The following is a 57,285-nucleotide window of genomic DNA, read 5'->3' as shown; positions in this document are numbered from 1 at the left end:
TGATATAGTTGCGCTTTTGTGATAAGACTGTCCTCGTGATTTTGGATGAAAAGGCTTCGCACTGAAATGCTAGTTTTGTGTGAGAATGTCGGTGATAAATGATCATGTTGAATTATATATAATCGTAGAACATTATTTTGAGCAATTTTTTATATATTTTTTTATTTTAACGTACAAATCTACTTTTTTTTTAATAATTATTTTTTAAAATACATCACATCAAATTATTTTTAAAATGTCAAATTTTCTTAATTTTTTCATATTGTTTTTCTTTCTTTACACACAATAACCACATTCTACTCTTTCTTTCATCATTTATAAGGAAATAATAAACAACTAAATGCAAAATTAATTGTATTACTGTAAATTTACCTGATACTGTCGCAAATTTGTAAATTTATAAAATTATATATAAATTGATGTAGATCATTTTTAGACAAACTTGTTTAAATTCTACACGTTTTTTTATTATACACAAACTTATATAAATACTCTTAGGGACACAATCATTTCCACAACCATCTTATTGTATTTCAGTACTTTTACATAGATCCACCACATGTACTTAAATACACTCAAATCCAATTAGTAACTAGTATTTTTTAATAATTTTTCAATTTTTCATAAATTTTTTTTTCTAAAATAGATGATTAATATATGTTTAAAGACATAGATTACGGGGATGCATATAAAATAGTGGGCAATAAAAACACAAATTCACATTACATATGTATTTTGAAATTACAAGAATTCAAATCTCATTGTTAAAAAACAATGTTACAAGCTAATTATCAACATAATTACAATGACAAAAATAAAATAAAATAAAATAACTGGACATATAATTATCTTAATAACTTAATCTGGTAACTCTTCCTGAAAACTAGGAATTTATTGGCTGAACTCTTATATTAATCCAACACCTCCCTTGGATAAAGGAACCACTCCAACAATAACTTTTATGCTTATCCACGTTGCTAGTCACCTACATCTTTTGCTGCAAGCGCCATCCACAAAATTGATGTTATTTATCCTCATCATCATTCTTAGCTAGAATGGAGTACCCCTGTTGCTGCATACAACCACTTGTTTGAATCATAAATCATAATAGAAGCCAACCACTTAGTGCACATAATTGGTCAGGTATGAATCATCCATAGAGTGCTGTCAAAATCTCAAAACAAAGATAAGCTGCACTTCACAAAATTATATAACCAAAGAGGCCTTATGACATCAAATGGGTTGCAATAGCAATTATCAAAAAAAAAAAAAGGGGGGGGGGGGTTTGTAATAGCATTAGAGAGTATAGACTAGTCTCTAGGAAGATTGATAGCATAAAACACAATCCAAACAGAAATGACGAAAAGAAAAGTGAAAAATAATGTTTAATTGACATAATATAGAATAATACATTCCATCAACTTATGTCAGCATCACATTAACATGAATACAAAAGCCACAAGAAGTTTAGACTAAATTACAGCTTGTATACCTGCCTGCTGGGCTCTTCAAGAATTACTGCATTTTTTATTCGGCCAAAAATAAAATAAGGATTCCTGAAATTTTTTTTGATTAAGATCATCCTAACATGACAACTCCTTTTGATATTTTACATGTGTGGAATATCAACTTGCTAATTCTAGTAATAATCTCACAAGTACAAAAATGCTTTAAATAAAAAGAAGCTACTAAAGCAATAATAGATTCACTGAAAACCAGCAAATACTGTTGGCGTGAGCTGTCTAATAAGATAAGTATAGAAATATGTTTATGTAAATCTCATACTTCAAGGGATGCCCTTATTTTTTGCCGCAAGATATGTATAGGCTAGAATAGGTTCCTTTGCTCGTATCTATATACAACTAGTAAGTTGCCCGTGCGATGCACGGATAATATTATAATGTTTTATGTAAGATAAGTTTGAAGAATGTTGTACATATATTATATCATAATTGTCATAGAACTTTGTTAGTAATGAATTCATTATAAAAAGTAACAAAAGCTAAACAAAATAATGAAATAGAGATGAAATTTAGAATTTTTTTAAATAAAAAAAACCTTAATGAACCAAATGCTAAAATCCTCAATTCATACATTATTGAAATTCATAGAAAAGAAAGCACACACAGCATATAGAATTATACAATCATCATTAAACCAAACCTCAAAAAAAAAAAAAAAACCATTAACCCAAAACTCAATTCGTTGTAGGAAAAAAGTCAATTTGTATTTCTTTATTGAAATATCAAGAAACTTACTCGAGAAAGAAGCTTTGGAGTCTAATGCAGATTGAATAGTCGTGTTGTTTTTCCTCTGCAAATTCAATTGCCATTGACTAAATTCCCTCCATCGTACCACCGTACACCCTTGGTATGATGGTCACTCCACAAGTATTAGTACTTGTGGGGTGGGATATGATGTATGGGGGCAAGGGCCGGGGTCAAAGTCTCCAAGAGAGAACTTCACACACATATACACTTAGATTTGGCTAGAGTAGAATTTTTATTTTGTATAAAAAAAATAAAAAATAAAAAAAAACCTAGATGATAACTGCTTGATCTCTATAATCCAATTTATGATTTACAACATGTTTAGCTTTTGTTTATTTTGAAAAGACCAGCCTACTCAAGTCATATGTTAAGATTAAACAATCTTGAAAGGACAATGACAATGACAATGACAATGAGACTTTTACACTAAATAAACAATTATCAACTTCTCAGTTCTAGACTTCAAGCATCTTTTGGAAATCGATATACACAATAACACAACCTACAAAAGAAATAGCAAAACACAGAATTTCACGAGCTTAACCCTACCGATTGCAAGTGAAGAAATGAATTTTTGAAAGTAACAAAAGATAACTTGAACTCATACATGTCAAGGCCACTTAATGTGCGATGGATAGCCACTGGCTACAACAAAAGATCACAAGAGCAATAGGTTTCTTCCATTGACCTGGTGTTTTAAAAAATTATAAGTATGGAAACAAAATTTGAGAGTAGCAGTAGTTTAGGAAATTTAACTATTAAACGTTTTTTTTTTTAAGAGAAAGAAAATTTTTTTTTAAGAGAGAAAGAGAATGGAAGCATATGGTCAAAGTTAAGAGGGAGAGGCAAAGCATGAGAGAGGTTGGGGAGTCAAAAGTTTAGAAAATCCTACATTAATCATTATAGTAGAGTTTTGATAATATGCAAAATCTGAAAACAAAAAGGCAAAAACCAAACCTTCATTTTGGAGGCAAGTTGTGATTAATGCATCTACACAATCATACAATCATAAAGGCAAAAACTTTTTATATAACTAACGTAAAAACTTGTCATACTAAAAAATAAAAAATAAAAAAAAAAGACTAACAGAGGAGGGAAACTTTGTTTATGAGATGTTTGTATGTAAATTCATCACCATAAAATAATAAGGATTCCCATAGAATCAAATAAATAATAATGATTATTGTAAATAAAAGATATGGATTAGTGTAATTTAGGCAACAGAAATGCTAGAAGATTATCTATCTTGATCTCATTAGTTATTAGTATCCTTTTTTATTATTATAAAAATTTTTTTTTAAAAAAAACTACAACATTTGGTATACTAAAAGACATGAAGAAGAGAGTGAGTTGTGGTGTAAACTCAATTAATTAATGGGAGAGTTGGATGATTTTAGAGAAACTTCATAGGAGGTGCCACTTGGCAAAAGCTTAGACCCTCACAAAATGAGGTCTCTGCTTTTATATATATATTGATTGTATTCAACACACAATAAAAATATACAGAAAAATACTACCTTTTGACATGGTATCAGAGCACATCCCTAGGACCTCTGCTCAAACCACTGTGTGACCAGAAAAAACCAGACCCGATAGACTCCATGGCAGAATCTAGAGACATAACACAACCTCTCATTCCCCAAACCAATTCCCAGACCGATTCCATCCTTAATGATCTAACTACAAGAATGACAGAGGTTTTGACTAGAGCCCAGACCTCTCAACCTTTGCTTTCCGATTCTTCAACTACTCCGATCGGTATCAAGTTGGAAGGATCCAACTATGCCGTATGGTCCCAGGTTGTCGAGATGTATATCTCTGGCAAGGACAAGCTGGGATATATCAATGGAGATTCTCCTCAGCCTCCAGAAACCGATCCTTCATTTAGGAGATGGCGCACCGAAAACGCCATTGTCAAGGGATGGTTGATCAATTCGATGGACCCTTCCTTGATTGTCAATTTTATCTGATTCCCAACTGCAAAACAGGTTTGGGATTCTGCTGCTACAACCTATTTTGATGGGACAGACACGTCACAAGTCTATGATCTCTGATGTCGTGTTACTCGTATGAAGCAGGCGGGTGAATCCATTGAAAAATACTACAACGACCTTCAAGGGTTGTGGCGAGAAATCGATTTCCGTCGTCCTAACCCGATGGTGTGTGCTATTGACATACAGAAATACAACTCCATTCTACAGGAAGATCGAGTTTACACTTTCCTTGATGGACTAGATGACAGGTTGGATAAAACTCGGAGTGATGTGCTCCAAATTAAACCATTCCCTACAGTGGAACAAGCTTATGCATTTGTCCGTAGGGAAGAGGTCAAGCAGACCGTGATGATCTCGGGTGCAGATACTACTCCAGGAGCATTTATGGCTTCCAAAGGGATCAAGGGAAGCCATCACCAGATGCCACCAAAACCAGGAGCTCCTTCCCTGAGCAGCGGGAAATCCAACTCCTCATCCAAAACAAAACTGCCATCTGACGGCATGAAGTGTACCCATTGCAGCAACTCCAAACACACCCGTGACACCTGCTTCAAACTACATGGATATCCAGATTGGTGGAATGACCTTCAAGCACGGAAAAAACGGGAAACCATTGCTAATGATGACCACATTGGGAGAGCTACTGTGGTTACCTGTGATGCTTCGGTATCCCTCATCCCTCAGGCCGAATCTTCACATGATCTAGGTACTTCGAGTAAGGCATTTCATATCTTTACTCACAATGATGATGAGGACTGGATTCTCGACTTTGGGGCTACAGACCATATGACATTTGATTCAAAGGATTTCTCTAATACAACTCAGCTGAGACGGAGCTGTGTTGCAAATGCCAATGGGGTCACTTATCCAGTTACAGGGGCTGGAACAGTGACTTTATCTCCTTCCCTTTCATTATCTAATACATTACTTGTACCCTCTCTTTCAAATAGACTGATGTCTGTAAGTCAAGTTACTTCAGATCTTAATTGTGTGGTATTGATGTATTCTGCTTTTTGCCTTCTTCAGGATATTCTTACCAAGGAGATAATTGGGCGTGGTACTAAGAGGGGGGGGGGGGGTTATACTACGTGGATGACTTCAATTCGGGAAGAGCAAGTCACATGCACCACATGGTTGGTAACAAGGAGAGACAGATTTGGTTATGGCATCATCGACTTGGGCATCCATCATTTGGGTATTTGAAGCACTTACTACCTGGGTTATTTTCCAATGTAACACGCTTAGATTTTAAATGTGATACTTGTATCTTAGCCAAAAGGCATAGGGCTTCTTATCCCATGAGCATGAATAAAAGTATGATTCCTTTTGATTTAATACATTTCGATGTTTGGGGACCTTCCCCAGTAACTACGTCTTCTGGTCATCGTTGGTTTGTAATTTTTGTTGATGATTGCACACGAATGACATGGCTTTACCTCCTCAAACACAAAGATGAAGTATTTGCTATTTTTCAATCATTTCATACCATGGTTCAGACACAATTCTCTGCAAAAATTAAGATCCTTCGTTCTGACAATGGAGGGGAATATGCTAATCAACAATTCCAGACATACTTCAACAGCCATGGTATTCTCCATGAAACCTCATGTTCACAAACCCCACAACAAAATGGTACTGCTGAAAGGAAGAATAGGCATATCTTAGAAACTGCCCGTGCTTTATTGATCAATGCACATGTGCCGAATAGATACTGGAGTGATGCTGTTGCCACAGCCGTGTATCTACTGAACCGTATGCCCACCAAAGTCTTACAATTTCAGACTCCATTAAAGGTGCTTTCTGATCATGTCTCCTTAGCTACTATTTTGAGGATTCCTCCCTGAATTTTTGGTTGTGTTGCTTTTGTTCACCTCCATAAAAATCAACGAACTAAGTTGGACCCATGTGCTGTCCAGTGTTTATTCTTGGGGTATGGAGTACACAAAAAGGGATATAGATGCTACGATCCCATTGCTAAAAGAATCTACATTACCATGGATGTCACCTTCCTAGAATCTGAAAAAATTTTCTCGTCACCGGTATCCAATTCCCCTCTTCAGGGGGAGATCTATGGTGAAGAACGGAATTGGTCTGATATTGAAGTGTTAGACATTGGTGACAATCCAACACATCCGAATGATGACAACGACATGGTTGAACATGTACCTAGATCTGAACCTGAACCTGTACCTAAACCTTTAAGAACTGAAGCTGAACCAGTGCCTGAATCATCGGAAGATGCAGAATCTGATGAATTCCCTCACTCCTTAGTACCCGACGACCCTCCTGCTAAGAATATTCCTGAGGTAAGCTCTCCTACCACACCTTTACAAACTAATGCTATAAATACATCTGCGGGTTATGTTCTACCTTTCAGACACAATCGAGGCAAGCCTCCAAATCGATACTCCCCAAACATAGAAGAACGACGATCCAAGTATCCAATAGCCAACTATGTGTCTACTCAAAGATTATCGGAACCTCTCAGGGCTTTTGCACATACACTATCCTCATGTCAGATTCCGAGTAGTGTTGAAGAAGCTTTAATGGATCCGAAATGGGCTCAAGCTATAAAAGAGGAATTAGAGTTTTGAGTGTGTTGCCTGAAGGGAGGAAGACAATGGGGTGCAAGTGGATTTTCTCCATTAAATATAAAGCAAATGGGTCGATTGATCGATACAAGGCGAGGTTGGTAGCAAAGGGTTATACACAGAAACATGGTATAGATTATTAGGAAACTCTCTCACCTGTAGCCAAACTAAAAACTGTTAGAGTTCTGTTATCTCTTGCAGCAAACTTAGATTGGCCATTGCACCAACTTGACGTAAAAAACGCCTTTCTCCATGGTGATCTTGAAGAGGAGATTTACATGGACATTCCACCAGGATATACTGCTACATCAGAGGCAAAGATCGCTTGTAGGTTACAACGAGCATTGTATGGACTAAAGCAATCACCTCGAGCATGGTTCGGCAGGTTGAGTTTGGCAATGAGGAAATATGGATTTCAACAAAGCAATTCTGACCACACTCTCTTCCTAAAACATCGATTGGGAAAAATAACAGCCCTCATAGTCTATGTAGACGACATGATAATTACAGGAGATGATGTAAAAGAAATATCCAGGCTTCAAGAGCAATGGTCAACTGAGTTTGAGATGAAGAACTTAGGAGGGCTTAAATATTTTTTGGGCATTGAAGTGGCAAGGTCAAGACAAGGCATATTTCTTTCCCAAAGGAAATATATACTAGACTTGCTGGCAGAGGTGGGATTACTAGAGTGTAAGCCTGCTGATATTCCAATTGTCCAAAATCATAAACTTGGAGAATATGTAGACCAGACACCAGCGGACAAACAGAGGTATCAATGGTTAGTGGGTAAACTCATCTATTTATCTCATACTCGGCCAGATATTGCTTATGCTGTGAGTGTAGTGAGTCAGTTCATGCACTGCCTGAGTGAAGACCATATGGATGCCGTAATGTGAATCCTTCGCTATTTGAAGTCCTCTCCTGGGAAAGGGCTTATGTTCTCAAAGAATGGTCATTTGAAGGTTGTTGGCTACACAGATGCGGACTGGGCAGGGAACATCACGGACAGGAAATCTACTGCTGGGTACTTTACTTTTGTGGGAGGCAACCTGGTTACATGGAGGAGCAAGAAACAGAAGGTAGTTGCCTTGTCTAGTGCTAAAGCTGAATTTCGGGGAATGGTCAAGGGAATATGTGAGCTCCTTTGGCTGAAAAAGCTGCTAGCTAAGATCGGTGTTGCTCCTAGTTCCGAAATGAACTTGTTCTGTGATAACAAGGCGGCCATTGCTATCTCCCACAATCCGGTTCAACATGATCGCACTAAGCACGTTGAGGTAGATCGGAACTTCATCAAACAGAACCTTGAAGAAAAGATTATTCAGCTTCCATTTGCTAAATCAGAAGACCAGTTGGCTGATGTACTCACAAAAGCAGTGTCTGCAAGGAACTTCTACAACTCACTTGACAAGTTGGGCATAAAAGATATCTATGCACCACCTTGAGGGGGAGTGTTGGCGTGAGCTGTCTAATAAGATAAGTATAGAAATATGTTTATGTAAATCCCATACTTCAAGGGATGCCCTTATTTTTTGCTGCAAGATATGTATAGGCTAGAATAGGTTCCTTTGCTCTGTATCTATATACGATTGTATTCAACACACAATAAAAATATACAGAAAAATACTACCTTTTGACAAATACTTCACTAGTTCACTCAAAGAAACAAAAAAAATTTACAATCCAACCAATGTATGTGTTTATTGGTCTGTCTCAGAAAGTTGGACAAGGTCTGTAAGACAAGGGTGCGGGTAATGAGATCTATCTAAATTGTGGTATCAAAACAAAACAGTAACCGTAAGACCCAATAAGGAAAAAAATTGCAAATCGAAATCATATTGCAACCTAAACCCCAAATAGTATAATCAAACACAAAAATATGCAATTCAAATCATTAATAATGATTTTCTTGTAATGTATATATGAAATTTCTACAAATCATTAATCTCAATTTCCTAAAACTAAACCCACGATCCCAGCCCTTAGCTCCCTAACCCACGAACCCAACCCTTGCCTTCCTAACCCTTATGAACCCAGACCACCACATCGGGTCTGCAACCAGCTCTTGCATTGTGAACCCAGACATGAGTAAGTTCATTGAAGGCTCCAGGTCAGCTCCAAGGCGGCAATAGTGGCGGCGACGGGTATGGACAAGCCAACAGTTAGGGTATTTCTCTTCTCTATGGCTCTCTTTCTCTCTCTCTTTTTGGATTTTTCTTGCCATTGCTGGATTGGAATTTTGGGTCTTTTATTGGGTTTGCTGGGGCTTTTGTTGTTTGGGTTTGTTGAGGTTTTTGTTCAATTTCTTTTTTGTTTGGGATTTTGTTGCTGGATGCACAGAATGTTTGGGGGTTTTTGTTAAATTTTTTGGGTGATGGATTTGTTGCTAGAACTCTCTATGTGTGTGGGTTTTGTAGCACTTTGATACTGTTTTTTCTATGTATTGATTTGGGATCCCATTATGTTTGATGGATCACTGAGAGAATAGGGGCTGAATTATACTATCTTATATATCTGTATTTGCAGTCAACTTTGAAGTCTATTTTTATTACATACGTAGGTGCATGACATCATTTGTTAAGGGTAGAGATTATGATCCAGATCGAGAACGGGCTGTGAAGAGAAAGTTGCAGAAACAAGTAAGACATGAAGCTGAGGGGGCAGCTCGTGAGTTGCGGAAAGACGCATTTTTCTTACTTGAGGTTAAGGAAAAAGAAAGAGCACTATGGGAAAAAGAAAGAGCAGAGAAGTATGAGAAGGCATTAGCTTTCCTTCAAGAACAAGAACATGGTATAAAATTTGGACAATTGGGAAAAGGCAGGAAGAGGGGAAGATGAAGCTGACTTCTGAATCTTGTATTACATGCTATCATTATTTAGGTGGTGTTTAGGCATACATAATATTCTTGGAATTGAAGTGAATTGAAGCCTTGGAATTGGAATCAAAGGCGCAATTTTGATTTTGTTGTATAATTATTGTTAACTTAAGAAATTATAAGCAAGTTTTTCCCTTCTCATATTGATTTCATTGTATTATAAGCAACGTAAGTGTTGGCTGCTGTCCCTCACACTCATTGCATATTTTCTAAGTGTACAAATTAGAGCCTTCAAGTGCAGCACCTAAAGCAACGCATCCAGTGATTGCTTTCAAACATCTACTCAGATTATCGAGAAACCCCTCCAATTCCCTATCATTGTCTTGCATCTAAATCAAAATTGAAGAATTATTAGAGGAATCAATGGAAGAGGGATCTTATCCCAAACAAAACGTCACACCAAGCTCAATATTTTGTTCCAGCTAGATTGATTTATGTTTTAAACAGGCTGAAGCTAGTTGTAAAGCTTTCTTGGTTGATTTTTTCCCTTGACACATGATTAATCATCATGGAACATTCGTCCAAACTCTTCTTCACCCTTTTCAGCTTAATCCTAACTAGTTCAGCATTATAAGCATCCCTTTTCCTCACTGTTTTGATACACCTCTCACGTTAAGGTTCAAAAGGAGCATACAGTTAACTGCTCCAAGTCTTTTTCAGCAACACAAGCATTAGTCTCCTGGTATTCTCCTCACAGGCAGCATTTTACACAAACAACTGAATCTTCCAAGCCCGTGAGCCTTAACGTAACACTGATGCTAGTGAATCTTCCAACTTCATATCAAAACTCTTAACAGTATCCCTATGCTCACCCAATGAGAAAAATTCTAACAACGGAACTAAGACCCTAATTTGAATTCTATCCAAAAAATTAAAAAGCAACTTATAAATCATGACTGATCAATAATAACATGTTACCCAGTAATTGTGCAAATTGCAAACACAAGAGCCCAATAACTTTTCTTACAATAGAGGCATTTTCCTGAGGTAACAGACAGACAACTAACCATTAATACTACCTGAGGTAAAAGAAAGAACAGTATGATCAAACCACTGTACATAAGATTTTCCGGTATTCAAAGGTTTGAGCATTAAAAAAAACTAGGATCTGAATCCAAACTAATTATGGATCTAAGCAACTATTATTGAACTAAGATCCATATCATCGCCAAAAAAAGACCTCAAGAAAAAATAATTATATATGTAACCAAACCAGAAAGGAAGGCAAACTAACTTCATATCCATATTATGAAAAGCCAATATAAAATCTAATATAAAAACTAGAAACAATACATCATTGGCCTAAAAGCCAAGTCCAATATAAAAATAATCAAAAGATTCATTCGTAATACCAAATATTCAAAAGATGTATGGAAATCTTAAAAATCATGATAAGTTCATTAACTTCATGAAGCTATAAATATTATACCTTTATTTCTATAGTACAGACTTGTGTAGCAGGAATATGAACAATTTTCTCTGCTTCCTTGTCAAATACCACAAATATTGTGCTGTCACTTTCATCCTTGACATGTAATTCTAGTCTGTACCTGAAGTTTTTGGCAAACGTGTAAGTTTCTACAATATATATTTTATATGTAATATATTTTAATCTTTTTCATAAACTAGAATTAACCTTATTGTTGGAAAAGAAAATTCTTTCTTGCAACTTTCACACCAAAATGTAGATCCAATTGTTTTAGCCTTTTTATGACAATCAGTGTATGAAATATAATGTCATCCATTTTTAGCATTTACCTTTTTCACGATAGCCATACAATAGAAAATCGCTTCCTAAGTAATTTTTTTATTAGTATATTACATGAAACTTTGTCATTAATCAAATACTTATTTAGATTTTTAACTTACCTGGGATTTTGATTGCTCAAGAAATTTTATAATTTCGCGTATTGTCCTCTTATTTTTTATCACTTCTTCAGAATCCCAGTGGATGTAATCCTGCTGATTATCCAAGTTGATGTAAACCTTTGTTGCATAGGTGGAAGACAATGAAAGCTGGTCTTATTACATAAAAGAAAAGTTAATAGTCAGCATAGCATTTAACTGAACCATGAAAATAATAAAGTCGTCATTACATAATAAAGTTTGTTTTGTGACATACAGTTACTGAGTACATAGCACTCGTATTATTTGTACATGATTGGCTACTCAATAGATTGATTCCAAGGACCAAGCTCCAGCTTTGAAAAAAGATTAATTGTTGGTTGAGATTCAAAGAGTGAGAAAAGGAAATTAGAGCTCCCAATATGTAAGGAAATAATTGGGTAGGTCAAGCCATGAGAGGTCCAAATAACAACAATGAAAGGACAAGAGACTTAAACAATATCTATTATCACAATGACCCCACTCTCCCTGATATGTATCTATGATTTTAGGGCATTTAGACTTGCAGACCAAGATTAGGTGTGCAGAGGGAAAGAGCATTTAAGATGAAATAAATAAGGAATGAGATAAGTTTGAAGAAAGAACTGTATTGGGTTGTAAAGTGGTCATAGAGTCATAACAAAATAGACTCTCACATCCAAGTGCCCTACTGCCTCTTTCTTTAGTACAAAGATGGGGCCAGCAATATTATGATTTCAGCAATTAATCTTTGATATCATGGTGTGTCGTTATCAAGTACAGATAAAAAAGAAAAGTTTTAACATTGAGATTGATTGTCATTAAAAGCATTCTGCATAGGACCTATTACTTAGTGTTTTACAAATAAAATTGTATATAATGTCACGTCATTTCAAGAAAACAAATAGAAAGGATATATGCCACTCACAGCAATGGTGAAAAGCATACTTTTTAACCAAAAAGAAAAAAGAAAAGAAATGCATACTTTTTTAACCAAAAAAGAAAAAAAGAAAAGAAAAGCATACTTCCACTCCTCTCAATATTACTAGCTTAAAGTTTATAACAGTGCATTTTTATCACATGGTCCCTATCCAAAAAAAAAATTATCACATGGACAGAATCTAAGAGTGTTAACATACAAATGTTCTCTTTTCTTATAAATATAACTACTAAATTGATCACAATTTTGGCACATCAACATAGAATCTACCATTTTTGATCTAGAAGAAAAATTGAGCTCACTAAAAACCAAAAAGTATCACCAGTCTCACTCAATTCTCAACCTAATACATGAGATAAAATCTACAAGATAGTAAGAAAACAAATAATTGTAAGGATGAAATAATTTCCAAACATGGTCCCAGTCCATGTTATAATAGTAAGCAGTGAAGAGAATCCTTTCTGCTAGTGCTGACAGAAAGAGTAGGGTTCTGCTAGTGCAAGAAACGTAATGAAGAATTCTCTACAGGTGGTTATTTGTCAAGTTATCCATTTGAATAGCAATTTGGCCTAGTAGACAACAACAAAATAGCATATTTTCAAGTGTTATTAGTGTGTGATTCATTTTAGTGTCCCCATGCTTTGATCTATGAAGTTCTTGAGGACCTAATAGTTACTCTTAACAGAAGAAAACATGTAGATACGCAAAATACAACGTTAGTACTACCTTGTACATGGCATTTTGGAGGATAGAGGAACATCATTCCTCATTTACAGGTATTTTGAAATGTATGCTCCATCTCAAAGCCTAGTACAAAAGTTATTGAAAGAAAACTTGAACTCTTATAACAACTTTTCCAAACCCAAGTAGTAGCAGATTGTATATTGTCCATTTCCCCCCTTCCTGTCCTTGCTACTAAACTAAGCTGCAAAGATTAGTTTAATCAAATTATTTACCTCAATGTGAGAAGAAACATTAGGTGTTCATTGGCATGCTAGGTATTGTAGCCCAACTATAAGACTTTAGGCTCCAGAAGCAGGGCTTGGGGTAAAATTGCAATCATATCACGCCCCGGGAAGTGGCCCAACAAGCTTCAATAACAGGACCAAGCATGGAAATGTGAGATTTCTCTCAACTCATTTTAAAACCAATAAAATACTTTGTGGGGGGGGGGGGGGGGGAAGGTTATAAGGAACAAAAGTTTTTTAAAAAAAAAATTGTGGTCTGTACTGTCCAGAAATTCTAAGAATATCAATTTGGAGTTCTCCAAAGATGAGGAGCAAGTCAAATCTTATGAAAAATGGGTATGGTACAATCAGCTTTCCGAATTACTAAATGATTTTTTTCCTTTAATGGGGAATATCATTGTTTTATAATGGGCAAAATTTAGGTACAAATACAATTACTTAGGTGTTGTACCTTAAGTTCAACTACATGTTGTTTCTATCTTTATCTCACCAAAAAAAAGAAAAAGAAATCAATTACATGTTGCATTGAAGATTTCAATGTAGTACAAACAATGTTATCTTTTCCAATGACAATTAAATTCAACCATGTGACTGATTGGCCGATATATATGTATTCTCCCGCTCCCTCCCCCTCAATCCAAATAAGCATTAATAACAGTACAAAGGAAGCCAATGGTTGCGCCTCATCTGCAAGAGATTTCATGACCGCCTTGGAATCACCTTGCAAAATACCTTGGTTAATACCAACTTCCAGGGAAAACTCCAAGGCTTAGGCAGTAGCTACTGCTTCCACCTCATCTACTTGATTAATTTGATAAAATATTATTATTTGATTTTAAATACACAAAATTTGTCCTTAATCCATTCAATACAGAGGAAATTATCTCATACAAAATGGTTATACTCAGAAAATGGATCTACAAACATGTGAGCCCAGTACATGTGAGAGGCTCCACTAATGATTCAATATAGACAAAGTTTTCTTCCATCTAATGCTCCAGTCACCTAGATGGGACATGATGTATGATAGTAAACAGTGAAAAGAAAGCTTCTGATAGTGCTGATGGAAAGAAAGAGTAAGGTTCTGCCAAGAGCCAAGGATCTTCATGCAGAAAAAGTGTTATTTGTAGAGTGATGCATTTCATAGCAATTAGGCAAGGTAGACAACAATGAGAATAGCATCTTTGCAAGTGTTAGTGTTATAAATTTTAATATCCCCATTTTTTTTATGTATGGGAATTCTCAAGCACCTACTCTCAACTGAAGAAAATATATAACTACACAACATACAACACTAGTACTACCTTGTACAAAACCAATTTTTGGAGGACAGAGGAGCATTAATCCTCATGCAAAGGTTTTGTGAAATTTATGCTCCATTTCAAAGCCTGGAACATAAGATATTGAAACAAAATTTGAACTCTCATAATAATTTTTCCAAACCCAAACAGTAGCAAGTTCTATATCATCCTTTTCTCACCTCCATGTTCTTGCTACTAAACTAAATTGCAAAGACTAGTTAAAGACAATGTAACTTCATTGAATGGCTCAACAAGCTTTAACAACAGGACTAACCATGGAGAGACAAGGTGACTCCAAGGATTTGAGATTTCTCTCGCCTCATTTTAAACCAATAACTTTGTAAGGGAAAACAAAGAATGAAATGTTACAAGGTACAAAAATTTAGAAGTCTATACTGTACAGAAATTCTAAGAATATGAAAAGAAATGATAAAAAGACATTACTTCCTTGCACGTTGAGGAAGAATCTCTAATAATAAAAATGAATTAATGGCCATTTGGAGAAGGAAACTATGAAGCTAACCCTATGAGTTTGGCCCAACAAAGCTAGAGTCCAAAGTCTGCGACCCTATGTGGCGAGAGTTGAGCCTAGCAATCCTCCATTAGATTCTTTCTAACAAGGGCCGAGCTCTCCTGACAAGTTAAACAAACAAAGCTCAAAGTTGCACTACACAGGTTAACTCAATAGCTATCTATCTTCCACGTACTTTTGTTAAACTAAGCCATGCAAAATCAACCCAATTTCAGGAACTTAAAAAGACTCAAATCGATAAAACTTCAAAGTCAGCTACATCAATCATTTTCTCAAATTGATGGGGAGCCACTCCTGTCTAAGATGATACTCTTTGTACATCTCAATTGTTTTACCAGGGGAGTAGCTGAAGGAAGTGAATAGTCAAACACATTTTTTAAAAAGTAAATAACTAATTTTGCTAAAGAAATGCTCAAAATCTAGAGGTTGCATATTCTATAGAGATAGAATTTATTGGAAAAATAATCACTTGAAATGGAATAATTTCCTCTGGGTCATTATCACCCGTATAATAAAATCAAATGGCCCCAACGTAGGCTAAGAATTTTGTTCAATGCAAGAAGAGCCAAAAAAAAAAAATGAAAGTAGATGAAAATGAAGTAATTTTAAACCACTTCTGCTCCAAATAGAGTGCTAGGAATCTAATAGAGATGTCATAAGCGAATCATCATAAAGGATCACAGCAAAGGAAAATTCAAAAATTTTGATTTTACTGTAATGAAAGAAAAGAAAACGTAATTAAGTCAATGTGCAATCTTTCATATTCCGCATATGTATAGCAAGGCTACAAAGAAAACTATAGCAAACTACATTTGATTATCATTTTGCATAATCCAGAGGAAAATCTGCTTACCTAGTAAAAATTTGTGACCAATGGTCTTGATTTCCCAAGGACTGAGGAGAAGCACAACCCAATTATCATAGTAGTCTGGCACAAGACGAGTCAAACAACTTGCTTTAGCCTTCCTTGAATATTAATCCAAACCATGGTGTATTAATCTGAGCCACATTTGGAGTAACAAACCTGCACACATAACCTAGTATTTATTCTAATACATGCCTAAAAAAATTATTAAATCTTCCCCCAACCACACAGTCAAACATAAAATAGCATTCATGGAAGTATAAGACACCTCAACAACCAATTCAAAGCACAATCTGATGATTATGATTCTTCCGGATAAACCCACAAGATAGAAAAATAGGTGAATCTTCACATTGAGGAACCTCTAATACTGTAGGTATCAATAGAACAACAATGCAAAAGCTGCATAAGGAATGATGCAATCCATGAAGATCAAGTTTAGAAGCCATTTTTATTTGGGATAAAGTTTTCTGCAATTAATTTGGTATTTAAAAAAGGTATGACTAAGAGTTCATTGACTTGAGCCATACAGGGGCACTTTCTCTTTTTCTTCAAATTTTACAAATAAATGGTTATTAACATTCCTTTATAGCCTATTTTCAAACAAAATCAAGGATTAGATAAGAATACCATTAATATGGTACAAGAGTATCCAGACAACCTGAAAATAATCAAAGTCATAATAACATAATCTGCAGTTTAAATTCTTCGAAAGTAGGGTATCAAATAATGGTCTACATATGGCCAAAAAAAGAAAGAACATATAAAGAAAGGCCCACACTAAACATCTTGTATACTTGTCCAAAACAGTGTCACCCCAGGGCTAAACATCATAAGAAGTAGCCATCATAAAACAAAGATCCCTATCTTAGTTTCCCTAGCCCTCGCTTCATAAACAGATTCAACGGTCACATTGCTATTTTGTTTGGTAATTACTAATTGTTTACACTTCAGATCAAACCCCCGACTTCAGCATCCATCCCTTGTTTATGAGAGGCAAAGAAGCAGCCCTTGCATGACAAACCTATTTCCTCTCTCATTGTTGATCTGAAAAGGTTCTGTGACATTGTAAGGAATGAGAAATCGCAGGCTTTGAGTCACTCTGGCAGAGTAAAAGCACTAGCTGTGATTCTTGAAACAGACATAAAGGGAGATATTAGTAATAATATGGCTGATTTTATTCATAGAAAGAATGTTTATGTTGCCAGTAAGTACCAAAAGGCACCTACAAAAAGCTCCTCAGTTATGTCTTTGAAGCGTTTGAGGACACCACTGTTATTTTACTTTCAACCTGTGCTATACTCTCCCTGCCTTAGGTATCAAACAGCATGGCTAGAAAGATGGGTAGTATCATAGTGGGAGTATTATCGTTGTTGTCATTCTGGTTGTTGTTGTTTCTGCTGTCTCTAACTTTAAGCAATCCAGGCAATTTGAGAAGCTCTCTCAATGAGTAGTGACATCAGGGTGGATGTATTGAGGGATGGGCAGCACCAACATATTTTAATGCACTTGTTGGTATTGTCACTGGCCGTTACTCTACTTTGGCTTATTCTATGAAGTACATGTTGATTATGTGTTGGCTAGTCACAATCTGGGCCATACGTAATAATCTGCATTGACAAAACAGACACCCTTACATTAAATGGGACCAAGGTAACATGATTTTGGCTTTAAATAAGCAATGAGGGAAGGTAATTCTCAAAATAGTATCATATATTCTTGATATAGTGCAAGAAGGAGTTGGTTCAAGAACAACCAAGTAATATTTAAGATATAGATTCTCAATTGCTTATGAAGATTTCTGGGAGCCCTTGCTATTTTTGATATGAATATCAATGCAATCTATAATCCATGTTGAAGACTTTAAGTCAGAGAATTCAGAGAAAAATGGAGGTGGAGTTTTGGTGAAGAGGAAGAGTGAGAAGGCTATTCACACCTACTACAAGGGAGCTCCTGAGACTAAGGGATATAAGTTCAAGAAACTGCTTTGAGCTAGCCTTTAACATGACTTGACGGTAGAAAGAAAAGCTATCCCCCGTTCAATTCATTAAATAAGACCAACCCTATGACAAATTAATTACCTACTCCGAAGTAATTATTTGTTTTACCAAGTATGAAAAAGTCATACTAAAGTTCAAAGGTAAAGTCATTCTTCCTTGAACTTTCTTAGGTATACAGTTGGAGAAATAAAAGACAAACACGATCGAGTATAAAATTCATAGATGCAACTAGACAAGGAGTAATAAATGTCATTAGTTAGAGAAGTTCATTACAAAATTCAGACTTTAGAAAATCAGAGAACTTCACCTTGACTAACCAGAATATTAGTCAACATTTGATCATACTTATATGTTATCATATGTAACAAATCAGCAATATGGAGAGCCTTAAATCATACTAACTAAAATCACAATGAAGAAAATGTAAACCAAACTCGGAGTAAAGTGACCACATGACTACTCCCATATTGATCGAAACCAAATTACAATACCAAAAATTACCAAAATTTAGGGAAAACACACTAAACAGTGACATGCAAAAGTTACAAGAAACACATTATTTTATTGCATAGGAAATTGTCTGCCATCTTTTCATCAATTGCATAATTGGTATAGAAAGATGATTGATTGTCAATAAACCAGACTATAAATTTAATTTGCTTCAGCAAGAAGAAATTACCAGAGTTCTTAGTTCCCAAGGTTTTGTAACAATGCTCAGGTCATATTACATCTAGGTAGAATAGTATCTGGCAAGAGAACAATAGTACCCCAAAAGGAAGATGAAGATTTATTTCTTTCTAAGTAGGATATTAAAAAAAATTGAAATTACACGTGTCCCATCCTGCACCTTATCTGAGGTAGCAGGGGCAATACAAGTTAAGCAAAGGGAGGCCAAGGTGGCTGTTGCCTCCCATGGGATTGAAGTTTTTTATATTTCGTATATGTATATAGATAATCCTTTGTGTTGTACACCCCAATTCTTCTAATTTAATACAATGGTCCCCTTAGTTTTTTGCAGATATCACAAACACTTTTTTTTTTTATAAAATCACAAACACTTATTCCATTCAAAAGTCACAGGTTTTGATAGTATTAACATAAAATCAATAATAAAACAGAAAAATTATAGGTCTTTATTAGAGAATTTTTCCTTTCCTTATAAAATTTATTTATAGACATACCTTATTTAAAATATGCATATATTTTCCTTCAAATAAAGAAGTTATTGTCCCCCTAACCAGGTTATATTATAAAAAAAAACAAGAAAAAAAAAGTTTATTCATTAGAGACGTAGGCAATATGCATAAAATTGGCCTCAATAAGGCAGCTAACCAAGAAGAGGGTAATTTAAGAATGTATCATCAACCTTTTATAAAAATATTCCACTGCAGACATAAAGAAGTTAATGTCTTAAATTTTGGGTTCCCTGGCTTTTGCTAAGATATAGATGCCATGGCCCAGGCACTAACAATCTTGTGACTAGGCTGCATATAGTTCCATCCAGGCCACTTGCAAGCCAACTTGTTGACAAAGACAAAGTTTAGCAATAAAATTGGTTGTAGCCTTACTCAATATCTTTTTATTAGAGGTGAATTTTGACAAATTCATCATTGGATTACATCTTATTCTTATATCCTTTATGCTTGCAAAATTTCTAGAAAATTAAAGATCAATAGCTATGTCATCAACAAATTCTTTAAATTGCAAGTTTTTGTAAATTAAAATTATGCATAAAAAATAAGCTTATAGATGATATAGTAAATAATATCCGATTGGCACAAAATTTAACATGTGTGTTAAGAGCGTAAAGAACATGCAATTCAATGGTTAAATTTTCAAAATATGTAGTAATATTTATTTTATTAAGTAAGATTGTAGCCTTAGGCTACAACCAATTTTGTAGCTAAATTTTGTCCGTAGACAAATCACCTTTGACAAGACTTGTGTAAGGTGACTGTTCTACAACCTAAAGCTCAAACTAAATTTTAGTTCAAATTGCAATAAAGCAAATTATAATTGTATAGTTTCATTTGTTTGATTCAAGAATACCCGAAGCAAAGTAACTTACTCTACTCATGAGCAAACCTCACTGGTCTAAGCCAATACTGAGAAGTTGGAGTGCAGGTAAACAGATACTTGAATTGAAATTGCAGCTTTGTCTTTGCCTCTTGACTCACTGGTTAAGTTTTCTGCAAACAAGTTTGCATGTTTCTTAAGCATAAAGCTGCTTCACACAAATAAAAACATCAGGAAATAAAGTTAACAGTTTACCTTATCAGCTTTTGTCCTTGTTAAATATTTTCTGTCAAGTTTGGTAATTTTCGATTATTCAAAGCACTGAATCAGATTTTCAAAACCCAAATTAGCATCTTGAAATATAGTCCTTCTATTTGGTTATTTAATATATTTCACAACACAAGCATTTTCTATGTGGTTTTGTATATTAGATAATGTGGTTCATGGGGTCCATTTCTATGATTGCAACATAAAAATGCCCTAAAAACTAAATACATTCTACATTGATGTATTGCATTACAAGAAAATAAAAGCATTTAAAATTCAGCATATTTCCCATTAACTCATTGTAACTCATAAAGATGATAACACAGTCCTTATATCGGTAAAGAATGTTGAAAATGGTATACGCAGCTGAGCAGAAAGTAAATGATAACAAATTGACTCAACTACATGGGTTGCTTGTATGGACTTAGGAACCTTTCTAGTGACACCAAAAGCCAATCTTCTAAGGGGTCTCCACAAAAGGCAAAGCCAAAGAATAATCGTTGCTGATGTTGTAACAGAAGAGGAAAAGAATAAAAGAAATCAATATGTAACTCAATAATTTATGAATGCTAAATTTCACATACATATGCATTTACGATGAAAAAGAATTGAAAATTGAAACATCATCATGAGAATTATAAATTTGACCAATCACGTCTCCTCTACCACCAACAAGGTGCAGCCCCTTACTTTGAGAGTAACATCACAAGACAAGCAGCTTGGTTATACTTGAGTATGACTTGAAGCAACAATTTTTTTTATTTTTAAAGATAACCACTATCCATTGATGTTGGTTGAAATCATAGACATTATATAAAAAGAAAGGAACAGAAAATTAAACCAAAAAAACCACAGCATGCAATTTTTAATAGATGAAATGAGAAAACATTTGTTGCTCTAATACTCTAAATCTTCTTACTCAGACATATTTTAAACTCAAGTATTAGAGATGAAATGTAGGATGGCTGATCATGCATGTCACTGCAGCAGTCACAATTGGTAGTGGCAATTCTAGAAGGTCTGCCTCTAGCAGTTACTCTGACATTTGGCATATTCTACAAAGTGCTTAATGGCTGATCACACCTTGGTTCGGGAACCTTCTGCTCTTGACACAATGGACTCAGCAACAAAAAAATATGCACTCACAAAACAGGCACATGACAGCACGTGAGATGAAGTTCACAGAATTTGGCTTGGTAAAGAAGCAATGAAAGAACGTAATTCCTAAGAAAAAGCCCCAAATGTTCTTGATCTAACCAGATTACCAAATGAAGAAGAAACCAAAGCCAATGCAAAATTTGGCTTGCAAGCTAGATTTACAATAATGTTTTCTACAATTCAAACCGAGCAATCTAAGAGATAAATACTCAACAAGAAGCTAACAAAATAAAGAGTATCACTAGAGGAGATTCATCCAACTACCAAAAAGAAAGAGAAATAGCAATCCAATTGTTTAATCTTTACCATATTTTACCATTATATATATATACACACATACACATTGAAACTCCTCTCTAGAAAAGAAAGAGGTGAGTTCATTCATTCAGCCCATAGAAACGTTTTATCAAATACATGGGATGCTTACCTTTGTACCCTTGACCAAAATTTGCGCTTCTCTTTGGCCAATGGCATTCCCATCTTGCTGTTGATGTTTTTGCCACGTCTGATAGCTCTCCCATTCCTGTCTTGATCTTTGAGAACCACAACCAAGTCTATATTGTTTTGATCACATGATGCATTGAAATTAAGCTTTACCGATTGATCAAGTGGTTTGGTCCAAGCACTTCCCCTGTTTTGCTCTTTGGTGAGTGGTCTCAAGTAAAAGTCATATTGTTTGTTCAGACCATGGACTAATTGGTTTATGGTGGGTTTAGTGTTTGAAACCAAAGCTTCCTCTCGTGCCATCCAAAGGATTTTCATTGCCACTGCTGCATATAGCGTGAACTCATCTTTGGTGATTCTTTCTGCGAGTAACTCACTTGGGGGGTCAATTATATGTTCAACAAATTCCATTACAGTTTGAGCTCGAATCATTTCGACTCGAAAACCCCATCTACCACCATACCACACTCCTTTGGCATAGGGACAACATTGAAATAGATGTAAAAGGGAATCTTCAGCTATTTCACAGAGAGGGCAATGGGTTTTTGAGAATCTGATGAGGTTTTGAGTACCGACTCCACGTAAAAACATTTTTAAATTTTCATCAAAGGACACTTTTAAACTTTCATGAATTCTTATGCAGGCCATCTTATCTACAGTAGGATTCCGAGAAGGACAGATGCATGCTACATGGGCCCCACACCTTTCTATTGTAATTTTTGCCTTTTTTGGATCATAATTTGAAACTTCAAATAGAAGCTCAACGTTGTTGCAATCCTCTAAAACTATGCCGTCAAATGAGCTATTGCTTCGATATTGAAACCACGTTAAAGATGATGAATCTAAAAAATGATAATCTGAATAGATCCTTTTTTTATAACCATTGAAGAGAATGTAGACAGAACAAAGAAAAAGGTCATATCGATTTGCCACAACCTTCGGTTCTATTTTTAAAGCAACACAGAAAGCAAATGCTAGAGATTCCGAACTGACCGAGAATGATACGGAGCTTCCAACACTTTGATGGTTGAACCACTTTGGAATCTTAGTTCCTGAAAGGATAAGGTCAAACTGAAATCCATCATCAGCAAGGTCAGGTGCCCCACACTTTTCAAGAACAGAGTCCTGATGCAATGATCCCCTTGAACATACCATATTTTGTGGAAGCCCAAACGTTTCTCCAAGCTGATGCAAATTTAAGAAACTTCAGTTTAGCAAATTTAGTAATATATTATATTTGGGAAAGTAAAACAAAATTGTTTCTTTCTTTGAGAAAGGGAGAGACCTGACTCAATAATGTTCTTCTTGATTGTGAATCCAAGGAACCGCACCCTTCTATACATAAAACTTCTAGATGTGGTGGAAGCATTGGAATTTCCCGAAGGTTCCAGCAGTGGTGAAAGTAAAGAACTTTTAATTTTGAAAATCTGATATTGATTTCAGGGAGGGTAGTAATGTTGCTGTAACGGAAACCTAAAATTTCTAATTTGGGGAAACAATCAGGAGTATCCATGGCTTTTGGAAAATTGTCACAATCTTCCATACAGAGAAGGCTAAGATTTTTTAAATTAGAGATGCTACTTGGAACCTCTTTCACGTTTTTTAAACTTATATATAACATCTGAAGGGCAATGAGATATCCTATTGATGACAACAACGCTCCCGTTCCTTGCTCAAGACTTTCACAGCCAAAGAAATAAATCTGTTTAAGAGATTTCAACTTGAGGTTTCTTGGTATAATTCTAAGATTTTGGCATCCGGACAGATCCCAGAATTTAAGCTCTTCAAGAAGTCCAACGGACTGATGAACCTCAACTAAATTTGTGCATGCTTCAAAGTCCAATTCCTTTATGTTTGGGGCAATCAAGGATAAGTCGGGTACCTTTGTAATATTTTTACAATATGACAAATTCATATATATCAATGTTTCGAATCGACACCTCTGTAGAAAGAAGAAATATTTTTTTGAAATTTATTAGTAAAAAGAAAAAAAAAATTAATATGACAGGCTAAGAGGATAGATTAAGAAATACTACATGTTCAATTACAAATTATTGTAAACATTTTTTTTTTTAAATGCTAAAGATACTACAAGTATTACAATATAAAATTTACAAATTAATGTGATAATGAATGTAAATGTTGGGCTTCAACTAACTCATAAATAAATATTTGAATTATCTCTTTATGATTAGTAACACATCAATTTAATCAATTTGTACACTCAATATAGTAAAACTTGTAGTGCATGTAACATTACTCTTTTTTTAAGTGCACAAATTGATTTTGTTCATCGGAAATGTATAGAAATATTATTTAATTTCGTATTAAATGCATGGTTTAGTTTTAACCACAAAAAAAAAATGCACCTTAACTTGTTCCCTAAGAGCACTCATTAACAAAATCCTAATAAGAATTTATAAATGCTAATGATCATACCTTGAAATGCTCGTCCAATTTTATGAGGCTATGTCGCATATTGAGTACAACGAGGCTTTTAGGCTCAAAGGCTGATGGCAAGGAAGATAAAGGAAATTCATTCCAATCAAGTAACCTCAACCCATTGGGAAGAGATCCAAAGTCTTCACAAATTACATTGCGAACTTTCAAATATTTGAGATTCCTCATCTTTCCAAGATTCAACTTCATGTTTTTTGGTTTAGGCAAGCACACTGTTATGCCTCGAATTTCATTTGACCCCTAATTGAACACAACATTAAGTAAACCACAATGTAAAAATAATTCACCAAAAAATAATAGATTGTTAAACTTCAAACAAAAGCCACGCTAATAAAATTATATTTTCTTAAACATTAAAAAAAATAAAAGGAATAAAAATGACTAAATCCCCTTGTGAATAAATAGAAAAAAGTAAATCAAAACAACTCATACCGTATTTTCAATTAGTATTTCAGGAGCATCCTCATAACACAATAGCCTACTACGCTTTTCGATCACTTCTGGTGATTCTTGTCGAACAATTTCCCAACCCATTTGTTGAATCAAGTCATGCATCGATAATTTGTTATCTTCAGTAACAATTATAAGACACTTATCAATAAGTCTTTTAATATCATAATACAGATCATGGTTATTGATGCTTCTTAGTATATCTACAACTTTATCTTTGTAGAATCCTTTAAGAAAACAAGCAATATCAAGGAAAATTCCCTGTTGAGTTTGGTCCAATCCATGATAGCTTATTTTGAGTATTTTTTGAATGTTTCCCTTGGGAATTCTTTTGTATTTGTCTAGCGCACTTTCCCATTCATGTTTAGTACTTCCATACAAATCTACGCCAATTATTTTTAGAACTAATGGAAGACCTTTGGCATAATCTATAAATTGGTTGACCAGTTCTGAATAATCTTCCTCGAAATTGTTTCTTCCAATGGCCTCGTGACAAAAGAGTTTATGAGCTTCATGTTTATTTAACTCCTTCACCTCGTAGTACATTACATGATTATTTTTTGTAAGAGTATCAAGCAAATGTTTGTCTCTTGTGGTTATAATGATTCTACTCCCAGAAGTAAACCTATCACAATTTTCAAGAAAAAATTCTATCTCATTCAATTCTTCAACATTATCAAGAACTATAAGAATCCTTTTACGATGAAGCCTTTCAATTGTCACATTGATTCCCTTAGATATACTCCCCACCTTCAAATTTTGATACCCTAAGATCTCATAACAAAGTGTCTCTTGTAATTGAATTGCACCATCATTTGTCCTTGATTTTTCACTAACATTATCTAGAAAGCTGCTTCCATCAAAACAATAATGAATTTTGTTAAAAATAACTTTTGCAATTGTTGTCTTACCCACTCCGGGAAGGCCAATGATCCCTACAATGCGAACATCATTTGATTTAATATCTAAACACCGATTTATGACGTCATTTACACAAGTGTCTATTCCAACAAGATATTTTGCAACAGATAATTTCATGTGATTTAATTGAGCACTTGAGATCTCTTTAAAAATTTCTTCAATAAATTCAAATTGACAGCAGCTGCAATTGTCATTTACACAACAAAAAAAGTATGTGATAAGTTTCAAAAAAAGTATGTAATAAGTTAGAATAGAAAATAGAAATACATGAACAAGGACTAACTTCAAGATGTTTCGTCTGTGCACTACAACTAAAATATCATATAATCTATATCTATATCTATATCTATATAATAATAATATATAAAATTCAAAGCGTAGAATTTAATTTTGCTATGCTCATGTTAAAATTACATCATCAGCCACGCCACCATTTTATACACACACACACACACACACATATATATATATTCAATAGTACACCATGACTTTACACATTCTCTAATCTAATTGTAACTTATCAATCATAATAAAACCATATATCTTTTGGCAATATATGACTTCTCAACTTATATCTCTACACTCCCTCAAAAAAAAAAAACTTATATCTTTATAATTTTTTAATCAATATTTACCTGCATTATCTCTTAAATTCTAGCGTTACATTATTTTTTAACCTTTCCTCTTCTCATTGTAAACTCTAGTTCTCCCTCCATTATATCCCACTCTAACCTTATTCTTCCTACAACCATTCCTCAATTGTTTTAAATTTTCATTTAAATTTCTTATTGCCCCTTTTGTATCTCTCCCCTCTATTCATTCTATGTTTTGCTAGCAAATTCTTTGTTATTGTTGATTTGATTGTCACATCTCATTTATGTTAGCAATGTTATGCTTATGGCCGAAAAGTTTCCAAGTTAAGTTTTAGCGATATAATGTTACCTAGCTATCATATTCAAATTAATTTATGTTTATTTACTACTAATATTATTTGATCCATATTTGGTTTTTGGTAAGATTAAAACAAGAGACTAAGGTGGTAACTAAAAGTAGAGAGAATAAAATTCTTTAAATACTTACAAATTACAATACATACACACTCAAAATGGCCACAATTTTTTTTATAACTTAAAAATGGCCTCAATTACTGTAGCTTTTGTTAGCTTTAATTATTAACTAGTGTATAGCCCGTGCATATATATGGGTACAGTTTTAAAAAATCACAATTATACAGTTCAAATTATACATTATTTTTAGAAGAGATTACATTGTATTAGCTTTATATATAATTTTGAATTTAATTGGTTTTAAACTCTTCGGTTTTTATACCTAATAATTCACTTGTCACAAAAATTAAAAACTTAGATGGACATGTGGCAAAAAATTGAAGAGCAATTTGGTTGTTGATGTGATTTTTTTAATTTTTTAATTTTTTTTTATTTGGACTTTAGATCTTGAAAGTGTTTGTATATGTACACTTTTTTTTTTTTGACAGAAGGTAGAAACAATTTATATATATATATATATATATATATATATATATATATATATATATATATATATATATATATGTTTGGTCCTTTTAGGTTTTGAATCATGTTTTTGTAAGGGTTTGGTTTTGGAATTTTTTTTATGCTATTTACATTATTTTATTTATAAAATTTTGAGATAAGTTTTCTACATTTTAGGTATCAGAGGTGACTTTTTTTTCCCTTAATCAAGGTTTTGATGTATTTTAGGTCCTGAAAGTAGTTGTTTCTTTTTTTTTTTGTTATTGTCTAACTTATAAATTTTTTAGATACATTTTCCGTGGATTTGATATTAGGGAGATAAAGTTTGGATATTGAGAAAATTTGTCAAATTTCTAACATAGCTAACTATATTGTAAATAATATATGGAAATGGTTATTTTTATGCTTTACCTTTTAAGTTCTCGATAAAAAAAAATTTCATCTGATAACAAAAATGTTGTTTCTATGCGCATTGTGCAAATCAACGATTTGTAAATAACAAAATTTGAAACCCTAAAAGTTGTGGTTACAACATGTGACATACTCTCGTTGAGCCAAGTTCCTATGCCTTTAAAAGTTTTGGTTAATTTTTGTAAAAAAAGTTAATTATAAATTAAAAATTAAATTGTATAATTTATGTTGTTAGTGAAATTATAAAACCTTTAGTACAGTATATAAATTTTTTAAAATGATAAAATAATCAATCAAGTAATTATTGTCACCAAAAAATTTGCAATAAAGTAAAAATTATAATATATGTCCAAATTATATCATACCATTTACTATATACTAATAAAAATTGTATCCTACATTGTAGTTGTGCTAAGTGGATGCCCTCCTCTTTATTTATTTGGTTTATATTTTTCTTTTTCTTTTTTTCTCTTTAGATCATTTGGTGTATTATACGTAAATTATAACTGTGAGGACACAATTTTCAGACCAAGCCCAAAATGTAAGGGATCTTGGCCCAGTGAACCCAGTACAATAAATTTGTAGAGAGTGGGTCAAAGAGCTAGGTTTTAGTGCTTGGATAACAGTTAATATGGTTTTGAATGATGAGCCAACAAGAATTGAACTCAGTTTGTGCGAGAAAGTTGGTTCTCGTCACAGTCCGAGAAGCTCTGTTCTAGCATATATTGGATGACAATGGTTACAGGAGTTGTCGAGATTGCTATAGTGCTTTCTCTTCTCCTTCTTTTTATCCCCCCTTCTCTGGGATCTCTACCCTTATTTATATTACATCTCTCCCTTCATCCTTACCCTACACGTGGATCACATGTGGACAGTTGATGGTTGTCCCATTAGCCCCCTCTAAAAGTCTTCTGGGGTGGCTGTAAGGCTGCCATAATACTGTTCAGAAGTCACTTCCTCATTAATGCGATGGTAGCAGTTTTTCCTTAGATATTTTTGAATCCTTATCCCTCTTGTACGTTCATGATGCTCGTTGCTATCATTAGAACTTCCTGAAAGGTCATCCTTGATCATTAGGATCTATATCAGATTTGCGTTTGGCTTCATCCGAGAAGATAGTACTCCTCGGACTTGGACCCGGACCACCCATGCTTCTCGGCCAAAACCACATGCTCTCAGCCAAATCCCAAAATCCATGACCCCACAATAACAATTTCATAGTTGCTCTAAGTTGAACTCTATCGTCAATGTTTCAAAAAATTTAAAATAAAAGTTACCCAATTAAAATTCTACTCCGAACTTATCAAAAAATAAAATTCTACTCCGAAGAGTTTTTCAAATTTTGAAGAAATTTCATTATTTATTTTATATTATGTTAATGGCCTACCACAAATTTTTGGTTTAATAATAAAAGTTTAATTATACAAGTCATGTTTGCACTCTGTAGCATAATATAATTCCACCCTTTCGCTTATTATAAATAAATTAAAATTATTAACATAGTTTACTTTTAAGTAAAACCATAGTACAAAATATTTAAAAATATAAAATAATATTATGATAAAAAGTCAATTATAAATTTCAAGAAATTTAGAACGCATTTCATTATTTATTTTAAATGATTTTATAATCTATCTTAAACTTGGTTTTACATGGTGTGTATTCACCATGTAACTTAAGTAAATTTTTATTATCTAATTTATAATTCACTTTTAAAAATATTATTGAAGTATTTTTTTAGTTTAAATATGATTTTTTATTATACCTTGCATCACACATGCATAACACTAGTTGTTAATAAAAGTAAATTACACCCTCAAAAAAAAAGAAAAAGTAAATTACATAAATTTTATATATGTGAGAAAACAAGTTATAAGGGACCTACTTTTGATGTTTTTACAAAATTATTAAGTACTTTTTCGAAAACTTTCTAAATATTGCAGAAGAAAGTCCTAATTAATTGGTAAGATTATCTTGATTGTATATTCTTATGTTTCTGTCATTGATCTTTGTAGCAACTAGATTAGCAATTAAAAACTAATACTATCATAATTTGACCCAAAAAAATAAAAATAAAGCCATCAATGAAAAAAATTAGTGGTAACTAGTGTTAATTTAATTAAAATTTAGTGACTAGACACACAATTGAAAATTATAACAATAAAATAAATAAATAAATAAAGTGAAAGGGTTGTAATTAAATACCCGTCCTTGTAGGTCAAACCAGATATGCTACCAACTTTGTTTAGAGCTTCCCTCCATCTTTGCACCTTCTTTATATTATTTACTTCATGTTTTGCTAAAACTTCTCCAAATTTTCCCTTTTGGTTACGTACTTCCGAGGGATCCACCTTATAAAACACCGGTAGCACCATTTGTCCATTCTCCTTACACTCAAGAATTTCGACAAGTTCATCCAAGCACCATCTAGAAGATGCATAGTTCTCAGAGAATACAATTATGGAACTTCTTGAACTTCTAATAGCTTCAAGAAGTTCAGTAGAAGTTTCTTCTCCCATTGGGAGTTCATCATCGATGAAGGTGTGAATACCCTTCAACTTCAAAATGCCATTCAAATGGCTCGTAAAATCCATGCGGGTATCTTCCCCTCTGAAACTCAAGAACACATCATATTTATATTGGTGGGTGATGGAGGAAGAGGAGGCTCGTTTGTTTGTCAAAAAAGCCATAGTGAAATGGTACGTTTGAGAAGATCTAAAAGGAAGAGGAGAAAGAAAGCTTGAAGAAATTAGGCAAAGGAAAGTGAATGAAAATTAAAATAAGAGGTTTTTCTGAATGGATTTTTGAGAGAGAATGAGAATGGCAAAGTGAAGAAATTGAATGTTAGTTGTTGTTTTGAGGCCAAGAAGACTATATAATAGTCAATTGTGAAAATAATATTTGTAGTCTGATTATCTTTTTTAGAGAATACAATTTCATAGTTAGCGGCCCAAACGCGGAAGCTGAGAAGACTGGTTGTCCAAGCTGAGAAGACTGGTTGTTGGTAGCCAAGGTCTTTCCACATTGATTCACTTTCACACTTTCTTAGCTACACGCTTATTTTTTAATGTAGCTTTCTGACTCATTTCCAAAGCAAAGGAAAAGCAATTTCCTTCCAATTAAATAAGAAAGGGAATCTTTGACTCCATGATAAATTATTCCCTGAGGAAAGTAGGAAGAAATTTCTTCGTTTAACTCTGATCCAGGAAAGTGTGCATTGCCTACAAAATAATAATCAGCTTCTAGATGACCTGTTAACGTATGTTTTAGGCCTAAAATAAGAGATGTCGTGGGCCTAAAATTGAAAAGTGTTAGATGGGCCTAATGATCCATTTCATTGTAATCTATCTCAGTCTAATACAGCTTCCAGGCGATCATTGCAACGTCTTCTAGTATCAGTTCATTATTACAAAAAGCCAGAGGGTTCTCTCCAATCAAATAGCACTATGTTCTCATGGGTTGAGTCATTACTTCAAATTCAATCATCGACTATTATAAGAACTGCAACATATATAACAAGATTAAGCTAGCTTGGATTTTTTTTTGGCTAGGCAGAGCCTCTACTTGATTAGACGACTACTCAGAATAAGTTACTGCATCTCACATAAACTCTATAAACATATTTAGAGCCAACCAAACTCCAAAAAAAGTAAATCTACAGTTCTGTGAGTACTATAAAAAATTACATAGAAAAATCCAGGTACATAATCCAACCAAAACCAGTGGAAAAAAAGAAACAAGCAGTCAAGCTTTCATCTTTGAGTGACTGTTGCTCGAAAGACAACCTCCTATCTTCCTGTTTGATGCAAAAACTTGTCAACCTGCTGCTGATGCTTCCAATGAACGTTATAATAGTCAATTCCAACCAATACGAGTCCAACCAATATGGTCTTTCCTGAGCAAAAAAATCGATACAGCTGTGCTACTTGTGAAGAACAAAATCACCAGCACCCTATTTGTACCACATTTAATAAGGCCTCCTTAAATGGAAAGACTAATAGCAGTAGTACCAAGCCAACGCTAACAACCAGCGAGTACCTTTCACCAATCTCTAGTTTTACAAATAAAACAAGTTCCATGCCACTTTAGATTTTCATTTGCAAAGTTGTCTGCCAAAGCCAGGCTGCTCCTGCACAGCAGATTTAAACCATAAAGAAATTTAAAAGGAGCTGATCATCTAATATAAATCCAGCTATGTTCCCACTCTACATAGTAAGGAAACTCCTAAATCCAACCTTGTCCCTACCATTCTTTTTTCTTCAATAATCACATTTAATCATTAAAAATAAGCAAAGATAAATCCTAGATTTTTTGGGGCATTTATTATTTAAAAAGTTAAAAATAAAAAGTATTACACGAACATGAGGACATACCGCTGCATTGCACCTAATCCTCCGCTTGATAAGAGGACTGCTCACAACAAGCTTATCACAAAAGAACTACACGATGATAGCGATGTATGCATTTATTCCAAATCAACTTCAAATTTTATGCTCTTCCGGTAACCAAGCTAAGCTACATCACATGATCATGCATTAAAGAAGCTCTCACTATCTTCTTGAGAAGACCATCAGCTTTCCACTTGGAAGGTAAGTTTAGAAAGAAGGGTTACCTCAAGTTCCCAACATTACACCACCAGGTGCAATATGGTTGAAGGTGGATCAGAATTAACCCACTTAACCCAACTGCTCATATTTGACTATTGAATCATGGTCTCCATGGTTAATGAACTCTCTGCAAAACCTCCTGCCACTCTGGCCATATCAGACTCTGTATACTTATATCATTTAATTGAAGTACAAAATTCAACCTTATGCACAAAGAACTTAAACCCAGACTAGAGGTTAGAGTGGAAGGAGCAGAGGATGATAAAAAGGTCAAAGAAGTAAACCATAAAGGCTAACAGAATTTAAATGACCAAGAAAACAAAAATAGTAATCTAATAAATGTTAAAGTCTTTTTTTTTTTTTTGTTGATGGAATAGATGTTAAGAGTCATGATATGAGAGAGCGAGAGAGATCAAATAACCTATGTTCATACCCCAAAAATTCTTTCTTATAGCTTAAAATCAAGTAAGTTTCTCAATGCATCCAAGCTTCTAATAACCTAACCACCTAGATTGGCAGTAAAAAATGACATTCAGATAGCCTGTTCCACCCAACCCATTTTTGGATAGAAATGAGCACCAGAAAAGATTAATGTCTTCAATCTATATCTCATTTTCAAAATTTATAATCTTTGTGCCTCGTATTAAAGTCCAGAATCTTTGCATATTACTGAAAAATTTTGTAGACACATATTCCCAATGTTCCATAGACTAATCCAATAGGATAAAAACCGATATCTCAAACTGCAACTTCATAAATAAACAAGTCAAGTTTCACATCATAACAAAAAATTAACCATTAATTCAGATTTGAAATATATTTCTCCACCTAAAGAATAAAACCCATATATCATAAAAGTATTCAACAAAAGAGAAATAAAATTTTTTATAGAAAACTCCCAGTTTTTCAAACTAAATTGCAATCATCAAAGAAATAGAGACACTTTTTTTATTTATTTAAAAAAAGGCATTTTGATCACAAATAATTTTGAACAAAGAGGGGAAGTGTTAATATCAACCATAGTGTCAAGTTCTAATAACATAAAGAGATCAAAACATGCAAAAGCTGCAAGCACCTATGGACTAGTAAGATACAATTCAGATCTAACTAAACCCTAATGAAATTTACACAACATGGGAGATTTAGGTTTCTTTCAGGTTGGAAGGGCTGAACAATGTTGCACATAATAAGAGACAAAATATAGAGCATATATGGCATGAGTTTGTGCATGTTCCATGGGTGTAGGTGCATTTAGTGTAGTAATATATGCAAACTACGCCCCAACCTGATGTACCATCAACAGTATTAAATCCAAAAGTGAAACACTTAGTCCTTTCAGTTAGCAACAAGTAGGATATAGTGTGGATTGAGACACATTGATAAGAACATCTACTGTAACCCCTTAATGACATCAATAATCCTCCAACAACATGCCAAGTATAGTTCACTGGAAATCCTAATTATCTAGAATCCGAGCTTTTGGAAATTGGAACTATAATTGAAACAGTTAACATGTTACACAATTACCCATGTAAACTTACCAAACTGCACATAAGCAAAAAATTTATGATATGATTACATGTAAGAAAATAAGCCTTCACACAATGCGCACATTGGAGGAAGAGACACTGAACAAGCTGAATGAAATATCTTCAGAATGTTTTTTTGGTTAAAGCAGCCTAATGGGTCATGAAGCACTAGACGAAAGCTCTTTAAAAGAAAATTTTTTTTTGGAGAGACAATATTATACTAAAATGAAAGGCTTTGCATTTATAAAGGAGCAAATGGTCTCCATATCCAAAGAACTTTCTGATTAACATGAAAAAAGAACTACATGGTAGCTATTATAGCAAATACAATTGCCTCTATATTTGTCATACCCTAGACTTCCCAGATTATTGATGTAATGTTTTGGGACTGATATGAATAGGCTTAAAACAGTAGCATTTTCTTATTTACACTGTTAAACATCTAAAAGAAGATTCCTTGCTCATGATAGTAAAAGACGTCTTTTTTATATGAATGCACCATGACATCTTAATTTTTCCAAATTGCCTCGTGAGACATTATGTCCCTGTTGATACTCAAGGTTCATATTAGTGCCAACAAATCTTAGCCTAGAAGACTTGATGCCTTTTCATAAATTGTTTCTAATTTATTCAAACAAAATTAAGAAATCTCAAGTTTATATGTCAGCTATTAAATATGCTGGATCCTACTTCCATCCACACTTTGAGAAGCTGAAGGACCATTATAATTACACATAAAACAGTAGATGGCATAAATTATTTATAAGATAAGTAGATGGCATCAATTACTTGCATACTGGAGACGCTCCCTAATAGCCAACTTTGTAATAGCTGCAATATCCTGTTGCCATTAATGCTCAAGCTACCAGCAGCTAACGTAACATATCAGATTAGCTGGCCCCTGAGGCCATTAAACTAAATAAGAATCTGCAACAACGTATATACAAATGGCACACAAGACACACACAAGCAGGGAAAAGAGAATAAACATGAAGTGATAATTACAAGTATCTCTTTTAATTCAATGTACAACAAATTACAAGTATATACTAAAAGGGAATCTTAAATTTACCCATATGATGAAAAAATTAGACACCATTACAACAAAGAAAAGATAAATTACTGAATCTATTGCAAAATAAGACATGCTTCTCATCATGTCAAAGTTGGCTATGGCATATATTATAAAAAGTAATGATTATAGAATATTAAGTACCCAAAATCAAGATTTTTATTTGTTTATAATTCATTATCCTACAGATTACTTGGCTACACTAAATAAACTGCACCACAAATGCATATTAGGCAAACTATAGAGACATCCAAAGGTCTTTCTTCAAAATTCAATTTTAAGCCTAATGACAATATCTACAACTTTTTCTTCTATTCATACGGCTTTAACAGATGCATAACACCTCCTCTCACCTTGAAACTCAACTCCTATTTAACCGAGTATTATTAGCTTTCCCCAATTGGAAAAATATAAGTCATAATAAAACCAATTGGTACAGCGAAACTATACAGAACGATATTAACTGAAGGAGCTCAATGGAGGAGTATTCAAATCCCATAACATTTGGTTTCCCTACCTCATTAAGGAATAACACTCAACCAATTTTTAAAAAAATGTACATTAAAAAAAAATCAACTAATCATTAAGATTTCGTTTACATAAATGTCCTTTAAAATTGGATTTGTACCCAATCACATGAATGAACCAATTAATTTAGAGGGAGAAGGATCTTAAATGTAATAATAGTACCTTGGCATGTTACTTTGTAGTTGAATCGAGAATCTTCCATAGCATAGCCGACATGTTTCTTTATTTTGGCCCATTTTACAAGGCTATGGCCAGTAAGAACCCATCTCGCTTTTTGGGGGGCTTGGAAAAAAGGTTGCTCGTTTTACTCGTTCAAGACCACAAGGTTAGGGTTTTTTGTGGAAAATAAGGGTTCTTTGCTTTTGCACATTTTGTTCTACTTCCTTTGTTTTCTCGCTTTTAAGGTACTGCTGAAATGGGTCCTCAATGTTTTAGAGAAATTCACTTTGGAAGCTGAGAAAATGGGGTTTGTTTCATGAAGTGGGTGGAAAGTTGGGTTTTTTAAGCCCTTGGTGGTTCTATTGCAGTGAAATTTCGGATTTAATATATTTATTGTCCACCACACCGATCTCAGCCTCTCTCTCTAAACCCAGATCAAAGCTATGGAAGGTTGTGGAGAGGGGAGGAAACAAGGAGGGGCGAGCAGAAAGGGGAATCGGGGAGGGAGGGACACCGGTCTGAGACAGAGAGACCCACCGAGAGAGAAAGACATCGATCTGAGCCACAGAGAGAGAGCAAAGCACCGATCTGAGCGAGGAGCTTGAGGCATTTGGGTTTGGGTTTGGGTTTGAGCAAAATCAAGAGATAAAGAGAATGGGTCAGTCAGAGAAAGAAAAAAAAGCACCACAACTAGGTGTGGTGGTGGCGGTGGCGATGAGCAAGGAGGTAGAGCTCGAAGCTTTTGGCCATGAACGTGTTTTGGAAGAGAGAGATCACCCTTTTTTGAAAGAGAGAGAGAGGAAGCTTTGAGTTTTGGAAGAGAGAGGAAGCTTGGAGAATGTTTTAGAAGGGTTGGGGGAACCGGTTTTTGGCCAAAATGGGCAATTAGCCATAGTTATGGAAGAATATAGTTAGTAGGCACAGTTTGGAAACTAAATATAATACTAACATCTCGACTCTAAGAGAGTCAATTTTGGAGGCCAAAATCGAGTATCAAAGACTCGATTTCCATGGTTTATCACATCTGATGTGGCATTTTATCCACGTGGACTCCACCTGAAAATCGAGTCTTATAGACTCGATTTACAAACCAAAACAATTTCTACTCTCACCTCAAAAAAAAAAAAATCAGAAATCCCAAACACTGGGTTGCGCGGCCTGGTCGTGCGCCTGGGTCGCGCGGCCTGGTCGTGCGCCTGGGTCACGCGGCCTGGATCGCGACCTGGGTCGCGCGACCAGGGTCGCGGCCAGGCGCGCGACCTGGGTCGCGTTGGGCGCGCACCCCAAGTCGCGACCTGGGTCGCATTGGGCGCGCGCCCCAGGTCGCACTCCTGGTCCCGCGGCCTGGGTCTCACGCCTGGGTCGCGCCGCCTGGGTCGCCTTGCTGGGTCGACGGCGATGGGCTGTGGTGGCTGAGCTTGTGCAGGAAGCAGATGAACAAATGCATCCATGAAAAAGGAAGGAGAAGGAAAATAAGAAAAAACAAAGTGAAACATATAAATCGAGTGTTAGATACTCGATTTCTAGGTGGAGTCCACATGGATAAAATGCCACGTCAGATGTGATAGACCATGAAAATTGAGTCTCAGAGACTCAATTTTGCCTCCAAAATTGAGTCTCAAAGACTCTATTTTGCCTCCAAAATCGACTCTCTAAGAGTCGAGATGTTAGTATTATATTTAGTTTTCAAACTGTGCCTACTAACTATATTCTTCCATAAATGTGGCTAATTGCCCATTTTGGCCCCGGTTTTTCATAAGGAAGTTTTGGGGGGTTTTTTTTTTTTTGGAGGGTGCGTTTGGCAAGATTATTTTTGTCAATTTGTTCGACTATTTAATTTATTTTTACTATTATTTATGAGTTTTATTGTATTTTTTGGTATTATTATTTGTGGGTTCTCATATACTATTTCAGTTAATTTTTACATTTATTTACAGTATTTTCAGCAAAAAATTTTCAATTTCAGCAAAATAACCGGATCCCAAACAAACTCTAATTATGTGAATTTTTTTAGAGTTTGTAATAAATAAAAATTTGTTGCGTTTGATTGCCAAGAAAATGCTTAATAAATGTAATTTTGTTTAACTCTTATTGATCTAAGAATATGATTCATGTTCGAGATGAACACAAAGAATATGAACATGTTCTTCAGAAAAAAATAATAAAAGGAATAAATTTTTTTTAATTTAATTATCTTATTTTATTTTAAAAGAATTTAGAAAAAAACATGAAAATGTATTTTTTTTAATTACTATTTTATGCTAACTTGACATTTATTAAATAACAAATAAAACTTTTTATTATTATTTTATTCGTCAAGTCAGCATTTATTGTGTCAACAGTGCACTCCGTTTGTCACGTAGGATATTTCCATTAAGTGAGTGACCGTAAGGACCAAAATGATATGCATTTTTAGTTTTAGGGACTAAAAGTGCATTTATATATATTACAAAGCATCTTGCCACAAAGGCAAAACTAAGGTTTACCCATTGATCAGGTGGACTGGTCCAAACACTCCCCCCACTATGCTCTTCAGTTACCCACGAAATATATGGAAGAAAATCTCAAATATGCCCAAGGACCTGACAAAATATATGGAACAAAAATCTCCAACCAAACACAACGAATTCCAACAAACACAAATTTTGAATAAGCCCAAAACACATAAGCCCTTAAGATATTGTCTAACTATAAATCGTAAATTTTATTCTAATATTACAACTTACAATAATAATAATAACAACAACAACAACATCAACAATAATATTAATAATAATAATAATAATTAGCTTTTGTTTGATTTTTGTGTGAGAATCATAGTGAAAGAATCAAAACCTAAAATACTCCTATATATGCTGTTGTATATATAGGTATATAAGGATAGGTTGTAATAATAATATGAATTTGAAGAGTATTTCATTTGTGTTAAGTGATAAAGTGTATATTTAAGTTCTGAAATTTTCTAAGTGAAAATTTGAAATTTAGGTTTTTCGATCAGTCAAAGCTTATGCTTGATCGATCGAAGTGATAAGGAAAATAATCTTGGAGCTTCTGCCTGACTCAATCGATGTTCGATTCCTATTGGATCGATCAAAAAGAACTTTTGATTAATACTCAATTCCTCTCGATTGATCGAGACACATGAAAATTGAATTTCTGCAGAATTTTCTAGTTACTATTCTGAACATTTGAAAAGGTTTTGAACCTTGTGAACAGTTTTATAAAATATTGCAACTCTTTATTGGTACCTTTTGAAGGATTATAACCCTATGGGTATAAAAAGTGGTTCATGTTCATTTAATAACTAATTCCTTTCTCTCCCTCAAATAGTTTCTAAGAAACATGTATGTTCGTTTAGACCTATTAAACTAGATTATTTAACCTAATATATTAACCAAATGGTTACTTAGATTAATTTTCAGATCTAGGTTAAACACAAATAAATCATATCATACAAAGATGTGGAAAAATAAATAACACTACGATATGATGACCCAAAAAAACCAATGAAACGAACCGTTTCAAGGTAAAAACCTGGAGAGGATTTAACCTTACTATCCTTAAGGTAAACCAAACCTACTATAAGAGAATTAAAGTTTTTACAATCAAATTTAACCATAAATCTACTGCTAGCTCATATAGTAACTTACTAACAAGACGAAGTGCAAGATCCGAATCCACAGACTCCTTCTCTTCTTGGATTTACACCAGCACAAGCACCCTTGCTTGTGACTTTGAGATCCTACTCAAAGGTTTCAGATTACCTTCACTTGTTGATCTTTGTAGCAACAACTTCTACAATATCGGATCTTGAGATTCTTCAAGGAATATTGCCGGTAGAAGACTTTAGAGAGCTTTGGGTACAAAAACCCTAGATCTACAATTGGAGGCACAAGATGCACTCTTTTCTCTCTAAAAATCTCTAAAAACCCTATCTAAAGTTAGCTTATAATGTCCTTTAAATATTGAAAAAGCATATTGCAATTTGGGCTTTAAACGGACAAGTTATGGGCTTTTCACGTTTGTTGATTTTTTGCTGATATGCGACTTCCGATCGATCGAGAGGAATCGAACAAAGAATCATACAGGAATTGAGAGGACCAAATTGCGACTTAATTTTTTTATCCTGAACTTGAGTTTTTTGTCTTAAACTTGAAAGTACACCATTCTAACTCAATAATAGTTACTTTTTGTCATAATTTGCCAACACTACAAACTTAAAACCTAACAAAACACAAGAAATTTTGTGGATGTTTTCCAAAATTGCTATTTGTAGAATCTAATAAACTTGGTTATATCTTGGAGCAACTTGTGTATGGGGACAAATATTGTCTAAGGATAATATTCAATTGTGCCTCCAAGTTAATCATAATTTCTATTTACTTGTTGTGTTTATTTTGTTCTTTCATTGTTACTCCTTGAAATTGAAATCCCCAACATATGTTGCACATATACCCAGGGACGGAACTAGGATTTGAACCTAGGGGGGACCAAAGCATGAACCAAAAAAATTTCAAGTGACATGGTTTATTAAAAAAAAAATCATGGTAGACAAAACAATTGCACTTTATTACCTAAATATTTAAGTCAAGAAGGAAATAATATGAACAAAAAAAAGTTACAATATGATATTCCAACATTTTTGAAGAAGAAGAAAAAAGAAGAAGAGGGCTTCGAATCCCCAAATTTTGGGTAATTGAAATTAATATGTTGATTTTATCAGGTTGACCAACTCACCAATATGATAAACTCATACTTTTGGATGCAACTGAAAATCACACTAATGAAGTTTTCAAAACTTTGTTTAAGAATTTTAAAAAATTGGGATATTAATATTAAGAGTTGGCAATGCTACATCATCAATATTGGCTTCTAAAAGAATTTTGCATTTTATCTTTTGAAAAAATATTAAATATTGTAATTGACTTTCCCATAATTTATAAATCAATTAAAAAGAGTCATAAATTATTGTAACCTCCATAAGGGATTTTTTTTTTCTATGAGAATTTTTTGGTTATGAATTATTGATTTATGATATTGGTGATTTGAAGATTTTTTGTTGTGTTGTATTTGGGCTATGGAGGGGCCACAGGCTCAAAGAAAGAGTTAGGTGATTAGTTTCTTTTGGGTTATTTGGACCAATCCAAAAATTTGAGGGGGCAACTATAACAATTTCACACCTAAACTCTAAAATATGAGTCATCCAACATACTAAAATTTTTCAAGAAATGGTGAGGGGAGGGGGCCATGGCCCCCCCCAGCCCCTTAGTGGGTCTGCCCCTGATATACTATATGTATTTTTATTTTATTTATTTTCTAAATCTTTTATATTTATTTTTTAATTTTATTTATCTTGTTTCATTTTTTTATTCATTGTTATTACTTATTTCTGAGTCAATATTGGAGGGCTAAATAAATCGGCCCAACAACAGGTATGCAACGAGGGACGTGGTAGGACATACTGGACTTGATTGGTCCAATATTGTTTAGCCTTGTGGGCCTTAGAAACCTAGAGACAGTACTGTGGTTCATGTTCAGAACTGGCTCCAAAGTCCAATCCAAAAGGAACTGTTTATGGTATAAAAAGGGCTTATAAAATTTTTTAGATGAATGAAGGTGGTACTTTATGTACTATATAGCAATACCATTTTGTATGGCACGCAACATAGATGTTCTAGGTAAAAATAATTGTTATACTAAAAGATGAGGTTAATTTGGGCATCAATAAGATGACTTTATAATTGTGCATCATTATTAAGTGTATATTTTTATGTTGCAATGAATTCTCAATTACGTGAATTTAAATCTTCAGTTTAGTTAATGTATAGTGGAGTTGTTGATTCTTATATAAGCTTTGGATCATTGAGAGGCACATGAATCTTTTATAATCAATGATATTTGTTTGTTAAGATTTTAGGTGTTGGCTAAATTCTATGACAAAAGTTTGTAAGGAAAAAGTTCATTGTAATTTTTCAAGATCATTCCAATCAATTGTTGTAAGTAAGGTTGAAGTCTAAAGAAAGTTGTTTACGGTGTAAGTTTAATGGCCGAGCAATGAAGATTAGTTGAACAAAATCAAGCATATTCAAAAAGTTGTTGGTTTGAATGTTTCGCCTAATGTTCACCCAACACTTGATTGAGCAAATTTGTTAATGGAAAACATTGCTTTTCTAGCCTCTCAGCCCTCAAAACTTCCACCGCACTATATGAACGAATTATAATCCTACTATTAAAAGAGAAAGACGAACCAAAAAATTCCTTGAGAGCTTGTCGTGGGTCTCAAATTGATTGGATTTGAATCAAAGTTTTCATTACTATTCAATACTTACTAGTATGGTAGGCTAATATTTACTCGGAAATCAATTGTTTCCTATCATTCTAAATACTGGACCATAAGCAATATTTTCTTTATGAATTTTTCTTTAAAAAAATCAATACAACATGGTTTAAGGCTCCATTTATTTCATTGTAAAATGTTTTCAAATGTAAGAAGTAGGTTCATGAATACACAATTAGTTTGATATATAAGTAGCTGGATGACTCAAGTTCAGGAATAGCAAAGCAGTAAATTTGTTGTCATGAAACTCAAATTCTGTGGAATGCTAGATGACTGTGGAACGCTCTTTTTCTTCAAATTCTTACAAATGAAAGATGATCAATATAAAATTAGTTAGGTATAAAAGTAACCAGGTGACTTGAAAATAATATAAAGCTCATTAACACTATTCAATATAAATTCTTCCAAAGTAGGATATGAAATAAAGATTCACATGACCAAAAGCTGAAAGAAAATATACAAAAAATAAGGCTCACACCAAGCATCTTGTTGGCTCTTCCAGAACAGTGTCACTCAAGGGCTAAACATTAATAAGTAGCCATTGAAACATAAAGCTCCCTATCTTAGCTTCCCCATCCCTTTTTTCATAAAAAGAATTCAGCAAATCACATAATTGTTTTAATTGGTAAAAATACAGATCATTAGCACAATTCAGATTAAACCCATGACTTCAACATCCACCCTTTTTTTATGAAAGGCAAAGGAGAAGCCATTTGGTACTGATTATCAATCCTACTATAATTTATCTATAATTCTATATATATCTAAAGCTGAAGCGAGTAATTTATTGTTACTACGCTCTTGTTGAGTCACATCAGTGACCACGTCATACTTCTTTTTTTCTTTTTTACTTTTTTCCCTTTTCCTTAACCTTAAATTCAACTTGGACCTTTTGTTTTCCTTCTTCATTTTAAAGTCCACAATGTAACTGTCTTTCTTTGTCTCTCTATTTAGTATTGATTGTGCCTTTTCAGTGTCCTTCCTTGTTCTAATGTTTGCCCTTAAGTTTCTGTTACTAAATAAATCGGAGAAAAAAAATTCAATGTTATGACAAGGAGTTTCAGGTGACAGCTAGTCGGTTTATGTTCATCTCCCATAATTGTAGCACAAATGTGGTATTATTCCACTTTCAACCGGTATATTATAATTAGAAGCAAGTTGAACTCAAGTTCATGGAGAGAAGTGGGTGGAATCGCTCAGTAAGAACAACACATAGCGTAGGACAAGAGAAACTTAAAGACAGTGGTTGGGATTTTGGAGTGGCATGCCGAAGAAGACTTACAACTTAATGTTCAATTTGTTGTATAAAGCTCCAAACATCATTGTTTTTTTTTTTTTTTTTTTAATCTTGTCATTTAACCTTTTGCATTTAATTGTAATGCTATGGTTCATGGATTGCAGGTGTTAAAAACTTACCCCGTTTGTGCAAAAAGATAATGTGGAAAATCAAATAGCTAAATCTGTTAGGTGTTCGACCAAAGGCCTTTAAGAGATTTGCAGGGTGTGGAAAGCTTACCACCATTTGTGTACTAAGAATGTAAGATTTCCTCTGTTTTTTGTTTCTTTCTTTTTAATTTTCCCAAAATATGATGTTTTCATATTGAAATAAATTAAGCATGGAAGGTAATGTATTGAAATAAAAAAATTGTTCCAATTGAATCACTATTTCACTAGAGAAACAATTATTGCAAGAAGATAAGGTAATGGGCAAGAGGCCTTCGTGAATTGGGTTACACATGTTAGTTGATTTGGTTAATTAATGATGGTTGTTATATCTATATAGATATGAACATCTACCTCTAGATTGATTATTTATTTATTAAATTAAAATTTTGCATCCCTGCATATGCGGGGAAGGGTGTTGACCTATAGCTAGCAATGAAATGACCTCTACAGACTCTAAGGACCTACCATAATATTGGAACCATTAGATATGTCTTTCTGGTGTGTCGCTAATGTGGTAAAAACGAATTAGAATAGGAACTATGGCCATCGATCACTCTAGGTGTGTTTTGTTTCCCTTGAACAAAGCTCTTCTAGCTAAAATAGAAGCAATGATGGCAACTGGGTGGGTGATGAGGGAAGTAGCTCAGTTGGCAATCAAGACTGGGCTAAGGAACATTATTGTAAAGGTTATAATCAAAGAGTAGTCTAGGCTTTTGATAGCAATCTCCTGAATCTCACTTACCTTGGTTTGGTTGTTGAATTCACTCTTTCAATTCTCAGTTTAGAACTATTTCTTTCGTATACATCATTAGGTCAAGTTCAAATATGGTTGACAAAGTGGAGGGTGTTTGGATGGGTTGCCCTCCTTTCTTAGCACATTTGTTTTAACCATTGTACATTGTTGTTTACATAATAAAAATCTATTATTTTCAATAAATTAGGTTTAATATAGTATGTAGTTGGAAGCTTTCACCTCCATGCTTATTAAAAAAAATACATGCTACTCTTTTGAACAATGCATCAATTCTGCTATTACCAAAAGTAAAATTTTAATTGCTTTTTTGAGTTAATATCATTTTGTAGGGGTTGTGTTTCAAATGATCATTCTTTAATAGTTTTGCGAGCATCCTTTCTCATCATATGTTATTGAACTCCAATTCTTCAGCCTTTTATTTTCCCCCTTGAAGTCAATTGATGGGTTGACTTGATTCTTTGTTTTTCTATCAACCTATTCATTTCTCTTCCTGAATTGGCATGTACAATCTGAAGCTAGAGAGAGCTTTCAGGTGGAACTTAGTCAAGCCTCCTCTTATCCATCCTAATTAAATATTTTATTAACTTTAATATAATGTTGACAATGACTAGGTTATGCATTATGCCCGTTATTATATGATTTAGCTCATTAGCGTTGTTTAAAACAATAAAACTACAATCTTGAAACTTATATATTAAAATTGAAACTCATATTTTCTCTCAATGTTTGTAGCTATTCTTACTTTATTTATTATGATTTTGCCTTTGTTGTTTTGTGATATAAGGCAATAGGTTATTGATTCAGAGAAAAAAAAAAAAAAACTTCTAAAATGTTTCCTTTTAATTTTTATTTTTCTATCTAAATTTTATTGAAACAGATGATTATATGGTATAAATATTTTCCAGGCAGTTTCACACTTCACAAGAATGAAATCATGTAATGTCTAATTTCTAATATATCAATAGTATATACATTTAAAAATTGAATTCAATTTGAGTTGGAAACCTTATAAATTCAAAGTAGAATGTAAAGGTAAACTTTAATGTGCAGTGCTCTTTAAGGAAGCCCTAGAGTAATCATCCGAGATGCAAGGGGAGCAACAGTAGCAACACTAAGTAAGCATAAGTGTTACGATAAGGATTCAACCACGATATGGAAGCTATAAGGTTAGCTAGAGACATGTGATGATTTACAAGTGATACTTGAAGGGGATGACAACTGTAATCAACTTTGTAATATATTCATAAGCTTCAATGGCACATTGGGGACACAATTATAGAGGACATAAAGAGGGAGTTGAGAAGTTTAGACAGTTAAAGCTAAGTACTTTTTCATGGAGCTGCAAGCATAGCATCACATTCTTTACCTATATTTTTAGTTCACTTGGTTGATAGGAATTTTTGGATTGGTCACAGTCCACCATTCTCACAACCCCAGCTGCCACAGCTGTATTGAACTCTATTTAACATAAATGAAAATTTTTCTTTTCAAAAAAAGAATCAATATTTTTCAAGTTCTTTATTTAATTTCCATTTGCATTTTTTTTAATTGGTAAATTACACATCCCCTTGCTTTAACAGTAAGGGGAAGTGTCATTTGAGCTAAAGCCTGAAGCTCATTGGCTCATTATATGATTTTTTTCCCTTTGTAAATATTATATAATCTTTAATTTTTTTCCCTTTGTGAATATTATATAATCTTTATTTTTTTCTCATTGTAAATATTATATAATCTTTAATTTTTTTTCCCTTTGTGAATATTATATAATCTTTATTTTAAACTATGATAAAAGAGAAAGAGGTGACTAGAGAAGTAATTCGAATTGCAAGGGTTGGCCAAATAATAGTTCATAGTTGACAAGAGAAAAACAAAGAGACAAGGAAAATGAGCATATGACATTAATCTAGATCATTTGGTCCAACATCTATTTCTTGGATGCGAGAGTTGCGATAGAGCAAGAAAAATGAGCAATTGCATTTTCTTCTACACATAATTGATTATTTCTAGACTTATGCTTTTTGTGGGATTTTTTTTGGTTGATTGTATTCTTGAAGCAAAAAACTTCTCTCATACCAACAAACATTAAATGATGCCGTGTTCAAAGGCTAAAAGTTGTTTGTAATTTATGCCAAGACTACGGACATACATATTGTTTGGGATGAGAATAGGTGATGTCATGTTCATAGGCCAAAAGTTGTCTATAATTTAAACAAACAGATGTTGATTGGGATTAGAATCTTTACACAAGTTAAATGCGAGCTTATTGTCTAACAATTAAGAGAGCCCAATAGTTTGCATTGTATAAATTGATTAGTTTTTGGCATAGTTCAGATTTTTTAAAAGGGATAAATATCAATAGATTTATCAAGCAGAAATATTTTGTAAAATTTTATTCTCTTGCATTTGTTTAGTAATTATTAAAATATAAATTGTTACACTTGATGGAAGTCAAAAGTAGATAAGGCGTTATATGTTGCTTCTAGTATCGAAAATAATATTTGGAAATTCTTTGGAATTAGTGAATTTGAATTGAGTGCATTTAATGGACTTTGTTTGTAATTTAAGGACGGACGAAATAGCAAAATAACTCTCAGTTTCTAACTATATAGTTAGCAGGTCCGGTTTGCAAACTATATCATAAACTAGCATCTCGAGTCTAAGAGACTCGATTTTGGTCTATAAATCGAGTTTTTGAGGGTCGATTTTTATGGTCTAATTTTCTCTGATGTGGCATATTTTCCATGTGGCATCTAGTTGAAAATCGAGTCTTAGAGACTCGATTTACATCTTATCCTTCTCTTTCTGAGCTCTCCCTTTGCTTCTTTCTTCCTCACTTCCTCTCCATGGCTCATTTCTTCCTCCTCCACGCCGCCACGTACTCGCCGCCGCGCCTAGATAGTGCGACCCAGTCCAGCGACCCAGTCCGGCGACCCAGCCGCTCGCCCGGTCGCGCGCCCAGTAGCGCGGCCCGGGTCGCGCGGACCTGCGCCTGCGCGACCCAGGCCGCGCTACCTGGGCGCGCGGACCTGGGCGATCGGCCTGGGTCGCTCGTCCGCGCGCTTAGGTAGCGCGGCTTGGGTCGCCGGACCTGGGGACGTTGGTTTTTTTTTTTTTTTTTTTTATGGGTTATGCTCAGTTGTGATCGGTGGTGGATGGATTTTGATTTGAGATCTGAAAATGTTTTGGCTGGTATATCGAGTGTTAGAGACTCGATTTTCAGGTACACTCCACGTAGGAAAAATTGCCACATCAGATATTGAAAATCGACCCTCAAAAACTCGATTTTAGGTCCAAAATCGAGTCTCTTAGACTCGAGATGCTAGTTTATGATATAGTTTGCAAACCGGGCCTGCTAACTATATAGTTAGAAACTAAGGGTTATTTTGCTATTTCGTCCTTTAAGGACATAGAGAGTGGTAGAGTGGCTTAATAAAATATTTAATTGGTCTAGGATCACCATTTTACTCTTAAGCTCAACCTCTTTTTAAATCATGTGGTATTCAAATCCTATAAATGTATAATAGCTCATTGTTGTGATATATATAATTTTGTTAGTATTTATCCACCTTTATTTTCAGTCATGTCATTTTTTATTGTGATAATTGGTAATGATCTCTAGGTATAGTATGGAGTCTACTTTTTTTTTTTTTTTTTTTTATGTGGATAATTTAAAAAAGAGAAAGTAATACAATGTTTGATGTGGATAGCTCATTATTCTTGGGGATGAGGTTTCTTTCTAGAAATTGATATGTTGTAATAATTTGAAATGTTTTTTTATTGGAACATGCTTGAACCATATCATTGTGGCTTTTAGATGAATATTGTTTATTTGAATAATATATTTATACATATTTTCAACAATTATATTGAATTAGAATTATCAAATTTGATTGGTTTCAAATGATTGTACCAATAAAAGTGAATGTGTATAACTTTCATTCAACTATCCCATGCATCGTATGGATTAATGACTAGTTTGAGATTTAATTACCACAACATATGGAAAAAGCAAAAAAAATCAACCCCTATACATTTCTATCAATAAAATCAACTCCTATACATTGAAGTTGTGATCATGTATATAGCCCCTCTACATTATTTTCATAGTATAATTATTAAATAACATGTACTCTTGAGTGGCAACAGTAACTTGCTATTTTGGTTGCTACTAAACACCAATGCCTCCACATCACACACATCAACCTCACACAGCTTCTCCAAAAAAGTGTTTGTACGGCACAAATCTTCTCTATTCATTATATTTTTAATTTGATATAATTTGACAACAATGGCATAAAGCAGCAACAAAAAATTCATGCAGAAAAAGTCTGTCAATGCTTTTATTTGGTTATAACAATACAATGTTATCAAAGGGTAAATCATCTACTTAAAATCATTCTTCATCAAAAACTTCATACTAAGAACCCATATCATATGTAGGGACAAAACCAGGATTCAAACTTAGGAGGGGTCAAAGTTCTTTGTTTAAGAATTTAAAAAAAATGGAATATTAATACTAGAGGTTGACAATGATGCATAATTAGCATTAATTTTTTAATCTTTTTTGTATTTTTGTATTTTTTAAAAATCAACAATAAATATTTATAATCAAGAATTCTGTAAATCAATTGGCACATCTTGATATTTTCAAAGTCTGACTGAGATTAGACCAATTCTTTATTCTATCCACATTCTAATTTTTTTTTTAAACATCTATTTATTCTTTTCACATAATTCTATACCTAATAACTTCATAATGCTATATATAAAAGATTCTAAAAAAAAAAAAAAAATGCAAAAACTATAGTTAAAAGTTCAAATCCATGGTTAATCAATAATGCACTAATATTCAGTGAAAAAAAGGGTAAGACAATTATTGGTGTCTTGGTTAAGGATTTATTTAATTATTTATAATTACTTGGTTAAGGTTGAGGTAGCATAAAGATGTGAGATCTTTTCCTTTAAAAAATTGCCATTTTGAAAAATTAGTAAAAAAAGAAAAGAAAAAGAGATATGTTAAACAATCACAAGATAATGAATGGTAACTTTGAGTCTCCAACTATGTAAATAATAAAATTTTTCCCATCACTACATTAATTTAGTTAAGGCACAAAGTTTATAACCAATAAACTAATCACACATGATCTGGTGGTAGTTTAGGTAAGGCACAAAACAAGAGATTGTTATTATTTCACACGTGTATTACATTTATGCATGCATGCCAAGTGTGTCCCAATGTTAATAAAACATTAAAAATTAATAAAATTCTACCATTCAAAAAAAATAAATTTTTTCATGGATTAATTTAAAGACACCAACTGATCCAAGTTGTTGATGACACTAATTGGTGTGTGGATAGGGTGATTAGCAGCATAGAAGTTGTCTCTGTGACTATGGAGTGGAGTTATTTGAGAGGGACAAAGAGCTCTCATATGAGAGGTAGAAATTGGGTAAAAATTATTGGGTTTTTGTGATTTGTTTTGCTAGGATTTATAATTTTTTTGTTATAATTGTTTTTTACTTAGACCATGTCCAATTTTTTTTTTAATTTGAATATGTGAATTGTTTTGTATATTTTCCTTGTTGTCTGGATTTGTAAATTGTCCAAACGTTTAGCTAAATGTTTTTCTTGATATTCTTGGGACAACCAAACAAGGCATGATTTAATTTTTTTTTTTTTTGGCTTCATGGGTCAGCTTGTAAATTTTTTGAGAGAGGGGGCCAAGTAAATTAATTTTAGAGCTAAAAGTATTTTTTTACGCTAATTTTTTTTTTCAAAGGCTTGGGGGAGGGGGGGAGGTGGCCCCTCAGCCCCAAGGTATTTCTCGTCCCCGAATCATATGGATTGAAAATCTATAAACAAAGCCCAAACAATCACACTATTCAAATTTTATACCGGTGTAGTATGAGCCATTTGCATTGCTCAACTATTTATTTAAAAGAAATTATAAAAGTAAAGGAACTATTCATTAAAAGAACAAAGAAATGGTAAAAACATATTACGTCCTTGCATGTTGAAACAAATGAAGAAGAAATGATTAAAGAGTTTTCTTCCTTGCTTGTTGCTAGTTGCTACTAAGGTTGAAAAGCGTTCGTGTAACCCCACCAACTGAAGAAAGCCAAAAATAATTGGTCTCTCTGCTCAGCCCTACAGAATTGGAATCTTGTAGAAGAAAGCATTTGTGGTATGAGGATCAACGAACTTTTCTATAGGTCACAAGATATTGATGCACTCCGAAAGTTTTTTTTTTTTTCATTATTATACCATAGAAAGAATGATACAACATACCTGTAATAAATATTATGTTATACAAAAGCGAGAGTTACTATTATACGTTAGTTATTATATTACTTATAATATTAATAGGTTAATAATTATTTGTTTTTTCTTTATATGTCAATCTTTTAAAATTTGCATTCTATGTTTGTTTTTGATGATGAATCATTCAATTTTTAGTTCGAAGAAATTATTTTGCATATGATTTTCAAATTTAATATTGATTTATTTGATGAACCATGATTTTATCTGCTAATTTATTTCCTTAATTAAAACAATTAAGCAAAATAATTTGTTAAATTTTGATAAACTCTAATGGGATTTCCTTGGCATGCTCAATCCCCGTAAGTCATGTAATTGGCAATGGGATTTTTTTGATATGTCAAAAATTATTTGATTTATTTTGTGTCCCTATCAAACTAATATGAAAACAGTGTTTAATGATATCATAATTAATGGAAACTAGCTTGTAACCCAATGCATATGCATGAATATTCTTAAAAGATACACATTAAAATACATAGTATAAATCTTACATATATAATTTAAATATTATTGATAATCATTCTTATATTTTTTTAACTCTTTAAAAAGTCTTGTAAGAATGTTATTAGGTAGAAAATGTAAATTATCAATTTTATAAATATTTTTATGTTCATTAATTCTAGACTCTTTGGTTTTTGTACTCAATAACTCACTTAAATGGAAATTTATGATATGGTCCCACATTTGATTCCAAAATTAAGAAATAAAAACCTCTCTAAAAATAAATAATTTATGACGCAAAATTGGATTTCAATTGTAGAATTTAATTGGATTTTTTCTAAACTTTACCTATTAATATATATATATATATATATAGATGAATTATAAATTTGAATTGTTTTTAGTTATACAAAAAAAAAATGCTCATAAATATAAAATCATTCAAACTCTCTCTTCCTTTAATTTTATATATAGTGTTAGATATATGATTATGTTTTTTTTTATGATTTAGGATTATTCGTTTTCTACACTAAATTAACTCATTTGACTCAAAAATTAAAAAAATTTGATTAGATGGGACATATATATATATATATATATATATATATATATATATATATATATATATATATATATATATATCTTATAAATTTGAACTGTTTTTAGTTCTATAAAAAAAAAGCTCATAAATATAAAATAATTCAAAAATCATGTTTTTTTTTTTATGGTTTACTTATATTGGACTCTTTGTTTTTTACACTAAATTAACTCATTTGACATAAAAATTAAAAAAAAAAGATTAAATGGGACACATGTCGCAAAATCAAACTCTAATTGAAATCTAATTTTTACATTAAATTAACTCATTTGGCACAAAAATTTAAAAACTTAGATTAGATGGGACACGTGGTGCAAAATTATACTCTAATTAAATTTCAATTTGAAATCTAATTAGATTTTCTTTCAATTTTACTTATTATATATATATATATATATATATATATATATATATATATATATATATATATATATATTATGAGATTGGTTCAAATTACACCTAGTGTAACTCCTTAAGAGTTACACATTTTTTGTACCGTAGATTTCTAATAAATTTAATGGTTGAAAAAATAGCATTAAATGATTAGTACTTTCCACATTATTTACCTAATTAATAATAGATTTTCTCTATCCTCGTTTACTACTTTCCATAGACCTCATTGGTAGGGGTGTTAATGTTCGACCCAACCCGCAAACACGAAACGAACCCGACACGAGTTTTTTCGGGTTAAGGTTGGGCTTTAATGGGTTTGGGTCATAAATGGATTGACCCAAAAATGACACGATAAGAAATGTGTCATAAGCAGGTCAACTCGTGTAACTCGCAATAGATACGTTTGACATGCCAATTTATTTGTGTCAACCCAAAATGACCCACTTAACACAACCTATTTAACTCGTATGACAAATAAATGTTCATTTTATTTTATAGTTGTCAAATACCTTTTATATCCAGTACATATTTTAAATTTAAAAAGAAAAGTGAGTAATTACAAAAATTTACAAGAGATATAATTGGAAATTGAAACTTTGCAAACCCTAGATCTCTAAACCCTACAAACCCTACAAACCCTAAATCTCTAAACCTTCTTATAAATATCTTTTTTTTTTTTTTTTTTTTTTTTTTTTTTTTTTTTTTTTTTTTTTCAGCCGTACTACTCTTCTCACACCTAATTCTAAAACTTAAAGTGTCAACTCTCAAACTGGTTATTGCTCTCTCTCTCTCTCTCTCTCTCTCTCTCTCTTTGAAGTGTATGCACTTCTTTTGGAGTGTAAAGAACTTATTTCTGGATAAATGTTATATTTTCGTTGAACTATATTATTTAAAATGTGGGTTGAAGACTTGAAGTATATGCACTACTTTTGGGATGTAAAAAAAATTATTTCTAGATGGATGTTATATTTAATGTTATGTAGGTTGAAATGGGTTTTATTACATTCGTGTCAACCCAACACAACTCGTTTATTAGGCGTGTCAAATGGGTTGGGTCAGGTCAACTTGCCTTATTAACAGGTCAGGTTAAGGTCGAAGGATCATGACACGATTATTAAATGGGTCGGGTTAGGGTTGAGCCATTTAGCCGAATACCCATACCTCAACACGATACGAACCCGACACGCTAACCCGAATTGACACCCCTACTCATTAGGTGTTGTTTAACTGTATCCTTTTCTTCCCTTTTTTTTTTAAATTTTTTTTTAATCTTTTACCCAATAAGGGCATTATCATCAAACAACTCGATTAAGTTAAGATCCACATATTTACCAAACTTTCGTCTAAAGTATTACAAACTTACTATATATGGAGAAGTCCTACATCGAATTCAGAAACATGGAGACCTCACCAACAAGGTCCTCTCAAGACACCTAGACACAATAGCTACATACTTTTTGGTTTGCTCTTTCTCTTCCAACAGAGAAACATCTTAATGGCTTCCTACGCACCATCATCTTCAAGGTTGTTGACCCACTCACGTTCATCAATCCATTCACTATATATATATATATATATATACATCTCTATGGGTTCAGTTAAAGCTGTTATAGTTGAAGATAGGGTGGATTTGAGATCAAAAAATAAAATAAAGATGGGAATAGGACAAGAGGAGTGTTTATGTAAAGAAAGCATTAGATCTTGTGGAGTGTCAATCAACGAAAGAAGGTGGTAGAGTGTCAAAAGTGTGTTCTATACTAAAAATAATTTTCATTACTAAGCTTGAAATTCTTTTTTTAGTATGAAAGGGACACAGTTAAACAATACCCAATAAGGTCTATGGAAAGTAGTAAATGAGGATAGAGAAAATTTGATATATATATATTTTTTTATACAAGATAAAATTTATACTCTAATCTAATTTAAGTGTATATGTGTGTGAAGTTTCATCTTGGAAACTTGAACCTCGGCCTTTGGCCCCCACATCTTACAATCACTTATACTTTTGGAGTGACTATCGCACCAAGGATGTGCGACGATAATCTGATATTAATTAGGTAAATAAGGTGGAAATCCTCAATCATTTAATGCTATTTTTTGAACAGTTGAATCTATTAAAAATCTACGGTACAAAAAATGTATAACTTAAGAGTTATACTAGGTGTAACTTAAGAATTATACTAGGTGTAACTTAAGAATTATACTAAGTGTAATTTGAACCCATCTCATAAATTATTAAGTAGTCTAAAATATTATCGGCTTGTTGACCTTGTACTCTGGCCCAATAAGAAGAAGACAGGTCATTAAAAAATTGATGACATAAGTTTATTGCCATGTCACCCCACTACAGCCTACTACTCATACCCTTTAACCCAATCAATTCTGACTTTTGACATCAGGATTCAAAATTTTCCTTTTTGAGAGAAAGTTCAAATTTCAGATGTGAATGGGCGGGAACTGAAATTTTCGCACCTGAAACCTTTCCAAACTTTGTTTTATGAAGTAATCACAAAGATTCAAAATGTCTTCCATGGGTCGTTGGTCATTTCCCCCACGCCAAAGAAATTGTTTTCCTGCCGAATTTGGGTCATCGTCTCCATTTTCCAACTTCCCACTCGGCAGCGATGGAAACTTCACCACTGCCCCGCTCATTGCCGCAGTCCAAGATTCAAGCAATGAATGGGTGAGTGCACTTTCCCTTTCTGTTGGTCAGATGAAATTCCCAGGTTTTCTTTTCCCATAAAATTTTCTGCTATAGGTGTTCTAGATTTTTAAATTTTTGTATTTGCTTTTCTTTGATTTCCTTTGATACTCATGTTGATCTCTTTGATGATTATGGTTAGTATTTGATAGAATGATGTGTTATGAAGTATTTTTGTTCTGGCTATTTTGGAATTCATAGCCAATTGATTTTACAACTCTGGTTCATTCTGTACTCCAATTGTTTGATAAAATTCCCCAATGTAAAGACAATGTCATTTTTAAAGAATTTTGGTATAGACCTTTCATGAAACTTGCTTATTGCCGTGAGAAAAGCTTAATTTAATCATCAAGACTCATTCTTGGACGTGTTGTTGATAGTTCTTACACATTTTGGAGTTCACTTGTGATGTATATTAATAACTGTAAATTTCAATTATGCTATTTTGTATTAATCGTGTGATATATATACATATATTCATACATTATTTAGTATTGATATTCTATCATCATGCAGAAGAAGTTCAGACTTTAGAGAAGCAAAATGAGCAGAGGTGGAGAGAAAGGTCTCAAAACTACAAAAATTCAGAAGGAAATTTCAATGGATAGCTGAAAAATATGTCTGATGATGCTTTCATTTGTGGAAACAATTATACTTTCTACATTGAAGCCTTGCTGCCTAGCTTTCTTTTAGGAGTCCTTTGTTTTACTTTTTGGTTTTCTTCTACCAAAGTGAATTTGTTTTTAGACAGCTTTAGTTTGAAAGAAACTACTCTTTGTATTAACAGACTTATTCAAATTTTACTTAAGAGCCCATGGAAAGTTACAGTGTCAACAAAAAACTGTCATGATACTTTCTATTATATTTATTCTCTTTGTAATCATTTTGACTTGGAGCCCATTGAAAGTTATGTACTAATTTTATATGCTTACATTCCAAAGAAAAGCTTTAATGATCTTGTAATGTATAGGTTTTTTGAACTAAAAGAAAGATGCCCTATCTTAATTTAGTTTCTTTGAATTTGAAAGCATTTAGTGGAAATGCATATTAACACTTGGTGTGAAATGGTTCAATTTTAGTATGATAACCTTCAAATACATTTAGAAGATTTGTTGAATTCTGTGATTTTTTTTTTCTTTTCAATAATGGTATATGAAGCATTTTTTTTTTAATAATGGTATAGAAAGCAAAGGTGAGAATTGCAGTGTAGCAATGAAGCTTAAAATTAACCTACCTCAGCTTTTTATTATAGTTAATGGTCTTGTTTCATAGTTATGAACAAGGGAATTACTGTGTAATTTAAATTCAGTAATAGTGGGCAATAAAAACACAAATTCACATTACATATGTATTTTGAAATTACAAGAATTCAAATCTCATTGTTAAAAAACAATGTTACAAGCTAATTATCAACATAATTACAATGACAAAAATAAATAAAATAACTGGACATATAATAATCTTAATAACTTAATCTGGTAACTCTTCCTAAAAACTAGGAATTTATTGGCTGAACTCTTATATTAATCCAACACCTCCCTTGGATAAGGAACCACTCCAACAGTAACTTTTTATGCTTATCCACGTTGCTAGTCATATACATCTTTTGCTGCAAGCGCCATCCACAAAATTGATGTTATTTATCCTCATCATCATTCTTAGCTAGAATGGAGTACCCCTGTTGTTGCATACAACCACTTGTTTGAATCATAAATCACAAATCATAATAGAAGCCAACCACTTAGTGCAAGTGCACATAATTGGTCAGGTATGAATCATCCATAGGGTGCTATCAAAATCTCAAAACAAAGATAAGCTGCAATAGTGATTAAAAAAAAAAAAAAGGGGGCCGGGGGGGGGGGGGGTTGTAATAGCTTTAGAGAGTATAGACTAGTCTCTAGGAAGATTGATAGCATAAAACACAATCCAAACAGAAATGACGAAAAGAAAAGTGAAAAATAATGTTTAATTTACATAATATAGAATAATACATTCCATCAACTTATTTCAGCATCACATTAACATGAATACAAAAGCCACAAGAAGTTTAGACTAAATTGCAGCTTGTACACCTACCTGCCGGGATCTTCAAGAATTACTGCATTTTTTATTCGGCCAAAAATAAAATAAAGATTCGTGAAATTTGTTTTTGATTAAGATCATCCTAACATGACAACTCCTTTTGATATTTTACGTGTGTGGAATATCAACTTGCTAATTCCAAAGAATAATCTCACAAGTACAGAAATGCTTTAAATAAAAAGAAGCTACTAAAGCGATAATAGATTCACTAAAAACCAACAAATACTTCACTAGTTCACTCAAAGAAACAAAAAATTTTACAATCCAACCAATGTATGTGTTTATTGGTTTGTCTCAGAAAGTTGGACAAGGTTTGTTGTATAATTATTGTTAACTTAAGAAATTATAAGCAAGTTTTTCCCTTCTCATATTGATTTCATTGTATTATAAGCAACGTAAGTGTTGGCTGCTGTCCCTCACGCTCATTGCATATTTTTTAAGTGTACAAATTAGAGCCTTAAAGTGCAGCACCTAAAGCAACG

At 33.2% G+C, this 57,285-nt stretch overlaps 2 protein-coding genes and 4 long non-coding RNA genes across 7 annotated transcripts; 1 reads left to right on the top strand and 5 right to left on the bottom strand.

The window, feature by feature from the left end:
* Positions 1–708: 708 nt before the first annotated feature.
* LOC142630310 (uncharacterized) lies at positions 709–11,994 on the bottom strand. The gene is made up of 4 exons (XR_012843279.1): positions 11,850–11,994; positions 11,597–11,743; positions 11,157–11,277; positions 709–1,072 (listed from the first exon to the last, which is right to left on the bottom strand). It is a non-coding gene; the product is annotated as an uncharacterized LOC142630310 (long non-coding RNA).
* Positions 11,995–15,128: 3,134 nt separating this feature from the next.
* On the bottom strand, positions 15,129–21,569 carry LOC142631326 (uncharacterized). The gene is made up of 5 exons (XR_012843586.1): positions 21,399–21,569; positions 20,468–20,533; positions 20,265–20,385; positions 16,185–16,355; positions 15,129–15,432 (listed from the first exon to the last, which is right to left on the bottom strand). It is a non-coding gene; the product is annotated as an uncharacterized LOC142631326 (long non-coding RNA).
* A 489-nt stretch (positions 21,570–22,058) lies between these two features.
* On the bottom strand, positions 22,059–24,019 carry LOC142633124 (disease resistance protein RML1A-like). Its single transcript, XM_075807395.1, has 2 exons — positions 23,367–24,019; positions 22,059–23,266 (listed from the first exon to the last, which is right to left on the bottom strand). Exons 1-2 carry the CDS (start codon positions 23,994–23,996, stop codon positions 22,061–22,063), a joined length of 1,836 nt encoding a protein of 611 aa, XP_075663510.1. The 5' UTR covers positions 23,997–24,019; the 3' UTR covers positions 22,059–22,060.
* Positions 24,020–24,514: 495 nt separating this feature from the next.
* On the bottom strand, positions 24,515–30,524 carry LOC142633047 (disease resistance protein RUN1-like). The gene is made up of 3 exons (XM_075807328.1): positions 30,040–30,524; positions 24,974–26,093; positions 24,515–24,781 (listed from the first exon to the last, which is right to left on the bottom strand). The coding sequence occupies exons 1-3, from the start codon at positions 30,522–30,524 to the stop codon at positions 24,515–24,517; spliced, it is 1,872 nt and encodes a 623-aa protein (XP_075663443.1).
* An 802-nt stretch (positions 30,525–31,326) lies between these two features.
* LOC142631119 (uncharacterized) lies at positions 31,327–35,301 on the bottom strand. Of its 2 annotated transcripts, XR_012843521.1 has the most exons (3): positions 34,760–35,301; positions 32,208–32,580; positions 31,327–31,963 (listed from the first exon to the last, which is right to left on the bottom strand). It is a non-coding gene; the product is annotated as an uncharacterized LOC142631119 (long non-coding RNA). The 2 variants fall into 2 exon arrangements; XR_012843520.1 differs by lacking the exon at positions 34,760–35,301 and having other exon boundaries at positions 32,208–33,705.
* A 19,229-nt stretch (positions 35,302–54,530) lies between these two features.
* LOC142631329 (uncharacterized) lies at positions 54,531–55,620 on the top strand. Its single transcript, XR_012843589.1, has 2 exons — positions 54,531–54,703; positions 55,238–55,620. It is a non-coding gene; the product is annotated as an uncharacterized LOC142631329 (long non-coding RNA).
* Positions 55,621–57,285: the final 1,665 nt, after the last annotated feature.

Source organism: Castanea sativa, chromosome 4, assembly GCF_040712315.1.
Source record: "Castanea sativa cultivar Marrone di Chiusa Pesio chromosome 4, ASM4071231v1".
Classification (NCBI taxonomy): Eukaryota; Viridiplantae; Streptophyta; class Magnoliopsida; order Fagales; family Fagaceae; genus Castanea; species Castanea sativa.
Note: the sequence above shows the minus strand (reverse complement) of the source record. Positions and strands in the feature narration are given on the sequence as shown.

Excerpts from the sequence above, each read along its gene's own strand:
- LOC142633124 (XM_075807395.1), bottom strand. The coding sequence starts at position 23,996 with ATGAATTTGTCATATTGTAAAAATATTACAAAGGTACCCGACTTATCC. Across the intron at positions 23,267-23,366 it reads GAAGAACATTATTGAGTCAG|CTTGGAGAAACGTTTGGGCT; the intron begins GTCTCTCCCTTT and ends AATTTGCATCAG.
- LOC142633047 (XM_075807328.1), bottom strand. The coding sequence starts at position 30,524 with ATGGCTTTTTTGACAAACAAACGAGCCTCCTCTTCCTCCATCACCCAC. Across the intron at positions 26,094-30,039 it reads GGTTTGACCTACAAGGACGG|CTGCTGTCAATTTGAATTTA; the intron begins GTATTTAATTAC and ends TGACAATTGCAG. Across the intron at positions 24,782-24,973 it reads AAATACTAATTGAAAATACG|GGGTCAAATGAAATTCGAGG; the intron begins GTATGAGTTGTT and ends GTGTTCAATTAG.